The sequence below is a fragment of the Petromyzon marinus genome, chromosome 74 (genome assembly GCF_048934315.1).
Source record: "Petromyzon marinus isolate PM22_M1 ecotype Great Lakes invasive population chromosome 74, UKy_Petmar_22M1.pri1.0, whole genome shotgun sequence".
Lineage (NCBI taxonomy): Eukaryota > Metazoa > Chordata > Hyperoartia > Petromyzontiformes > Petromyzontidae > Petromyzon > Petromyzon marinus.
The window spans coordinates 390,140-462,228 of record NC_133740.1 but is presented as its reverse complement, the minus strand read 5'-3'; the positions used below and the strand labels follow the sequence as shown (position 1 = coordinate 462,228).

The following is a 72,089-nucleotide window of genomic DNA, read 5'->3' as shown; positions in this document are numbered from 1 at the left end:
ATAGTCATAAAAAAGTGAAAAAAATGGGCCGATAAAAAAGATAAATGGCCATCAAAAAAAGTGACCGGTTAAAAAAGTGGGCATTAAAAAAACAGTGGCCTACCAAAAAATAATTGGCCCGTAAAAAAAGATCAGTCAAAAAAAATTGGCCAGTAAAAAATATAAGTGGCCATCAAAAAAAGTGACTGGTTAAAAAAATTGCCCATTAAAAAACGTGACTACAAAAAATTGGCCCGTAAAAAAGGAAAGACCAGTCAAACACAATTGGTCCGTAAAAAAATGTATTGGCCATCACACAGTGAGGTGGAGGAGGCGGAGAAGGTGGAGGAGGAGGTGGAGGAGGCGGTGGAGGAGGCGGAGGAGGAGGCGGAGGAGGAGGAGGCGGAGGAGGAGGAGGCGGAGGAGGAGGTGGAGGAGGAGGCGGAGGAGGAGGAGGAGGCGGAAGAGGTAGGTGGCCCGTAAAAAAAGAGACCAGTAAAAGAATTGGCCAGTAAAAAAAGATGAATGGCCATAAAAAAATTTGACTGGTAAAAAAAATAAAATAATAGAAATATAAAAAATTAAATTCCCTTCTACATGACTTCACCGAAAGAACCAAGAATATGAATCCCTGCAGTCACGAAAGCTTTAATTAAAAATGGTAAAAAAAGTCAAACTGAAAAAATTGGCCAGTAAAAAAGATAATTGGCCATCAAAAAAAGTGACTGGTTAAAAAATAGTGGCCATTAAAGAAAAAATTTGACTGGTAAAAAAAAAATGGTCATGAAAAAGTGAAAAAAATTGGCCGGTAAAAAAGATAAATGGCCATCAAAAAAAGTGACCGGTTAAAAAAGAGTGGCCATTAAAAAATAGCGGCCTACCAAAAAATAATTGGCGCGTAAAAAAAACAGTCGAAAAAAATTGGCCAGTAAAAAAGATAAGTGGCCATCAAAAAAGTGACTGGTTAAAAAAATTGCCCATTAAAAAAAGTGACTACAAAAAATTGGCCCATTAAAAAAGGAAGGACCAGTCAAACAAAATTGGTCAGTAAAAAAATGTATTGGCCATCACAGTGAGGTGGAGGAGGCGGAGGAGGTGGAGGAGGAGGCGGAGGAGGCGGAGGAGGAGGCAGAGGCGGAGGAGGAGGCGGAAGAGGTAGGTGGCCCGTTAAAAAAGAGACCAGTAAAAGAATTGGCCAGTAAAAAAAGATCAGTGGCCATGAAAAAAATTGACTGGTAAAAAAAATAAAAGAATAGAAATATAAAACAATTAAATTCCCTTCTACGTGACTTTACCGAAAGAACCAATAATATGAATCCCTGCAGTCACGAAAGCTTAAATTCAAAATGGTAAAAAAGTCAAACTGAAAAAATTGGTCAGTAAAAAAGATAATTGGCCATCAAAAAAAGTGACTGATTAAAAAAGAGTGGCCATTAAAGAAAAAATTTGACTGGTAAAAAAAATGGTCATAAAAAAAGTGAAAAAAATTGGCCGATAAAAAAGATAAATGGGCATCAAAAAAAGTGACCGGTTAAAAAAGAGTGGCCATTAAAAAAATAGTGGCCGATCAAAAATGAATTGGCCCATATAAAAAAGACCGGTCAAAAAAAATTGGCCGGTAAAAAGATGAATGGCCATCCAAAAAAGTGACCGGTTAATGAATCCTGCAGTGACCGGTTAATGAATCCCTGCAGTCACGAAAGCTTTAATTCAAAATGGTAAAAAAAGTCAAACTGAAAAAATTGGCCAGTAAAAAAGATAATTGGCCATCAAAAAAAGTGACCGGTTAAAAAAGAGTGGCCATTAAAAAAATAGTGGCCGATCAAAAATGAATTGGCCCATAAAAAAAAGACCGGTCGAAAAAAATTGGCCGGTAAAAAAGATGAATGGCCATCCAAAAAAGTGACCGGTTAAAAAAATTGCCCATTAAAAAAAGTGACTACAAAAAATTGGCCCGTAAAAAAGGAAAGACCAGTCAAACAAAATTGGTCAGTAAAAAAATGTATTGGCCATCACACAGTGAGTTGGAGGAGGCGGAGGAGGCGGAGGAGGAGGCGGAGGAGGTGGAGGAGGAGGCGGAGGAGGCGGAGGAGGAGGCGGAGGAGGAGGCGGAGGAGGAGGCGGAGGAGGAGGAGGAGGCGGAAGAGGTAGGTGGCCCGTAAAAAAAGAGACCAGTAAAAGATTTGGCCAGTAAAAAAAGATGAGTCGCCATGAAAAAATGTGACTATTAAAAAAAATACAAATATAAAACAATTAAATTCCCTTCTATGTGACTTTACCGAAAGAACCAGAATATGAATCGCTGCAGTCACGAAAGCTTTAGTTCAAAATGGTAAAAAAGTCAAACTGAAAAAATTGGTCAGTAAAAAAGATAATTGGCCATCAAAAAAAGTGACTGATTAAAAAAGAGTGGCCATTAAAGAAAAAAATTGACTGGTAAAAAAAAAATGGTCATGAAAAAATTGGCCGGGAAAAAAGATAAATGGCCATCAAAAAAAGTGACCGGTTAAAAAAGAGTGGCCATTAAAAAAATAGTGGCCGATCAAAAATGAATTGGCCCACATAAAAAAGACCGGTCAAAAAAAATTTGGTCGATAAAAAGATGAATGGCCATCCAAAAAAGTGACCGGTTAATGAATCCTGCAGTGACCGGTTAATGAATCCCTGCAGTCACGAAAGCTTTAATTCAAAATGGTAAAAAAAGTCAAACTGAAAAAATTGGCCAGTAAAAAAGATAATTGGCCATCAAAAAAAGTGACCGGTTATAAAAGAGTGGCCATTAAAAAAATAGTGGCCGATCAAAAATGAATTGGCCCATAAAAAAAAGACCGGTCAAAAAAAATTGGCCGGTAAAAAAGATGAATGGCCATCCAAAAAAGTGACCGGTTAAAAAAGAGTGGCCATTAAGGAAAAAATTTGACTGGTAAAAAAAATGGTCATAAAAAAAGTGAAAAAAATTGGCCGATAAAAAAGATAAATGGCCATCAAAAAAGTGACCGGTTAAAAAAGAGTGGCCATTAAAAAAAAAGTGGCTGATCAAAAAGAATTGGCCCATAAAATAAAAGCCCAGTCGAAAAAAATTGGCAGGTAAAAAAGATGAATGGTCATCCAAAAAAGTGACCGGTTAAAAAAGAGTGGCCATTAAAAAAACAGTGGCCTACCAAAAAATAATTGGCCCGTAAAAAAAGGCCAGTCGAAAAAATTGGCCATTAAAAAAGATAAGTGGCCATCAAAAAAAGTGACCGGTTAAAAAAATTGCCCGTTAAAAAAAGTTACTACAAAAAATTTGCCCGTAAAAAAGGAAAGACCAGTCAAACAAAATTGGTCAGTAAAAAAATATATTGGCCATCACACAGGTGGAGGAGGTGGTGGAGGCGGAGGAGGAGGTGGAGGAGGGGGAGGAGGAGGCGGAGGAGGCGGAGGAGGAGGCAGAGGAGGCGGAGGAGGAGGGGAAGGCGGAGGAGGAGGCGGAGGAGGAGGCGGAGGAGGAGGCGGAGGAGGAGGCTGAAGAGGTAGGTGGCCTGTAAAAAAAGAGACCAGTAAAAGAATTGGCCAGTAAAAAAAGATGAGTGGCAATGAAAAAACTTTTACTGGTAAAAAAAATAAAAAAATAAAAACAATTAAATTCTCTTTTACGGGACTTTACCGAAAGAACCAAGAATATGAATCCTTGCAGTCACGAAAGCTTTAATTCAAAATGGTAAAAAAAGGTCAAACTGAAAAAATTGGCCAGTAAAAAAGATAATTGGCCATCAAATAAAGTGACTGGTTAAAAAAGAGTGGCCATTAAAGAAAAAATTTGACTGGTAAAAAAAATGGTCATAAAAAAGTGAAAAAAATTGCCCGATAAAATAGATAAATGGCCATCAAAAAAAGTGACCGGTTAAAAAAGAGTGGCCATTAAAAAAACAGTGGTCTACCAAAAAATAATTGGCCCGTAAAAAAAGACCAGTCAAACAAAAATTGGCCAGTAAAAAAGATAAGTGGCCCTCAAAAAAAGTGACCGGTTAAAAAAATTGCCCATTAAAAAAAGTGACTACAAAAAATTGGCCCATAAAAAGGAAAGACCAGTCAAATAAAATTGGTCAGTAAAAAAATGTATTGGCCATCACACAGTGAGGTGGATGAGGCAGAGGAGGCGGAGGAGGAGGCGGAGGAGGCGGAGGCGGAGGAGGAGGAGGCGGAGGAGGAGGAGGCGGAGGCGGAGGAGGAGGAGGCGGAGGAGGAGGAGGCGGAAGAGGTAGGTGGCCCGTAAAAAAAGAGACCACTAAAAGAATTGGCCAGTAAAAAAAGATGAGTCGCCATAAAAAATTTGACTGGTAAAAAAATAATAATACAAATATAAAACAATTAAATTCCCTTCTAGGTGACTTTACCGAAAGTACCAGAATATGAATACCTGCAGTCACGAAAGCTTTAATTCAAAATGGTTAAAAAGTCAAACTGAAAAAATTGGCCAGTAAAAAAGATAATTGGCCATCAAAAAAAGTGACTGGCTAAAAAAGAGTGGCCATTAAAGAAAAAATTTGACTGGTAAAAAAAAAATGGTCATGAAAAAAGTGAAAAAAATTGGCCGGTAAAAAAGATAAATGGCCATCAAAAAAAGTGACCGATTAAAAAAGAGTGGCCATTAAAAAAAAGTGGCCGATCAAAAAAGAATTGGCCCATGAAAAAAGACCAGTTGAAAAAAATTGGCCGGAAAAAAAGATGAATGGCCATCCAAAAAAGTGACCGGTTAAAAAAGAGTGGCCATTAAAAAAACAGTGGCCTACCAAAAAATAATTTGCCTGTAAAAAAAGACCAGTCGAAAAAAATTGGCCAGTAAAAAAGATAAGTGGCCATCAAAAAAAGTGACTGGTTAAAGAAATAATGGCCATTTAAGAAAAAATTTGACTGGTAAAAAAGAAGTTGTCATAAAAGTGAAAATAATTGGCCAGTAAAAAGGTAAATGGCCATCTAAAAAAAGATTGGCCATTAAAAAAAAGTGGCCGACCAAAAAATAATTGGCCCATAAAAAAAGACAAGTAAAAAAATTAGCCAGTAAAAGAATGTGGCCATCAAAAAAAATTACCAGTAAAAAAAAAATGTGCCTATTAAAAAAAAGTGGCCATCTAAAAAAGTGATTGGTTAAAAAAGAGTGGTCATTAAAGTATCTTGAACTAAAGACGAATTACCTAAATTATCAACAGAAGGTGTATATCAGATTAATTGCTTTTGTGGCAGATGCTATATTGGACAGACGGGACGTAAAATCAGCATAAGACTGAAAGAACACCAAAGAAATATTAAATTATCTCAAAAACAACTGTCGGCAGTGGCAGAACATGCTTGTCAACAAGGACACTCAATTTATTTTGATAACGTTGAAGTGTTGTTTAATACTTATTATTTCTGTCAAATATTAATTATATAATCCATTGAAATTGAGAGAAATAGAAATAACTTTAATCGGGCTGAGAGCTATAGGCTTTGTACGGCTTTTAAGCGTATTATTAAATAATACATATTACAATTCCTCATAAGGGAAACACATATTAATTATCGGATTACTAACGTAGCGTATATTCACAATAATACATATTACAACTCATTACTAATCATAACCATTGACTGATTACTAATCGATTATATAATTACAATACCCCCCCTCCGCCTCAAATCACTGCACCTGAAATTAGTTAAATGATGACGTCACCCTGCTGCTCTATTTAAGACCAGGAGCAAGTGAGGGCTTTACTTTTCTGGCGAATTGCCCGATGATGCTGGATGTAATTACCAGCGAAATGTCGTATTCAAACTGTAAATGTTGTGGATTCACTCTTCAACACACCGGTGGGCTAAAGTAGTGAACTAATTGTCTTTTGTCAACGTGACACTTTTTTGCTGATTGGCCGTGTTGGGTGGTGGAGGGTTACGACACATTTATAAATAACACGATCTAACCCAAAACCTTTATTATGAATAATATTTGTCGCGAAAGCCTACATGTTAAACCAATTAAAGAAAAAATTGACTGGTAAAAAAAGAAGTGGTCATAAAAAAATGAAAAAAATTGGCCGGTAAAAAAGGTAAATGGCCATCTAAAAAAGTGACCGGTTAAAAAAGAGTGGCCATTAAAGAAAAAATTGACTGATAAAAAAGTGGTCATAAAAAAGTGGAAGAATTGGCCGGTAAAAGAGATAAATGGCCATCTAAAAAAGTGACCGATTAAAAAAGAGTGGCCATTAAAAAAAAGTGGCCGACCAAAAAATAATTGGCCCATAAAAAAAGACAAGTAAAAAAAAATTAGCCAGTAAAAGAATGTGGCCATCAAAAAAAATTACTGGTTAAAAAAGAAAGTGGCTATTAAAAAAAAGTGGCCATCTAAAAAAGTGATTGGTTAAAAAAGAGTGGTCATTAAAGTATCTTGAACTAAAGACGAATTACCTAAATTATCAACAGAAGGTGTATATCAGATTAATTGCTTTTGTGGCAGATGCTATATTGGACAGACGGGACGTAAAATCAGCATAAGACTGAAAGAACACCAAAGAAATATTAAATTACCTCAAAAACAACTGTCGGCAGTGGCAGAACATGCTTGTCAACAAGGACACTCAATTTATTTTGATAACGTTGAAGTGTTGTTTAATACTTATTATTTCTGTCAAAGATTAATTAGAGAATCCATTGAAATTGAGAGAAATAGAAATAACTTTAATCGGGCTGAGAGCTATAGGCTTTGTACGGCTTTTAAGCGTATTATTAAATAATACATATTACAATTCCTCATAAGGGAAGCACATACTAATTATCGGATTACTAACGTAGCGTATATTCACAATAACACACATTACAACTCATTACTAATCAGAACCATTGACTGATTACTAATCGATTATAGAATTACTGCACCTGAATGAGTTAAATGATGACGTCACCCTGCTGCTCTATTTAAAACCAGGAGCAAGTGAGGGCTTTACCATTCTGGCGAATTGCCCGATGATGCTGGATGTAATTACCAGCGAAACGTCGTATTCAAACTGTAAATGTTGTGGATTCACTCTTCAACACACCGGTGGGCTAAAGTAGTGAGCTAATTGTCTTTTGTAAACGTGACACTTTTTTTGCTGATTGGCCGTGTCGGGTGGTGGAGGGTTACGACACATTTATAAATAACACGATCTAACCCAAAAACCTTCATTATGAATAATATTGGTCACGAAAGCCTACGTGTTAAACCAATTAAAGAAAAAATTGACTGGTAAAAAAAAGAAGTGGTCATAAAAAAGTTAAAAAAATTGGCCGGTAAAAAAGGTAAATGGCCATCTTAAAAAATGACCGGTTAAAAAAGAGTGGCCATTAAAGAAAAAATTGACTGGTAAAAAAAAGTGGTCATAAAAAAGTGAAAAAATTGGCCAGTAAAAGAGGTAAATGGCCATCTAAAAAAGTGACCGGTTAAAAAAGAGTGGCCATTAAAAAAAGTGGCCGACCAAAAAATAATTGGCCCATATAAAAGACAAGTAAAAAAAAATTAGCCAGTAAAAAAATGTGGCCACCAAAAAAAATTACCGGTTAAAAAAGAAAGTGGCTATTAAAAAAAGTGGCCATCTAAAAAAGTGACTGGTTAAAAAAGAGTGGCCATTAAAGTATCTTGCACTATAGACAAATTACCTAAATTATCAACAGAAGGTGTATATCAGATTAATTGCTTTTGTGGCAGATGCTATATTGGACAGACGGGACGCAACATTAGCGTAAGACTGAAAGAACACCAAAGAAATATTAAATTATCTCAAACACAACTGTCGGCAGTGGCAGAACATGCTTGTCAACAAGGACACTCAATTGATTTTGATAACGTTGAAGTGTTGTGTAATACTAATTATTACTGGCAAAGATTAATTAGAGAATCCATTGAAATTGAGAGAAATAGAAATAACTTTAATCGGGCTGATAGCTATAGGCTTTGTGCGGCTTTTAAGCGTATTATTAAATAATACATATTACAATTCCTCATAAGGGAAACACATACTAATTATCGGATTACTAACGTAGCGTATATTCACAATAACACACGTTACAACTCATTACTAATCATAACCATTGACTGATTACTAATCGATTATAGAATTACTGCACCTGAATGAGTTAAATTATGACATCACCCTGCTGTTCTATTTAAGACCAGGAGCAAGTGAGGGCTTTACCATTCTGGCGAATTGCCCGATGATGCTGGATGTAATTACCAGCGAAACGTCGTATTCAAACTGTAAATGTTGTGGATTCACTCTTCAACACACCGGTGGGCTAAAGTAGTGAACTAATTGTCTTTTATCAATGTGACACTTTTTTTGCTGATTGGCCGGGTCAGGCAGTGGAGGGTTATGACACATTTATAAATAACACGATCTAACCCAAAAACATTTATTATGAATAATATTGGTCGCGAAAGCCTACGTGTCAAACCAATTAAAGAAAAAATTGACTGGTAAAAAAAAGGAGTGGTCATAAAAAAAGTGAAAAAAATTGGCCGGTAAAAAAGGTAAATGGCCATCTAAAAAAGTGACCGTTTAAAAAAGAGTGGCCATTAAAGAAAAAATTGACTGCTAAAAAAAAGTTGTCATAAAAAAGTGAAAAAAATGGCCGGTAAAAGAGATAAATGGCCATAAAAAAGTGACTGGTTAAAAAAGAGTGGCCTTTAAAGAAAAAATTGACTGGTAAAGAAAAAGTGGTCATAAAAGTGAAAAAAATTGGCCGGTAAAAAAGGTAAATGTCCATCTAAAAAAGTGACCGGTTAAAAAAGAGTAGCCATTAAAAAAGTTTCCAACCAAAAAATAATTGGCCCATAAAAAAAGAACATAAAAAAAAAATTGGCCAGTAAAAGAATGTGGCCATCAAAAAACATTACCGGTTAAAAAAAGTGGCCATTAAAGAAAAAGTGGCCATCAAAAAAAGTGACTGGTTAAAAAAAGAGTGGCCATTAATAAAAGTGGTCGACCAAGTAATAATTGGCCCATAAAAAGACCAGTCAAAAAAAATTGGCCAGTAAAAGAATGTGGAAATAAAAAAAAATACCGGTAAAAAACGTCATTAACAAAGATCAGTGGCCAGCAAAAAAGTGCTTGGTTAAAAAAAAGTGGCCATTAAAGAAAAAATTGACTGGTATAGAAAAAAAATTGGTCATAAAAAAGTGACTGGGTAAAAAAGAATGGCCATTAAAGAAAAAAATGGTAAAAAAGTGGTCGTAAAAGTGAAAAAAATTGGCTGGTAAAAAAGGTAAATGGCCATCTAAAAAAGTGACCGGTTAAAAAAGAGTGGGCATTAAAAAAGTGGCTGACCAAGTAATAATTGGCCCATAAAAAAGACCAGTAAAAAAAATGGCCAGTTAAAGAATGTGAAAATCAAAAAAATTACCGGTAAAAAAAAAAATAGCGATTAAAAAGATAAGTGGCCATCAAAAAAAGTGACTGGTTAAAAAAGAGTGGCCATTAAAGAAAAAATTTGACTGGTAAAAAAAGTGGTCATAAAAAAGTGAAAAAATTGGCTGGTAAAAGAGATAAATGGCCATCTAAAAAAGTGATCAGTTAAAAAAGTGTCCATTAAAAAAAAGTGGTTGACCAAAAAAATCATTGGCCCATAATAAAAGATCAGTCAAGAAAAATTGGCCAGTAAAAGAATTTGGCCATAAAAAAAGTGACCGGTAAAAAAAGAGTGGCCATTAAAAAAAAGTGGCCGACCAAGTAATAATTGGCCCATAAAAAAGACCAGTCCAAAAAAATTGGCCAGTAACAGAATGTGGCCATCAAAAAAAATTCCGGTAAAAAAAGTGGCCTTTAAAAAAAGTGGCCATCAAAAAAAGTGACTGGTTAAAAAAGAGTGGCCATTAAAGTATCTTGCACTAAAGACGAATTACCTAAATTATCAACAGAAGGTGTATATCAGATTAATTGCTTTTGTGGCAGATGCTATATTGGACAGACGGGACACAACATCAGCATAAGACTGAAAGAACACCAAAGAAATATTAAATTATCTCAAACACAACTGTCGGCAGTGGCAGAACATGCTTGTCAACAAGAACACTCAATTGATTTTGATAACGTTGAAGTGTTGTATAATACTAATGATTACTGGCAAAGATTAATTAGAGAATCCATTGAAATTGAGAGAAATAGAAATAACTTTAATCGCTCTGATAGCTATAGGCTTTTTGCGGCTTGGAAGCGTATTATTAAATAATACATATTTCATTTCCTTATAGGGGAAACACATACTAATTAATGGATTACTAATGTAGAGTATATTCACAATAACACACATTACAACTCATTACTAATCATAACCATTGACTGATTACCAATCGATTATATAATTACTGCAAATGAATGAGTTAAATGATGATGCCACCCTTCTGCTCTATTTAAGACCGGGAGCAAGTGAGGGCTTTACCATTCTGGCGAATTGCCCGATGATGCTGGATGTAATTACCAGCGAAACGTCGTATTCAAACTGTAAATGTTGTGGATTCACTCTTCAACACACCGGTGGGCTAAAGTAGTGAACTAATTGTCTTTTGTAAACGTGACACTTTTTTTGCTGATTGGCCGTGTCGGGTGGTGGAGGGTTACGACACATTTATAAATAACACGATCTAACCCAAAAACCTTCATTATGAATAATATTGGTCACGAAAGCCTACGTGTTAAACCAATTAAAGAAAAAATTGACTGGTAAAAAAAAAGTGGTCATAAAAAAGTGAAAAAATTGGCCAGTAAAAGAGGTAAATGGCCATCTAAAAAAGTGACCGGTTAAAAAAGAGTGGCCATTAAAGAAAAAATTGACTGGTAAAAAAAAAGTGGTCATTAAAAAGTGAAAAAATTGGCCAGTAAAAGAGGTAAATGGCCATCTAAAAAAGTGACCGGTTAAAAAAGAGTGGCCATTAAAAAAAGTGGCCGACCAAAAAATAATTGGCCCATATAAAAGACAAGTAAAAAAAAAATAGCCAGTAAAAGAATGTGGCCACCAAAAAAAATTACCGGTTTAAAAAGAAAGTGGCTATTAAAAAAAAGTGGCCATCTAAAAAAGTGACTGGTTAAAAAAGAGTGGCCATTAAAGTATCTTGCACTATAGACGAATTACGTAAATTATCAACATAAGGTGTATATCAGATTAATTGCTTTTGTGGCAGATGCTATATTGGACAGACGGGACGCAACATTAGCATAAGACTGAAAGAACACCAAAGAAATATTAAATTATCTCAAACACAACTGTCGGCAGTGGCAGAACATGCTTGTCAACAAGGACACTCAATTGATTTTGATAACGTTGAAGTGTTGTGTAATACTAATTATTACTGGCAAAGATTAATTAGAGAATCCATTGAAATTGAGAGAAATAGAAATAACTTTAATCGGGCTGATAGCTATAGGCTTTGTGCGGCTTTTAAGCATATTATTAAATAATACATATTACAATTCCTCATAAGGGAAACACATACTAATTATCGGATTACTAACGTAGCGTATATTCACAATAACACACGTTACAACTCATTACTAATCATAACCATTGACTTATTACTAATCGATTATAGAATTACTGCACCTGAATGAGTTAAATTATGACGTCACCCTGCTGCTCTATTTAAGACCAGGAGCAAGTGAGGGCTTTACCATTCTGGCGAATTGCCCGATGATGCTGGATGTAATTACCAGCGAAACGTCGTATTCAAACTGTAAATGTTGTGGATTCACTCTTCAACACACCGGTGGGCTAAAGTAGTGAGCTAATTGTCTTTTGTAAACGTGACACTTTTTTTGCTGATTGGCCGTGTCGGGCAGTGGAGGGTTATGACACATTTATAAATAACACGATCTAACCCAAAAACATTTATTATGAATAATATTGGTCGCGAAAGCCTACGTGTCAAACCAATTAAAGAAAAAATTGACTGGTAGAAAAAAGGAGTGGTCATAAAAAAAGTGAAAAAAATTGGCCGGTAAAAAAGGTAAATGGCCATCTAAAAAAGTGACCGTTTAAAAAAGAGTGGCCATTAAAGAAAAAATTGACTGGTAAAAAAAAGTTCTCCTAAAAAAGTGAAAAAAATGGCCGGTAAAAGAGATAAATGGCCATAAAAAAGTGACTGGTTAAAAAAGAGTGGCCTTTAAAGAAAAAATTGACTGGTAAAGAAAAAGTGGTCATAAAAGTGAAAAAAAATGGCCGGTAAAAAAGGTAAATGTCCATCTAAAAAAGTGACCGGTTAAAAAAGAGTAGCCATTAAAAAAGTTTCCAACCAAAAAATAATTGGCCCATAAAAAAAGACCAGTAAAAAAAAATTGGCCAGTAAAAGAATGTGGCCATCTAAAAACATTACCGGTTAAAAAAAGTGGCCATTAAAGAAAAAGTGGCCATCAAAAAAAGTGACTGGTTAAAAAAAGAGTGGCTATTAAAAAAAGTAGTCGACCAAGTAATAATTGGCCCATAAAAAGACCAGTCAAAAAAAATTGGCCAGTAAAAGAATGTGGAAATAAAAAAAAATTACCGGTAAAAAACGTCATTAACAAAGATCAGTGGCCAGCAAAAAAAGTGCTTGGTTAAAAAAAAGTGGCCATTAAAGAAAAAATTGACTGGTATAGAAAAAAAATTGGTCATAAAAAAGTGACTGGGTAAAAAAGAATGGCCATTAAAGAAAAAAATGGTAAAAAAGTGGTTGTAAAAGTGAAAAAAATTGGCTGGTAAAAAAGGTAAATGGCCATCTAAAAAAGTGACCGGTTAAAAAAGAGTGGCCATTAAAAAAGTGGCCGACCAAGTAATAATTGGCCCATAAAAAAGACCAGTAAAAAAAAATTGGCCAGTTAAAGAATGTGAAAATCAAAAAAATTACCGGTAAAAAAAAATAGCGATTAAAAAGATAAGTGGCCATCAAAAAAAGTGACTGGTTAAAAAAGAGTGGCCATTAAAGAAAAAAATGACTGGTAAAAAAAGTGGTCGTAAAAAAGTGAAAAAATTGGCTGGTAAAAGAGATAAATGGCCATCTAAAAAAGTGATCAGTTAAAAAAGTGTCCATTAAAAAAAGTGGTTGACCAAAAAAATCATTGGCCCATAATAAAAGATCAGTCAAGAAAAATTGGCCAGTAAAAGAATTTGGCCATAAAAAAGTGACCGGTAAAAAAAGAGTGGCCATTAAAAAAAGTGGACGACCAAGTAATAATTGGCCCATAAAAAAGACCAGTCCAAAAAAATTGGCCTGTAACAGAATGTGGCCATCAAAAAAAATTCCGGTAAAAAAGTGGCCTTTAAAAAAAGTGGCCATCAAAAAAAGTGACTGGTTAAAAAAGAGTGGCCATTAAAGTTTCTTGCACTAAAGACGAATTACCTAAATTATCAACAGAAGGTGTATATCAGATTAATTGCTTTTGTGGCAGATGCTATATTGGACAGACGGGACGCAACATCAGCATAAGACTGAAAGAACACCAAAGAAATATTAAATTATCTCAAACACAACTGTCGGCAGTGGCAGAACATGCTTGTCAACAAGAACACTCAATTGATTTTGATAACGTTGAAGTGTTGTGTAATACTAATGATTACTGGCAAAGATTAATTATAGAATCCATTGAAATTGAGAGAAATAGAAATAACTTTAATCGCTCTGATAGCTATAGGCTTTTTGCGGCTTGGAAGCGTATTATTAAATAATACATATTTCATTTCCTTATAGGGGAAACACATACTAATTAATGGATTACTAATGTAGAGTATATTCACAATAACACACATTACAACTCATTACTAATCATAACCATTGACTGATTACCAATCGATTATATAATTACTGCAAATGAATTGAGTTAAATGATGATGCCACCCTTCTGCTCTATTTAAGACTGGGAGCAAGTGAGGGCTTTACCATTCTGGCGAATTGCCCGATGATGCTGGATGTAATTACCAGCGAAACGTCGTATTCAAACTGTAAATGTTGTGGATTCACTCTTCAACACACCGGTGGGCTAAAGTAGTGAACTAATTGTCTTTTGTCAACGTGACACTTTTTTTGCTGATTGGCCCTGTCGGGTGGTGGAGGGTTATGACACATTTATAAATAATGCGATCTAAGCCAAACACCTTTATTATGAATAATATTGGTCACAAAAGCCTACATGTTAAACCAATTGAAGAAAAAATTGACTGGTAAAAAAAGTCTTAAAAGTGAAAAAAATTGGCCGGTAAAAAAGGTAAATGGCCATCTAAAAAAGTGACCGGTAAAAAATAGAGTGGCCATTAAAAAAAAGTGGCCGACCAAGTAATAATTGGCCCATAAAAAAGACCAGTCAAAAAAAAGTGGCCAGTAAAAGAATGTGGAAATGAAAAAAATTACCGGCAAAAAAATAATAGCCGTTAAAAAAGATAAGTGGCCATCAAAAAAAGTGACTGGGTAAAAAAGAATGGCCATTAAAGAAAAAAATGACTGGTAAAAAAAGTGGTCATGAAAGTGAAAAAAATGGCCGTTAAAAAAGGTAAATGGCCATCTAAAAAAGTGACCGGTAAAAAAAGAGTGGCCATTAAAAAAAAGTGGCCGACCAAGTAATAATTGGCCCATAAAAAAGTGGAAAAATTGGCCGGTAAAAGAGATAAATGGCCATCTAAAAAAGTGATTGGTTAAAAAAGAGTGGTCATTAAAGTATCTTGAACTAAAGACGAATTACCTAAATTATCAACAGAAGGTGTATATCAGATTAATTGCTTTTGTGGCAGATGCTATATTGGACAGACGGGACGTAAAATCAGCATAAGACTGAAAGAACACCAAAGAAATATTAAATTATCTCAAAAACAACTGTCGGCAGTGGCAGAACATGCTTGTCAACAAGGACACTCAATTTATTTTGATAACGTTGAAGTGTTGTTTAATACTTATTATTTCTGTCAAAGATTAATTAGAGAATCCATTGAAATTGAGAGAAATATAAATAACTTTAATCGGGCTGAGAGCTATAGGCTTTGTACGGCTTTTAAGCGTATTATTAAATAATACATATTACAATTCCTCATAAGGGAAGCACATACTAATTATCGGATTACTAACGTAGCGTATATTCACAATAACACACATTACAACTCATTACTAATCATAACCATTGACTGATTACTAATCGATTATAGAATTACTGCACCTGAATGAGTTAAATGATGATGTCACCCTGCTGCTCTATTTAAAACCAGGAGCAAGTGAGGGCTTTACCATTCTGGCGAATTGCCCGATGATGCTGGATGTAATTACCAGCGAAACGTCGTATTCAAACTGTAAATGTTGTGGATTCACTCTTCAACACACCGGTGGGCTAAAGTAGTGAGCTAATTGTCTTTTGTAAACGTGACACTTTTTTTGCTGATTGGCCGTGTCGGGTGGTGGAGGGTTACGACACATTTATAAATAAGACGATTTAACCCAAAAACCTTAATTATGAATAATATTGGTCACGAAAGCCTACGTGTTAAACCAATTAAAGAAAAAATTGACTGGTAAAAAAAAGAAGTGGTCATAAAAAAGTTAAAAAAAATTGGCCGGTAAAAAAGGTAAATGGCCATCTTAAAAAATGACCGGTTAAAAAAGAGTGGCCATTAAAGAAAAAATTGACTGGTAAAAAAAAAGTGGTCATTAAAAAGTGAAAAAATTGGCCAGTAAAAGAGGTAAATGGCCATCTAAAAAAGTGACCGGTTAAAAAAGAGTGGCCATTAAAAAAAGTGGCCGACCAAAAAATAATTGGCCCATATAAAAGACAAGTAAAAAAAAATTAGCCAGTAAAAGAATGTGGCCACCAAAAAAAATTACCGGTTTAAAAAGAAAGTGGCTATTAAAAAAAAGTGGCCATCTAAAAAAGTGACTGGTTAAAAAAGAGTGGCCATTAAAGTATCTTGCACTATAGACGAATTACGTAAATTATCAACAGAAGGTGTATATCAGATTAATTGCTTTTGTGGCAGATGCTATATTGGACAGACGGGACGCAACATTAGCATAATACTGAAAGAACACCAAAGAAATATTAAATTATCTCAAACACAACTGTCGGCAGTGGCAGAACATGCTTGTCAACAAGGACACTCAATTGATTTTGATAACGTTGAAGTGTTGTGTAATACTAATTATTACTGGCAAAGATTAATTAGAGAATCCATTGAAATTGAGAGAAATAGAAATAACTTTAATCGGGCTGATAGCTATAGGCTTTGTGCGGCTTTTAAGCATATTATTAAATAATACATATTACAATTCCTCATAAGGGAAACACATACTAATTATCGGATTACTAACGTAGCGTATATTCACAATAACACACGTTACAACTCATTACTAATCATAACCATTGACTTATTACTAATCGATTATAGAATTACTGCACCTGAATGAGTTAAATTATGACGTCACCCTGCTGCTCTATTTAAGACCAGGAGCAAGTGAGGGCTTTACCATTCTGGCGAATTGCCCGATGATGCTGGATGTAATTACCAGCGAAACGTCGTATTCAAACTGTAAATGTTGTGGATTCACTCTTCAACACACCGGTGGGCTAAAGTAGTGAACTAATTGTCTTTTATCAATGTGACACTTTTTTTGCTGATTGGCCGTGTCAGGCAGTGGAGGGTTATGACACATTTATAAATAACACGATCTAACCCAAAAACATTTATTATGAATAATATTGGTCGCAAAAGCCTACGTGTCAAACCAATTAAAGAAAAAATTGACTGGTAGAAAAAAGGAGTGGTCATAAAAAAAGTGAAAAAAATTGGCCGGTAAAAAAGGTAAATGGCCATCTAAAAAAGTGACCGTTTAAAAAAGAGTGGCCATTAAAGAAAAAATTGACTGGTAAAAAAAAGTTGTCATAAAAAAGTGAAAAAAATGGCCGGTAAAAGAGATAAATGGCCATAAAAAAGTGACTGGTTAAAAAAGAGTGGCCTTTAAAGAAAAAATTGACTGGTAAAGAAAAAGTGGTCATAAAAGTGAAAAAAAATGGCCGGTAAAAAAGGTAAATGTCCATCTAAAAAAGTGACCGGTTAAAAAAGAGTAGCCATTAAAAAAGTTTCCGACCAAAAAATAATTGGCCCATAAAAAAAGACCAGTAAAAAAAAATTGGCCAGTAAAAGAATGTGGCCATCAAAAAACATTACCAGTTAAAAAAAGTGGCCATTAAAGAAAAAGTGGCCATCAAAAAAAGTGACTGGTTAAAAAAAGAGTGGCCATTAAAAAAAGTGGTCGACCAAGTAATAATTGGCCCATAAAAAGACCAGTCAAAAAAAATTGGCCAGTAAAAGAATGTGGAAATAAAAAAAAATTAACGGTAAAAAACGTCAATAACAAAGATCAGTGGCCAGCAAAAAAAGTGCTTGGTTAAAAAAAGTGGCCATTAAAGAAAAAATTGACTGGTATAGAAAAAAAATTGGTCATAAAAAAGTGACTGGGTAAAAAAGAATGGCCATTAAAGAAAAAAATGGTAAAAAAGTGGTCGTAAAAGTGAAAAAAATTGGCTGGTAAAAAAGGTAAATGGCCATCTAAAAAAGTGACCGGTTAAAAAAGAGTGGCCATTAAAAAAGTGGCCGACCAAGTAATAATTGGCCCATAAAAAAGACCAGTAAAAAAAAATTGGCCAGTTAAAGAATGTGAAAATCAAAAAAATTACCGGTAAAAAAAAATAGCGATTAAAAAGATAAGTGGCCATCAAAAAAAGTGACTGGTTAAAAAAGAGTGGCCATTAAAGAAAAAATTGACTGGTAAAAAAAGTGGTCATAAAAAAGTGAAAAAATTGGCTGGTAAAAGAGATAAATGGCCATCTAAAAAAGTGATCAGTTAAAAAAGTGTCCATTAAAAAAAAGTGGTTGACCAAAAAAATCATTGGCCCATAATAAAAGATCAGTCAAGAAAAATTGGCCAGTAAAAGAATTTGGCCATAAAAAAAGTGACCGGTAAAAAAAGAGTGGCCATTAAAAAAAGTGGCCGACCAAGTAATAATTAGCCCATAAAAAAGACCAGTCCCAAAAAATTGGCCAGTAACAGAATGTGGCCATCAAAAAAAATTCCAGTAAAAAAGTGGCCTTTAAAAAAAGTGGCCATCAAAAAAAGTGACTGGTTAAAAAAGAGTGGCCATTAAAGTATCTTGCACTAAAGACGAATTACCTAAATTACCAACAGAAGGTGTATATCAGATTACTTGCTTTTGTGGCAGATGCTATATTGGACAGACGGGACGCAACATCAGCATAAGACTGAAAGAACACCAAAGAAATATTAAATTATCTCAAACACAACTGTCGGCAGTGGCAGAACATGCTTGTCAACAAGAACACTCAATTGATTTTGATAACGTTGAAGTGTTGTGTAATACTAATGATTACTGGCAAAGATTAATTAGAGAATCCATTGAAATTGAGAGAAATAGAAATAACTTTAATCGCTCTGATAGCTATAGGCTTTTTGCGGCTTGGAAGCGTATTATTAAATAATACATATTTCATTTCCTTATAGGGGAAACACATACTAATTAATGGATTACTAATGTAGAGTATATTCACAATAACACACATTACAACTCATTACTAATCATAACCATTGACTGATTACCAATCGATTATATAATTACTGCAAATGAATGAGTTAAATGATGATGCCACCCTTCTGCTCTATTTAAGACCGGGAGCAAGTGAGGGCTTTACCATTCTGGCGAATTGCCCGATGATGCTGGATGTAATTACCAGCGAAACGTCGTATTCAAACTGTAAATGTTGTGGATTCACTCTTCAACACACCGGTGGGCTAAAGTAGTGAACTAATTGTCTTTTGTCAACGTGACACTTTTTTTGCTAATTGGCCCTGTCGGGTGGTGGAGGGTTATGACACATTTATAAATAACGCGATCTAAGCCAAAAACCTTTATTATGAATAATATTGGTCACAAAAGCCTACATGTTAAACCAATTGAAGAAAAAATTGACTGATAAAAAAAGTCTTAAAAGTGAAAAAAATTGGCCGGTAAAAAAGGTAAATGGCCATCTAAAAAAGTGACCGGTAAAAAATAGAGTGGCCATTAAAAAAAAGTGGCCGACCAAGTAATAATTGGCCCATAAAAAAGACCAGTCAAAAAAAAGTGGCCAGTAAAAGAATGTGGAAATGAAAAAAATTACCGGCAAAAAAATAATAACCGTTAAAAAAGATGAGTGGCCATCAAAAAAAGTGACTGGGTAAAAAAGAATGGCCATTAAAGAAAAAAATGACTGGTAAAAAAAAGTGGTCATAAAAGTGAAAAAAATGGCCGGTAAAAAAGGTAAATGGCCATCTAAAAAAGTGACCGGTAAAAAAAGAGTGGCCATTAAAAAAAAGTGGCCGACCAAGTAATAATTGGCCCATAAAAAAGTGGAAAAATTGGCCGGTAAAAGAGATAAATGGCCATCAAAAAAAGTGACTGGTTAAAAAAGAGTGGCCATTAAAGTATCTTGCACTAAAGACGAATTACCTAAATTTACAACAGAAGGTGTATATCAGATTACTTGCTTTTGTGGCAGATGCTATATTGGACAGACGGGACGCAACATCAGCATAAGACTGAAAGAACACCAAAGAAATATTAAATTATCTCAAACACAACTGTCGGCAGTGGCAGAACATGCTTGTCAACAAGGACACTCAATTGATTTTGATAACGTTGAAGTGTTGTGTAATACTAATGATTACTGGCAAAGATTAATTAGAGAATCCATTGAAATTGAGAGAAATAGAAATAACTTTAATCGCTCTGATAGCTATAGGCTTTTTGCGGCTTGGAAGCGTATTATTAAATAATACATATTACAATTCCTCATAAGGGAAACACATACTAATTATCGGATTACTAACGTAGCGTATATTCACAATAACACACGTTACAACTCATTACTAATCATAACCATTGACTGATTACTAATCGATTATAGAATTACTGCACCTGAATGAGTTAAATTATGACGTCACCCTGCTGCTCTATTTAAGACCAGGAGCAAGTGAGGGCTTTACCATTCTGGCGAATTGCCCGATGATGCTGGATGTAATTACCAGCGAAACGTTGTATTCAAACTGTAAATGTTGTGGATTCACTCTTCAACACACCGGTGGGCTAAAGTAGTGAACTAATTGTCTTTTATCAATGTGACACTTTTTTTGCTGATTGGCCGTGTCAGGCAGTGGAGGGTTATGACACATTTATAAATAACACGATCTAACCCAAAAACATTTATTATGAATAATATTGTTCGCGAAAGCCTACGTGTCAAACCAATTAAAGAAAAAATTGACTGGTAAAAAAAAGGAGTGGTCATAAAAAAAGTGAAAAAAATTGGCCGGTAAAAAAGGTAAATGGCCATCTAAAAAAGTGACCGGTTAAAAAAGAGTAGCCATTAAAAAAGTTTCTGACCAAAAAATAATTGGCCCATAAAAAAAGACCAGTAAAAAAATTTGCCAGTAAAAGAATGTGGCCATAAAAAAACATTACCGGTTAAAAAAAGTGGCCATTAAAGAAAAAGTGGCCATCAAAAAAAGTGACTGGTTAAAAAAAGAGTGGCCATTAAAAAAAGTGGTCGACCAAGTAATAATTGGCCCCTAAAAAGACCAGTCAAAAAAAAATTGGCCAGTAAAAGTATGTGGAAATAAAAAAAAATTACCGGTAAAAAACATCATTAACAAAGATCAGTGGCCAGCAAAAAAAGTGCTTGGTTAAAAAAAAGTGGCCATTAAAGAAAACATTGACTGGTATAGAAAAAAAATTGGTCATAAAAAAGTGACTGGGTAAAAAAGAATGGCCATTAAAGAAAAAAATGGTAAAAAAGTGGTCGTAAAAGTGAAAAAAATTGGCTGGTAAAAAAGGTAAATGGCCATCTAAAAAAGTGACCGGTTAAAAAAGAGTGGCCATTAAAAAAGTGGCCGACCAAGTAATAATTGGCCCATAAAAAAGACCAGTAAAAAAAAATTGGCCAGTTAAAGAATGTGAAAATCAAAAAAATTACCGTAAAAAAAAAATAGCGATTAAAAAGATAAGTGGCCATCAAAAAAGTGACTGGTTAAAAAAGAGTGGCCATTAAAGAAAAAATTGACTGGTAAAAAAGTGCTCATAAAAAAGTGAAAAAATTGGCTGGTAAAAGAGATAAATGGCCATCTAAAAAAGTGATCAGTTAAAAAAGTGTCCATTAAAAAAAAGTGGTTGACCAAAAAAATCATTGGCCCATAATAAAAGATCAGTCAAGAAAAATTGGCCAGTAAAAGAATTTGGCCATAAAAAAAGTGACCGGTAAAAAAAGAGTGGCCATTAAAAAAAAGTGGCCGACCAAGTAATAATTGGCCCATAAAAAAGACCAGTCCAAAAAAATTGGCCAGTAACAGAATGTGGCCATCAAAAAAAATTCCGGTAAAAAAAGTGGCCTTTAAAAAAAGTGGCCATCAAAAAAAGTGACTGGTTAAAAAAGAGTGGCCATTAAAGTATCTTGCACTAAAGACGAATTACCTAAATTATCAACAGAAGGTGTATATCAGATTAATTGCTTTTGTGGCAGATGCTATATTGGACAGACGGGACGCAACATCAGCATAAGACTGAAAGAACACCAAAGAAATATTAAATTATCTCAAACACAACTGTCGGCAGTGGCAGAACATGCTTGTCAACAAGAACACTCAATTGATTTTGATAACGTTGAAGTGTTGTGTAATACTAATGATTACTGGCAAAGATTAATTAGAGAATCCATTGAAATTGAGAGAAATAGAAATAACTTTAATCGCTCTGATAGCTATAGGCTTTTTGCGGCTTGGAAGCGTATTATTAAATAATACATATTTCATTTCCTTATAGGGGAAACACATACTAATTAATGGATTACTAATGTAGAGTATATTCACAATAACACACATTACAACTCATTACTAATCATAACCATTGACTGATTACCAATCGATTATATAATTAGTGCAAATGAATGAGTTAAATGATGATGCCACCCTTCTGCTCTATTTAAGACCGGGAGCAAGTGAGGGCTTTACCATTCTGGCGAATTGCCCGATGATGCTGGATGTAATTACCAGCTGATTGGCCCTGTCGGGTGGTGGAGGGTTATGACACATTTATAAATAACGCGATCTAAGCCAAAAACCTTTATTATGAATAATATTGGTCACAAAAGCCTACATGTTAAACCAATTGAAGAAAAAATTGACTGGTAATAAAAGTCTTAAAAGTGAAAAAAATTGGCCGGTAAAAAAGGTAAATGGCCATCTAAAAAAGTGACCGGTAAAAAATAGAGTGGCCAATAAAAAAAAGTGGCCGACCAAGTAATAATTGGCCCATAAAAAAGACCAGTCCAAAAAAAGTGGCCAGTAAAAGAATGTGGAAATAAAAAAAATTACCGGCAAAAAAATAATAGCCGTTAAAAAAGATAAGTGGCCATCAAAAAAAGTGACTGGGTAAAAAAGAATGGCCATTAAAGAAAAAAATGACTGGTAAAAAAAAGTGGTCATAAAAGTGAAAAAAAATGGCCGGTAAAAAAGGTAAATGGCCATCTAAAAAAGTGACCGGTAAAAAAAGAGTGGCCATTAAAAAAAAGTGGCCGACCAAGTAATAATTGGCCCATAAAACGACCAGTCAAAAAAATTGGCCAGTTAAAGAATGTGGCCATCAAAAAAAATTACCGGATAAAAAAAGTGCCCATTAAAAAAAATGTGGCCATCAAAAAAAGTGACTGGTTAAAAAAGAGTGACCATTAAAGAAAAAATTGACTGGTAAAAAAAAGTGGTCATAAATAAGTGAAAAAATTGGCCGGTAAAAGAGCTAAATGGCCATATAAAAAAGTGACCGGTTAAAAAAGTGTCCATTAAAAAAAGTGGCCGACCAAAAAATTATTTGCCAATAAAAAAAGACCTGTCAAAAAAAATTGTCCAGTTAAAGAATCTGGCCATCAAAAAAAATGCCCGTTAAAAAAAGTGGCCATTAAACAAAAGTGGCCATCAAAAAAAGCGACTGGTTAAAAAAGAGTTGCCATTTAAGAAAAAATTGACTGTTAAAAAAAAGTGGTCATAAAAGTGAAAAAATTTGGCCAGTAAAAAAGGTAAAGGGCCATCTAAAAAAGTACTCACCCCGGTGATGGGCCGGGGTGAGTAACGTGGCCCAAAGGTGAACGAGGGGGCACGGGGGGAGTAGCTGAGGATGTCTAGAGAGTTCCTGAAAGAGGCGTGGTTAAGGGCGGAGCCAGAGAGGGCACAGGTGCGGTGTAGCCTGGAACCGTCGGGAATATTCTGCAAGTAGGGCGCGGCTGAGGGTGGAGCCAGGCCGTGCCAAGAGAGCTAAAAGGGAAGCTCCGATCAGAGATCCAGGCTGTCTGCAGGTGAAGTGGAACCCCAGTGCTATGTCTCCGTCTTCGTCTCCGTCTTCAACATCATGGGTCAGGCAGCACGTTGGCTGCTCTGACCCGATTATAGATATCCCGTATGCGAGAGAAATAGGTGTATTGTGGTCCGATGCGTAACAAGAGTGAGAATAGATGTATTTAGTCCTGTGTGTAACGGTGTTGCGTGAAGTGTAGAATAAACGTTGTTGCCTCTTAAATAGTGTCTCTGAATGACTCACTACACCATTATAAAATTGAACCTTATGGCGGGACTCCGGGGTCCCGAATGAACGGAAGTAAAATGGGAATTATTTATTTATTTTGATGACTCCGTCCCACCGCACACATACAGTGAGGGAAAAAAATATTTGATCCCCTGCTGATTTTGTACGTTTGCCCACTGACAAAGAAATGATCAGTCTATAATTTTAATGGTAGGTTTATTTGAACAGTGAGAGACAGACTAACAACAACAAAATCCAGAAAAACGCATGTCAAAAATGTTATAAATTGATTTGCATTTTAATGAGGGAAATAAGTATTTGACCTGCTCTCAATCAGAAAGATTTATGGCTCCCAGGTGTCTTTTATGCAGGTAACGAGCTGAGATTAGGAGCACATTCTTAAAGGGAGTGCTCCTAATCTCAGCTTGTTACATGTATAAAAGACACCTGTCCACAGAAGCAATCAATTAGATTCCAAACTCTCCACCATGGCCAAGACCAAAGAGCGCTCCAAGGATGTCAGGGACAAGATTGTAGACCTACACAAGGCTGGAATGGGCTACAAGACCATTGCCAAGCAGCTTGGTGAGAAGGTGACAACAGTTGGTGCGATTATTCGCAAATGGAAGAAACACAAAAGAACTGTCAATCTCCCTCGGTCTGGGGCTCCATGCAAGATCTCACCTCGTGGATTTGCAATGATCATGAGAACGGTGGGGAATCAGCCCAGAACTACACTAGAGGATCTTGTCAATTATCTGAAGGCAGCTGGGACTCTAGTCACCAAGAAAACAATTGGTAACACACTACGCCGTGAAGGACTGAAATCCTGCAGTGCCCACAAGATCCCCCTGCTCAAGAAAATACATATACATGCCCGTCTGAAGTTTGCCAATGAACATCTGAATGATTCAGAGGACAACTGGGTGAAAGTGTTGTGGTCAGATGAGACCAAAATGGAGCTCTTTGGAATCAACTCAACTCGCCGTGTTTGGAGGAGGAGGAATGCTGCCTATGACCCCAAGAACACCATCCCAACCGTCAAACATGGAGGTGGAAACATTATGCGTTGGGGGTGTTTTTCTGCTAAGTGGACAGGACAACTTCACCGCATCAAAGGGACGATGGACGGGGCCATGTACCGTCAAATCTTGGGTGAGAACCTCCTTCCCTCAGCGAGGGCATTGAAATGGGTCGTGGATGGGTATTCCAGCATGACAATGACCCAAAACACACGGCCAAGGCAACAAAGGAGTGGCTCAAGAAGAGGCACATTAAGGTCCTGGAGTGGCCTAGCCAGTCTCCAGACCCTAATCTCATAGAACATCTGTGGAGGGAGCTGAAGGTTCGAGTTGCCAAACGTCAGCCTCGAAACCTTAATGACTTGGAGAAAATCTGCAAAGAGGAGTGGGACAAAATCCCTCTTGAAATGTGTGCAAACCTGGTGGCCAACTACAAGAAACGTCTGATCTCTGTGATTGCCAACAAGGGTTTTGCCACCAAGTATTAAGTCATGTTTTGCAGAGGGGTCAAATACTTATTTCCCTCATTAAAATGCAAATCAATTTATAACATTTTTGACATGCGTTTTTCTGGATTTTGTTGTTATTCTGTCTCTCACTTTTCAAATAAACCTACCATTAAAATTATAGACTAATCATTTCTTTTTGATTTAAAACTTTCGTGGCTGCAATAATTCATATTCTTAGCTCTTTCGGTAAAGTCACGTTGAAGGGAAACAATAAAATAATAAAATATATATAAAACAATAAAAATTCTCACGACGTTTAGACCATAACACATACGGTCGTCATCAGGTGTGTCGGTTTGCATAAATTTAGTTATTTTTAAACGGTGTATTTATTTATAAAACAACGTCAGCGCCACGCACAGCGATTTGGCAGTTTATTTAGAAGGACTAGTCCATCTATGTTCTGAAAAGAGGAGGGGGGAGACGAAAAATTAATGTATGCTGTCTGAAAGCCACTGTAAGCGTGAACAATCAATTAAGACCTGAAATGGTTTATCAAATCTTTCCAATGATTGCTAAGCCAGAATCCATCTTCTCGGTTGAAATTGTCTCTGTGCTTGTATATGTGGATAGCCTCATGAACGAATCTCTCATGGTAGCCAAGACTTTGTATCATAGAGCCCAATGCATATCCGACCAGGAACACATAGGCAGTGAACTCAAGCACGTACACCAAGCTCTTAAGGCTAATGGTTACTCCGACTATACAATCCGCAAAGCTATCACTCAAACCATGAAGAAGGACCCTCTTGAGGAGCCTTTCAAAACCATCACTTTACCCTACATTGCGGGGATCACAAAAAAGATCTCCAAAATCTTGAATAAACACAAGATCCAGGTCCGTTTCAACACATTACATAAAATCCGTGATCTGGTTCTGTCTGTAAAAGATGTGATTCCGGACATACAGTACCCTGGTGTCTACAAACTAAGTTGCCTCTGTGGTAGTAGTTACATTGGAGAAACCAAATGCCATATCTCGGACCGCATTCGTGAACACAAAGCAAACCTTAAACACGGTAGGACCAACACCTCGGCCGTGGCAGATCATTGACGGAGCAGCAGCAGCGGCAGCAACAACAGCAGCAGCAGCAACTGCAGCAACAGCCGCCGCAGCAGCTGCAGCTGCAACAGCAGCAGCAGCAACAACAGCAGCAGGAGCAACAGCCACAGCAGCTGCAGCAGCAGCCACAGCAGCTGCAGCTGCAGCAGCAGCAGCAACACCAGCAGCAGCAGCAGCAACACCAGCGGCAGGGGCATCGAGAGGACCTCGTCATCCAGGCAGCCGGCTGTGAAGTACCAATGCTCGAGGACGAGCAAGGCGGTTTCACCCCGGTCCAGCCCTAAAAGCGGAAGGCCAAGGCCGGACCAGCAGGAGCACAATACGTCGGGACCCCTTCAAAGCGGACGACGGTCGCCAGCGCCGACAGCGCGCCGGAGGGCCACGCGGACGGGGCGATGAGGAGCGACGACGACGAGCCCGAACTGCGGGACGAGACGGGCGACGACGGCGACCTCCGCCCGCCGGGCAGCGACGGGGCGGCGACGGAGTGGCCGGCGACCTCGGGCCCGGCTCCGGCCGCGCCGGAGCCGCGGGAGAGACCCGCCCCGAGCCGGGGGAGACCCCGGCCCCGGAGGGCACGATGGAGGCGATGAACACCGAGCTCCCTGAGAGTGCGCCCGCCAGCTCGGACGACGAGCAGGCGGAGTCCGACACCGACGACGAGGATGACGCGGGCGCGTGGGAATACACGGCCGGGGGCATCCGAGGCTTTCTGGAAAGCACCTTCGGGCAGTGGAATGTCCGGGTCGAGGACCACTTCCCCGACACAACGCGCTTCCTGAAAGTGGCGAAGGAGGCTTGCCGTGCCAATAGTGAAAGCATCCTCACCTCGAGGGAGATCTTCAGGGTGAGACCGATCATCTGGAAGCTGGAGGGGGCCCCGCCCCTCCTACCCAACGCAAGAGGGCCGGTACCCTGTGAATAATCATCATGATGGCTGCAGGTGTTAGTATAGCCACGCTGAATTGCAACAGCGCCCGCAGCGACGCGAGATGGCACTGCGTGTGCTGCCTGCTCAGGGATCGGAAGGTCGACGTGGCCCTCCTACAGGAAACGCACCTCGACGACGCCCTGCAGGGCCGGCGACAACACCTCATGGACGGCCGGTCTTTTTTTAGCCATGGTGAGGACAACCGGGCAGGCGTCGCGATAGTTTTCGGCCCGAACTTCGTCCCCAGGGACGTGGCCTTCAAAGATATCGTGAAGGGCCACTTGATCTCAGTAGATTTTGCGCTCAACGGCGTTAGGATGCGGTGCTTTAGCGTGTACGCGCCGAGCAAGAGCCGCGGGAGGGGGCTCTTTTTCTCCGGCGCACTCCGGGACGCCCTGGAGGCATGCGATGGGGACGGGGTGTTGACGGTCGTGGGTGGGGACTTTAATTGCAGCTTTGACCCAGCCCTTAACATGAACGGCGCCGAGCCTCACCCGGAGTCGGCTCGAGTGTGAGGGGACCTGGTGCGGCAGCTGGGGCTGCTGGATGCATGGCGGCTGCACCAGCCGACCCAGTGGTAGTACACGTGGTGCCGCTGCGACTTTCGGGGAAGGGTGAGCCTCGCCAGACTGGACAGGCTGTACGTGAGCGCCGCGGACGCCAACCTGCTCGGTGACAGCGAAATCATCCCGACTGGTTTCTCAGACCACCACATGGCGTCTGTGCAGCTGCGGGTCCCAAGGGAGAGCCGCTGTAGCACCTACTGGAGGCTCGACGTGCGGCTGCTTGAGGACCCGGCCTTCGCGGGGCTCTTCAGGGCCTGCTGGGTCAAATGGGTGGCCGCAAAGAGTGGATTCGGAAGCACCTCGCGGTGGTGGGAGCACACGAAGGCGCAGGTGCGGGCACTGTGCATGCAGTTCCGGGGTCACTGCGCCGCGGCCAGAGACGAGGCGGCCGAGCACCTGCAGGCAGAGCTGCTGCTCCTGGAGGCGGAGCTGGGTGCTGACCGGGACGCGCACGAGGACAAGGGCGGCGCGCTGCTGGAGAAGCAGCGGCTCTTTAGGGCCGTGACAGACCAGCAGGCACACCGCTCCTTCGTGCGCAAACGGATGCAGCACCTGGTCCACATGGACTCGCCCTCCAGGTTGTTTTATCGCCAGGCGCGCGAGCGCAAACCGGACACCAACAGGATTCTCTCGGGCCTGCTGACCCAGGAGGGGACGATGGCCACGACGGAGGACGAGATCGCCAGGGTCGCCAGGGGGTACTACGTCGACCTCTTCGGGGCACGGAGCGTGCAGGACGGGGCGGTCCGGGACTTGCTCGACGGGACCCCCGCGTTGGCGGACCCGGAGAGCGAGCGTCTGGAGGGCCCCATCACCCTGGAGGAGCTTCACGCCGCGATGCGGGGTCTATCGACCGGAAGGGCCCCGGGAATCGACGGCCTGCCGATCGAGTTTTACGCAGCCTTCTGGAAGGAGCTCGGCCCCCAGCTGCTGGAGGTGTTAGCGGAGGGAGGGGGAGCTCCCGCCGAGCTGCAGGAGGGCCGTCGTCATCCTGCTGCCAAAGAGGGGAGACCTGCGCCGAATGGAGAACTGGCGTCCGGTGTCCCTCCTGTGCGCCGATTACAGGGTGTTTGTGAAGGTGCTGGCCAACCGCCTCAAATCGGTGGTGGGTCAGCTGGTGCGGCCGGAACAAACCTATTGCGTCCCTGGCCGGTGCCTGCACGGCAACATAGGCACGGTCAGGGACGTGATCTCCTTGGCGGGGAGGGACGGCACGGATCTAGGCCTCCTCTTCCTCGACCAGGAGAAGGCATTCGACTGGATCAACCATGGATGCCTGGAGGATCTGCTCGCCTCGTACGGGTTCGGGCGGACTTTCCGGGCGCAGGTGCGGCTCCTGTACACGGGTGTGTCGAGCACGCTGAAAATCAACCAGCGGCTCGGCGCCCCTTTTTCCGTGGCGAGCGGGGTCAGGCAAGGGTGCCCGTTGTCGGGCCTCCTTTACTCCCTGGCGATCAAACCCCTCGTGCGCCGCCTGCAGCTCTCCCTGTCGGGGTACAGGGTGCCGGGCCCCGAGGCGGCGACCATCAGAGTGTCGGCGTACGCCGACGACCTGTGCGTCGTCGCAACGGACGCGCGCGACGTGGCCGCGGTGTGCCGGGCGGTGGAGGCGTACGAGGTGGCGTCCGGTGCCAAAATCAACTGGGGGAAGACCACGGCCCTGCGTCTGGGGCCGCGGGGCGCCGCGTGCCCGGTGCTCCTACCAGGAGGCGTCGCCTGGCAAACCGATGGCGTCAAGTACCTGGGCGTCCACCTCGGGAAGCCCCACGTCACGCGGGAGAACTGGACCGACCTACGGGACCGGTTCGAGGCCAGGCTGGCGGCGTGGGCGCGCTTCGCACCGGCATTGTCTTTCAGGGGGCGGGTGCTGGTGGGCAACAACCTGGCGGCCGCGGTCCTCTGGCACAGGGCGAAGGCCCTCCAGCCCCCGGAGTGGCTGCTCGTGGTTGTGGTGCGCTCGCTCACCCGCTTTGCGTTGCAGGGCAAACATTGGTTGAGGCCGGGGGTCCTCCGCCTGCCGGTGGACGAGGGCGGTCAGGGCCTGGTGGACGTCACCACCAGGGTCCTGACCTTCCGACTCCAGACCGTGCGGCGGCTGCTGTACGGCGGGGAGGCCGCGCCCTGGGTGGCGCCCACCCTCGCCCTGCTGTGAGACACCGGTGGCGGCCTGGGCTATGGGCGCGAACTATTCCTGATGGACCTGTCCCAGGTGGACTACGGGAGACTGCCGGTTTTCCAGCGGAGCCTCCTGGATGCGCGGCAGCACGCTCGGGGAGTTTCTGCGCGAGCCCCTGTTCCACAACGGCCGCTTCGCGGGGATCCGGGAGGAGGCAGGGCTGGCCCGCCGCTTCGCCTCGGCGGGGTGCGGATGGTGGCGGACCTGGTGCGGGACCGCGGCGGGCACCCCACGTGGAAACCCGCGGCCGATATCAGCGGGGCGGCGGGGCTCCGCACCGTGCTGGCCGGGGCGAAGTTGTTGCGGGCGGCGCTCGAAGCGATGCGCCAGTCACGGCTGCGGCTGGACACGCCCGAGTTCTCCCCCCCCCACTCCCCCCCCCTCCCCCCACCCTCCCTCCTCCTCCCCCCATCCCCCCTCCCCCCTCCCTTCCCAGAGCTGAGCTTTGCGTGCGCCCGGCCCCCCGAGCGCGACGGCGGTGACTCCGGGTGGCTGCTGCGGCTCGCCGGCTGCCGGGACGTGGCCTTCCGGTGCGCGTGCAAGAAGACGCTGTACGAGTGCAGCGTCAAGGCGCTGCACTGCCGCGAGCTGGGGGTGCTCCCGGATACGAAGTGGAGGGGCGTGCTCGCGCCGTCCGAGGACGCGGGCCCCCCAGTGGGGCCGGATTTACAGGCCCCCCATTGCAAGCGCTGCGGGGACCTGCGGTGGCGGCCGCTCCACTGGGCGCTGCCCTCGGCCGCGTGGCTCAGCCGAGTCACCCCGGGGGCGTCGGAGGAGTGCCCGTTTTGCGCCGAGCGGGAGGACCTAGAACACCTGTACCTAACCTGCCCGCGATTGGCACCGCTGTACCAGCTCCTCGGGGCCATCTCCAGGAAACTGGGGATGGCCTTCCGAAGGGGCTGGATGGTGCACCGGGCCCCCCTACACAGCCGGCAAACGCCACGACCTGGTGAACTTTGCCTGCTCTCAGGCCAGGCTGGCGGTTTATATGTCGCGAAAGAGGAAGCTGCAGGGCGCCGCGGACAGCGGCTGTTCGGCGGTGGCGACGCTGCGGGGCCTGGTGAGGGCGAGGTTGCGACTGGAACACGAGTACCTCGCCTTCGCCAGGGCCGCAGACGGGAACGCGGAGTTCAGCGCGCGGTGGGCCCCTGCCATCAGTGCAGCAATATTCAGTACATGGTTGTAATGTACTTCTATAGCCCCCTGCCACCAGTGCAGCAATATTCAGTACGTGGTTGGAATGCACTTCTATAGCCCCCTGCCACCACTTCAGCAATATTCAGTACGTGGTTGTAATGTACTTCTATAGCCCCCTGCCATCAGTACAGAAATATTCAGTACGTGGTTGTAATGTACTTCTATAGCCCCCTGCCACCAGTGCAGCAATATTCAGCACGTGGTTGTAATGCACTTCTATAGCCCCTGCTACCAATGCAGCTATATTCAGTACGTGGTTGTAATGCACTTCTATAGCCCCCTGCCATCAGTGCAGAAATATTCAGTACGTGGTTGTAATGTACTTCTATAGCCCCCTGCCACCAGTGCAGCAATATTCAGCACGTGGTTGTAATGCACTTCTATAGCCCCTGCTACCAATGCAGCTATATTCAGTACGTGGTTGTAATGCACTTCTATAGCCCCCTGCCATCAGTGCAGCAATATTCAGTACGTGGTTGTAATGCACTTCTATAGCCCCTTGCCATCAGTGCAGCAATATTCAGTACGTGGTTGTAATGCACCTCTATAGCCCCCTGCTACCAATGCAGCTATATTCAGTACGTGGTTGTAATGCACTTCTATAACCCCCTGCAATCAGTGCAGCAATATTCAGTACATGGTTGTAATGCACTTCTATAGCCCCCTGCCACCGGTGCAGCAATATTCAGTACATGGTTGTAATGCACTTCTATAGCCCCCTGCCATCAGTGCAGCAATATTCAGTACGTGGTTGTAATGCACTTCTATAGCCCCCTGACATTGTGCAGCAATGTTCAGTACATGGTTGTAATGCACTTCTATAGTCCCCTGCCATCACCAAATTCACACTGACCAGCGTGGTGAAGTATGGTAAATAACCCCTCTCCCTGGGAGCTGCATAGCATGGGACAGCTGTCAGCCAGCAATGGATTGAAAAAGGAGCTGTACTCCGCACACGTTGTTATTCAGGGTAGGGTAAGGAACTTGGAGGTTCGGTATGCATAATGTGCTCAGAAAGTATTGTATTCTGTATGTGTGTTGAACCTCTTTCGTACCGTACCAAGCCCACCGTGCTCTTCGGAGGTGCGATAATATATAAATATAAGTAGTCATACTACTGTAATACCACTATTAATATTTAGCATGCATTGTATTAGTAGTACAGTAATTTGTTGATATGCAGGTGTGCATGCCAAACGTTAACCAATGTTAAATGTTAAGCCTTCTCTTTTGAATTGTGTGTTTTAAATATGGAGTTGTCTCCAGCTAATTTCTTAAATGTATATCATTCATAATGTAGTAGTATGCAGGTAGTGCATTTGTGACATTTCAATTGTACATAGAGCTTGCAGGTGTGTTGAAGGAAACCATGGGAAAGGCAGGGATTTTTGTTGAAAAAAGGACAACAGCCACAGTAGCTTAAGAGACCTAACGCTGAAGCTGCTAACGCGAAGTGGTTGACACTGGCCCATGCGTTGTGACGTCGGACCCACTTTCCGCACACAGCAGCTCCTCATGGTGCCCCCCATACCAGGACCAGTGGTGACCTGGTAGCCACAGCCATTCCTCTCCCTGGCCCCATCCGGTCCGGGCATCCCAAATCGTACAAAATGTACAGCAACGGTGGTGAAACAAGCAGCCCTTCGGGCGACAGCACAGTGACGGACCTCTTCACAAGCCCCCGCAGCAGCCTGGGCAGCTCGCTGCTCCGGACCGGAAGCGGGCGCTACCGCAGCCCTGTGGTGTATGGAGAGCGGTGCTACTCGTCGGCGAGCGATGTGCTGGACGCCTACATCGAGGACTTTGAGCAGAGCGGAATCTGTGCGTCACCGCCACCCAGTATGCGTGCAGAGCATGGCGGAGCGGAGACACGTGGAGGAGAGGAGGATGCGCAGCGTGGATGAGGGTGGGTTGCGCCTCTCACCACGCGAGGAATCGCTCCGTGGTGCTTGCGCTCGAGTGGCTATCGAGTGTGCAGGCGGTGCAATCGTATCGAAGCTAGTTACTTATACTGGGTGCTTGCCAAGTATGCTATGCTATCATGAATGTAATGTTATTCCCCGAGAAAAAAAAACCCCTTAATGAGGTCTAAAGAGACATTTTCGTGAGAGTCCCACACTGGGATACTTGGCAAATTCCACTAATGAGTTCATTTTATGTCAGAGAAAACTATCCATAGTAAGCACACGCATATGAGAGGATAGCATAGGTCTGAACAGATAGGTCGGTGCATGCATTTCTTTCTCCTGTCATCTTCCAGTAACTTCACTGATTATCGAGTTTGTAAAGTTTGTGAAATCAAAGTGATCCTCCAACCTTTGTGTAAAAATTTGCAGATCCTAGACTGGACACATCTGAAGTTTAAACAGTAACAGCTCATGCACTGATTTATCCAATATTCTTGATTTTTTTTCACAAACTCCACAAACGGATAACATCATTAGTTACTGATGGCGCAAAGTAAGGCAACATTGCAGGATTGCCGTTCAGGGGTCAAGGAATCTAGGGGAGAGCAAATGCATTGTGTACCAGTAAAATGTCTGTGGGTCTTACATTGCAGGTGGCATGCTGCTTGTGGAGGACCTCATCTCGGGCACGTGCAGCCTCACTGCTGCGCTGCAGCGGTCGTGGTTCAGAGAAAGATGGTCAGTCTAACCACGGACCAGCTCCTAGCGGCGCCAGCTGACGGTTCCTCCATGTCCTTGCTCTGCTCGCCTGGCGCCCACCGAGGGCTCGTGGTGTCGCACAGAGGCAAGCGGTCATCTCTCGGGGTCACCGCGCATAGCCTCGGCGCATCATTGGTGAGGGGCAATAAGCCAACTGAACGGTTGAGCTAAATAGCGAGAAGCAGCAAGGCTCTGCCGCCGTTAAATTTGTTGGCGAAGCCCAAAAAATATATTTTTTCTAACCAGAAGAACGTTTTGTCGTACTTACGGAGCAGTGAAGCAACTAGGCGTGAGTAGTTGCCGAACGGCGGCGGCTGTGCGACAAGTACCTATTCCAGGTCGTTGACAAGCCAAAAGGATGAGCTGGGTGTGTCAGGGATCACGAGCATTCCTGAGCTCAGGTACCCGGCCTGGCTGCGTGACTGCGATGTGGCATCTCAGACCAGCAGCCACTAGACGGATACCAGCACGAAGAGAGCAGGTGCCGCTCAGAACCCGCAAAGCAGACCAAACTACCCAGAGTGGCTCAAAGATTTGGACATCTCCAGCCTTACGAATGTAGCCAACGAGGGGCCCGTGTCAGAGGACCTTAGATCCCTAGGTGTGTGTATATATAGATATAGTCTGTATATAGCAGATGACATTTCATATCTTTTCAGGTACATATTCAGTCTTTTTTCACAGAGACGGCCGAGCGGCCACCCATATGGTTGTGACATGCGATGCGTGATTCTTGATGCACAGACTCATTGGAGGAGCTGCTGAGCAGGGCGCACATGGCGTTGGACTCCCCCGGCTTGGAGGCCCCCTCCCCGGGCAGATTCAACACAGACATCTTCCTAGGGGCTGATCGTCCCTGGGAAAACCCCTCCACGCCATTGTGAATTTATCTTTATATTCACACTCACGCACAGCTTAGACGCTGCACCGCCTCTAAGTATGATGTCAGATTATGAATGTTATAAGCTAAGCAGGTAAGCCTGGTTATTACTTAGATGGGAGACTATTTGGGAATAGCATATATTAGAGATTTTGGCTGAGAGGTAACCAGGAGTTAGTAATACAGCAATGGAATCTTGAATCTATTTGCGGAGTTTTGCATTTTACTCCCTCTGTTTTCACCGGGTTCTCCGGTTTCCTCTCACATACCACTCGCTGATGAAATTTGCAAAATATCACTACCAAACCCTCCTGAGACTTGGTGAGATTGTTCTGGCTTCCACCATGATAAGTCAACCAAGTAATTTTCTCTCAATCGTGTCTCTTCTCAGGGCCGTGTACCACCTGTCGTGTCTGAAAGAGCTGGTTGACATCATCAAGAAGCACAAGGATGGCTGACTACCCGTGATGTAGAAAGCCCGAAAGCACTTTATGGCGGTGGTCGAGGTTTGTCCTCAGAAGGATACGTTCGCTTGGTCCTCCTGCTAATTCATGGTTGTTGAACATCAACGGTACTCCAGGTGCTGTGGTGTGAATCGCAATTACTTGTGAACGTGTGGGGCCCGTGGGGCACAGTAATTGCCCTGTTAACGGAAGTGCCACAACAAAGTATGGAAAAATGTGATGAAATTCGTTCAGGGTTGGAGTTAGTGAATGGTTGCAGCAGTATTTTGCACAGCAACTCCATACAGACTCGAACGTCACTTGAAAGAGAACAGATATGTGAACAATATTTTGAGCACAACTAAACCAATTTTGGTTTTAGCCATTTTGGAAGGAGCCTACTTTATTGGGAACATACATGCTAGTATTTGTGTAGTTATAAACATTTGGGAAATCACTGTAAAAGTGCATTTGCTTATTTAGATTGCACTATACCTGTATTGTAAAATTTCAGAACCTTTTATGTAATTTGTAATCAATAAACCAAAGTTGTATATTGTATGCAACCTATGACTTGGATTGTTTTTATCATGTCTTGTTTAGCATGGTTGGTTATGTACAGTGTGAAAGAAATTCAACATACATTAAATATTTTCTGATATTTGAATGTTTTATATTGTGCATGTCTCAGATTTATTGTAAAATAAATATACAAAGGCTTATACACATGGAATTGAAAATATTCAGCTATGATTTGTATTTCTCAAGTATTTTAAGAAAAGTCAGCGAGTCTCGTGACATGTCTTCACATTTGGGGGTGATGATTGTGATGGATTTCCAAGCATTAACCTGCTTACATTCCTAGAGTATGTATGGTGAATTTGGGCATTTTGGGTGATTGAGTATTAGGCCAAACACAGGCAGATGGTGGGGGATAGATGTTTTCAAGCATCTATTAATTATTCATCGGCATGTACTATCTTACTATGATGTAAAGTTCAAAAACATGGTTCATGAAGGGAATGGAATAAAAACTTAACTGTACACAAGTATGGAGGAATTAATACTTGGAATTCAATGCAAAGATCTAGCCATATGTCGTTTACTGGGCACCAGGGTTGCCAAACAACATATGAAAGATGTGTATCAGGCACAGCCTCTGCATTATAAAAATATCACTTCCTGAAGTGCATTTTGCTTCTCCTGTCTTAGGTCACCATCAAAATTAATTAGAGCAAATGTGACTCGACTGACACAGACAGCATTTATACTTGTGAAGTGTTCTCCTTCCGACGTGTGGTGTGTGTCGCACACACTGTCGGAGACGAGGTAGTTGCGGGAGACATCGTCTCTTTATTATCTTGTTTACACCAACTCCGGCCTCACTCTCTCGACCACGTTTCCGTAGAGCCCGGCCTAGACACGACCCTGTCCACGTTGCCCCGACGGCATCGACCGAGTAGGCCAACTACTGTCTGGCCAAGCAATGATTGGGCGAATGCGGTGGCAACGACAACGACGACGAGACGAGTCCACTCCCAGAACCGGCAGCCCGGAGCTCTCGCTCTCCACTGCTTATATTCTACTCGGCGCGGCTTGGCTCTGCCCTATCCACGCCTCCCTTCTCGAACCGACCAGAGGGTTCCAGAGGCTTCCCTATGCGGTCTTCCATGACCCTTGCCCCAATTCCTCTGCCCGGCCGGCACACCCGTATATATGCTCAACGGCTTGTGCGCAAACTTTCCACTGCAGTTGCCGCTGCTGGACAGCAGTCAGCGCTGTGTCACTACACTTTTATGAACACAAGAATTACATAATCACATCTACACTTATATGTAATGGGCTGAGATAGGCACACACAACTTCTTGGGAGGCAACACTATTTATTAACACCAACACATTACACTTAACATAAATTTCGATTTAAAGCTTTCGTGACTGCGGGCTAACACCAATCCCGAATATCCGCCCCCACAGCCCTTTAAATAATCTCCAATACAGCCCCCCAATCGGCTACGCGTGTACGAGTGACGTCCCTGCCCTCTGACCCCCGACCCCCCCGTCCCGCGCGTGCGATTGGTGTGTCGCTCTAAAATCGACTCCAAATCCCCGCCACGCAGCCCTTTAAACAATCTCCATTGCCCAGCATCGGCGGCAACGCGTGTGCGAAGGACGTCATTGCCCTCTGACCCCTGACCCCCCGTTCAGTTCGTGTGAGTGGTGCGCGGGGTTGTGTGAGCGGAGACGTCGCGTTTGAGTGGCTGAGAAGCGACGGATTGATTCCAGGCAGCCACGTGCCAGCCCCGAGCTATGCCCCACAAACAGAACCGAGGGGCTGCGGCGCGAGGAGAGGAGCCGGAGAGCGGCAGCCCTCTCACCGCGAGCGAGGAGTCGAGTAGCGGCTGCTCTCACTCGAGCGAGGAGTCCGGAGCCCGCAGCCCTCCTGAGATCAGCCCTCCCCCGGGGGGGGGGGGAGCCGGGGGCCCGCGTCCCCCACAACTGACAACCTGTGTACCAACTGGCCGAGTGAGAGTTTGTGTGTATTTGAGCGCAATCGTGCCAGTGTTTAGCCGTACCAGGGAGTTTGATGCAGCAGAGTGTTTCGGTGTAGCAGGGTGTCCGGATTGTGCCGGCACACTATCCTTCTATCCGTAATGTGAGCTCCATTAAAAGTTTACTCGGACCTCAACCTGTCAAAGCGCCTAATCTTGGAACGTGGTTCTCAACATCGTCCCTCACCCATGCTACGTACCTTTGAGACGTCCTGCTTTTACAAATGTTGATGAACTGGAGGGCAAAGGTCTGGAGGACCCCACATGGAGTCTGGTTTCTCACACCCGAGCCTCCTGTGACATTTCTGGAGGCTTCTCTGGGATCTTTGTCCCATTTATTGAGTGCGGATTTGGCTTACTTCTGGCTTCATCCCAAGACGTCATCCAGTTGGGAAATACCCGAAGGTTGTGGGAGTCGCCCCGTGCTTCAGTTTATTTCCAACCCTCGCAATGGCCGGATGCTCACCAGCCGGAAGTCTTTTCCTGCATACACCACGGCCGAGGTGTTGAGAGCAGCCATCTCGTGCCTGGTCGGCAATGGAGATGGTATTATCGATTAGGGGAGCGTGAGTCTGTGGCGTTGGTGGTGCTGCTGTCACGGAGGCGACACGAGTTTAGGAAATTCAGTTTTGTGGGTTTCCTGTAGGGAGCACTGAAAGATCCTCTCTTCCTCTTTCTCCAACCTTTGTCTGTTGTCTCCATGTCCCCGTTAAACTCTTTTTACGCCGCTTTCCTTGAATGTGCAGCCGCCTTTACGACCTCCCCTCCCCCCTTCTCTCCACCTCCAACCCATCTCCGTCGTAATCTCCTCCCCTTTGTTCAAGCTCTTCCCTTTCTCCCTCAGTCTATGGATGGGGTTATTGTTTATCGGGCTCTTATATAAAAATGGAGCTTATTTTAGCCTTTGAATACGATTTTCTGTTTTCCTTCGGTAGCGTGTTACACACATAGGGAAGATCGAGTCACGCCACCGGTTCCCATTATCAAAATATTTGTCAACTTGTCTCCCTCGGTAGGAATGCCTTTCCTTCTCCAGCAGGCAATTGTCTTCTCTCTCTCACCTCCGGTATTTCTTCCGATGCGCTTTCTTAATCTCGCTTGCTGTGTGTATCGACTCTATCATTCAACAAGGGCAAATTTAAAAATTTGCTTTTTTTTCCTCCACTGCTTTACCACTATACCTCCTGAGTGGGTACTCGGAGTTTCATCTAATGTACTATTTGATGAGTCGCTTCCACACAGCACAAAGGCGGTAGCTATCCGAACTGTAAATTTTTCTTTCAATTTCGATAGATTCTCGATTTATTTTTGGCCAGTAGTAGCTAGTTTTGCACAGAACTTCAACATTAAAATCAACTGAGTATCCTTGTTGGCACGTGTGCTCTGCTACTGCTGAACACGGGTGCCAACAAAAAAATACATTATTTAAATGCATGCCTATAAAGGGCAGCATACTTCAATAGGGATTACTATTGGTACGGCTATTTTAATACACAATAGACAGGAAGGACAAGATGAAAGGGCTCTCATAATGCACATGCATAATGTACGTTGACTCGGTAATCTCCCACCCCCCCCCCCCCCCCCACTTTGCGTGAGAGTGTCACAAATCTAGCTGTCGCCTGATGAAGCCAGTTGTAATTACTGGCAAAACGTCGTACTCCGATTGTAAATGTTGTGGCTTGGCTCTCCAAAGTACCAGTGACGAATTGGCTTGTTCTGTTTCCGTGACAACCCTTACTAGTTGGCTGTGTCGAGTGGTGGCGGGTTTTAACGACACGTTTATATATGTACGCGATCTAACCCAAAAAAACACCTCTATGTATAATATTGGACCCGAAAGCCTACGTGTTAAACCAAAATTAAAAATATATACAAAATAACAATAATTTCTAGTTTTCCTCATTCACATCGTGATTCGTATGAAAAGACATGAGATGATTGAGACATGTTAAATCATAAACTATTTATAAATATATATACAGATAGTCCTCGACTATCTGTATATGCAAACAGAGTTAGGATAGCAGCCTCCTTTAAAAGTCAGAGTAGAATTATACACTGTAGAAGACAGTTGACGAATCCTCGCTGCTTGATTCCTCCTCGGTTCCCTTCAGCAGTGAGTCATCACCAGTCTTCTCTGCCTGCTCATTCTCCATGTGGCACCGCTGGGGTGGGTGCGATACGCCAGGAGACTGCTTATGCAGCGAGCAGTGAAGCAGGCCCATCTCTGCCTGCTCATCCTCAACGTGGAATTGAGGCGATGGCGGTGAGCTGGGGGCATCGGTGAGGAGGGTGTTACCGAGATGGCCCAGCTCTGCCTGCTGCAGAATCGTCTGTACGACGAAGCGCTCGCGGCGCATGCAGGCGCGCACATGGGATGGCGTGTCCGGGATGATGTATGCAATGCAGGCCTTCGTGAGTAACACCACGTGCTGCACACGTCCACACACAGGTAAAGGATTTTCAGTTTCAGGATTTGCATGTAATGGGTGCTTACTAAATATAATAGGGCAGCATCTCAAAGTGCTTTACATCTCAGGTCAACTATTCCGGGGACCTGCAGCCTAGGGATATTATATTGTTACATCGTTTTTCCCAATTAAATTAAGTCATTTGAGTAATTTTTGAACATTTGGCAAATTATACCGAGGCACTTTTTTTGAATTACTTAATGGGTTTTTTACGTTCACTATGCAGCAGGCAACATTTATGATGGGCAGTTAATGCACCCACCGTATTCACCTGGGCAGCCGCAAATTACCGCAACAATCAGCAAAACCTACACTCGGCCATGTCACCACTGCAAAGATTCCCTGTGTAGCCTTTCACAGACTGAGACAAGTGCATCTATGAAGGGTGGCACAGTGCCTGTGGGGGTGGTGTGCACCTTTATCTCGCCAGTGATGATTTTCACACACTTCATCAAGTACTCATTTTAAGACAGAATCAACTTAAGGGAAGCTCAACACTGGTTCTAATATTTTCCACTGTTGTTGGCTGTGTCCAGAAATAGTACTCCGGTCACACAGGATTGGTAGCGCAGTTCACAAACAACAACGCAGTCGCTCCGCTTTCCACACGCACTCATGCTTACGTGTGACAAATTGCATCAACAACATGAATCGTCTGCTGCATGATGAAAGTGAGTATTGTATTACCACTATTATTTGTGATCTCAGAAATACTGTGCAATTGTGAGGTATAATAGCATTACTGGCATTATCTGAAATGACCCATTGACAATGATCACGGTTTGCTCTGCTGACCTTAACAACTGCTCACAGATGAGTCTATACGATGGTGCAGTAGTGTAAGACTTTGCACACTAGACTTGCAATCCAGAGGTCACGGGTGTGAATTGATCTTTGGTCGTGGGAGTGTAAACAATGGTGAAAGTGTTTTACATTCCACTGCCTCTAACCACCTAGCAGTGTAAATGGAATACATCCAGTCAATTGGTCGGCTGAGTTTGGTTCTGTCCAGTGTGGGAACTCCCACATCTTCCCAAAACGCCTGACCAGTGTGGAAGAGCAGTAAAAATACATCTTAAGGGTCTCTCTTGAGCTCCCTATAGCAGGAGCCCTTTTTGCCATCAGTGACATGAGCAAGTAATCGGAGGGCTGTACCTTAATCTTTCTATGGGTTTATGAATGTGTGTGTGTGTGCATGTTGATGTGTACCTGCATGGCAATGACGAAGGCCAGCTTTGCCGTCAGTACTTGCCAGTACTGCTTGGTGAGTAGGCTTGGGGATGATCCGGCGGGTAGCGATAACCTGGATACCTACACACGTACAACCACAAGCACGCATGGACTATATTGAGCAAAGTGCCTCGAAAGTAGAGTTGGCGCTAAATTGAACAAGTATGGTTGTGCACAAACGGTATATGCGTTCACAGCCCTTTAAAAAATCCGCTTCTGAAATAGGGCCTTCCCACAACGTTCAGTTTGTGGGGGCTCTTTTGACTATGGTTCACTCTGGTCCATGCCAGGTTGGTGAAGGCAGGGAGTACAGATAATGAGAGAACAATATAGCACAACTGTTAATTTTTCTGAACTACCCACTGCTGACAACCTAGCTCCACAGTTGCCTACTGCACCTGCATTGTGTATGGTGATCATCAATCTAAGCACGGACAAGGCTCAAACCTGCTTGACGTCCAGAATCTAAGATCAGCTGTATTCGTGGTGATTTGGTCATAGTCAAGTAAGGTTATATTAAATATCGATCAATATGGTTATATTGATTATAGTTGTGTATGCCAGCAATTCAAAAACGTTACAGAAAAGGGTTGGTAGATCGCATCAATGTCTTAACTAACTGTGCTGAGGTGACCAGAAGATGGCTGTAGAGCAAGTGGTTTCATGTCTGTGTGGACCTTTAAGCTTCATTTCATTATCATGGGTTCTCCAGGACCTCTTATTGCATCCCACATGCATAAGACCACCTTAAACTGGAATCCCAATGCACGGTCTTCCTGCAAAGGGATCTTGAGACTCAATTAAGCAGTCGTGGATCGATAGATAAATAAATAACATTACTCTTTAGCAAGGTAACAATGAGCTAGAATTTATATCAATCTATTATTATATTTCTCTAAGTGGGACTTTGGTTGTGAAGCCATCCCACCCGTACCCACTGCTCCCCCCCTCCAATTCCCCCCCCCACCCCCTTTACTGTCCCCACCCACCATGCACACTCCTCCCCCAACCCTACCACAACCCCTTACTACCCAACTAAGCCAAACCCTGTGTCCAGGGTAAGGGGCAGGGCCTAAACAGAGGTGGGGCCTAGGGGAAGTGTGGGTCTTAAAAGGAAAGTCACGGAGTGAAAAGAGGAAGAAAACGAGCCTAATCAGGAAGGGGCGGAGCCAGGAGGACGCCACACCCAGAAGTATGTCGCATCTACCTGGACAACACACCCAGAGATCAGTGCATCACATTCGCAGGGACGGCACCCCCGATAGCTGGGCATGACACTGAATGGCACAAACCTGCAGGTTGTGTGGATTGCCGGATCAAACCAGGCTGGCAGGATGTTGGAATGATTTTGCTCCTTGAAGTCGCTGATCTTGAAAATTGAAAGGCTGTCCTCCGTGTACCCATGCATTGTAGGCGAACCTGTGCCATACTCTGCTGAGTATCCATAATAATACACCAGGCGTGGGATGATGTCCGTTGTGAACGCCAAGATGCATGACTGTGGAATTAGCATACGGAGGCACAGCAATAGCGGTCACTTAGCATGCAATAATTTGACCAAGGCTTCTGAACATCTCACCTTGGCAATTACATTAATTTTCACAAATACAATTTGGGGGGTTGCTGCCAGAGTGTAATGGTTACCATATAAGGACTTGCAATCTGGCAGTCGTCAGTTCAGTCTCCTGACACAACAGTTGAAGCAATGGATAATTTTCTTAAATCTCCCCCACCTCTGTCCAATTAGCAATATAAATGGGTTCATCACTGTTTTAGCGCAGGTAATTCCACATCTTACAACATGTCTGGTAATCATGGAAGAGTAGGCCAAATACCGTGTAGAGGGGTTCTCTAGAGCTACCTTTAGTTGAGGCCCTTCTGCCAGCAGTGACATGAGCAAGCAATTGCAAGGCTTTACCTTTTGCGATTTTGGGAGAGAGTGGATAGGAGCGGTGGTGCAGTGATTCGTGCACTGCACTTTGAATTCAGCACACATGCAATTGACTTCCAGCTACGACTAACATCAGTGACGAGTGATACCCGAACCGCTCCTGGTCCCCCACTACACCTCTTCTCAAACCTGCCATGACCAGAATGGTGAAGTATGCTAAAAAGAACCCACACGGCTAACATGACATGTTATGTCTCTCATAAGATGGGATACTGAGCGAGAAAGCGAGCGGACAATCTGGTGACTTACATTTGTGATTACAGAGAGGGTGGCAACAATACTCAGAATGTCGGCCCAGGCTCCAATTCCTCTTGCTCGCGAAACCACAGGCCTCCTCATCTTTGTTACGAGCTTCCACGCGTCGACCCGCACTTCGATGATGTTGTTGAGCAGTGCGAGCAATGGCGCAAGTGGAAATGATGCCACGAAGAGAGTGACAAACCCGAATTGGATAACTGGGGTATATTTTGAGAATGGGTAGGGGGGCAAGGATAGGATAATGAGTGAAACAGGATATAGACACACACTCTTAATGCTGTTATGTTGTGATTACTTTAAGCAAACAAAACATGTTTTCAATGCATTGAATGTGTTTTAGTCAAAGGAGACCCCAAAATATGATCACATTTTCGTATCATTTGTTCACAAAATTATCGTGTCCATTACATTGGCCACTGAGATGCGACCAGCCACTACCATCTTTAATGCTCAGCTCTGGTTCACCTGGGTTTCTTTTGCACCATTTTCCACCACTAGGTGGCTATAATAACTAGATCACATCCTGTATTGAGGACTCCATTAACCGTACCACACATTTTTATGCATATGCACTGTGGCTGAAATGCCAACAAATCACAGCAGTTAACCACAGTGGACATGATGCACAAGAGTTTTAAATAAATAGTATGGGGGAGAAACGTCAACCCAAGCTGACCAATGTAGTTGCATTGGTTAGCAGACAAGAGGAGCAAATATGTGCTTCTATTGTTTCTAAAACTGAACTCCGTACATATGCACATACGCGCATTCTCAAAGACAATTGCGTTACAGTATATCCATAGATTGGTGCCTATGGCCAAATCACCCAGTATGCGTCAGATTTAATCAGATCCCAGAAGCTAAGGAGAGCTGAGCCTGGAAATTGGTTGGATGGGTGACCATGCAACAGTTGTTGTGGGGTTGTGAGCAGCAGAGGACAGTGCAGCAAATTACATTGTTGTATTGTACATCTAAGCTCTTACATCTGTGCTCCCTGCCTTCAACAACCCGAAGTGTGGGTAATTTCCCTCCCACAACAATGTCCGACAGATACACAGGGGCCATACACACGTGCCTATATAGTCAAATGCTACCCAATCGTGTGTTTTTTTTAATAATAAAGTAAAACGCGTTGACTCCGTAGTGTGATCCTCTGAGCTCATTGTACCCATCTCGAGGTATTCATCAAAGAGTCCAAGTGGGCTCTGGGGCTGTAGGTCCATGTCTTGCTCCCAGCGCGTGTAGACAGCCTCAGGCCTTAGCTTGGCCCGACGCTGGGCCCACCAATTGCTGAACCATCTGGGGAATTGTGGAGGGAGGTACGCATGTGCAGACACAGAGACACCCTTACACGTGTATATCCATTTGTTCATCAACTCTAGGTTGGCTATTTCATAGCTTTCCACTGTGTTTTCAGGTTGTATCATGTGAACATCCCAAGCACGTGGAGCGAAACGTCAAGACATGCCAAACAATATGCGGTATGACACAAAACATGTCAGAGAGCTGTACCAAAACAACTGCTAAAACCTAAGTAGTAGCTGTTTATATTCTTAGTTTTTTCGGTAAAGTCACGTTGAAGAGAAACAACAAAATAACAAAATATATATAAAACAAAAAAAAAAAAAAAAATTCTCACGACGTTTCGACCATAACTCAAACGGTCATCATCAGGTGTGTCGGTTTGCATAAATTTATTTTGAAAACGGCATATTTATTTATATATATAAAAATAACGTTTGCGGCACGCGCAACGATGGCAGTTTGCCAGGACTAGTCCATCTATTTTTTTTTTGAAAAGAGGAGGGGGGAGACGAAATTTGTTTTTATGTATGCTGTCTGAAAGGCACTGTAAGCGTGAACAATCAATCAAGAACTGAAATGATTTATCAAATCTTTCCAATGATTGCTAAGATAGAATCCATCTTCTCGGTTGAAATTGTCTCTGTGTTTGTATATGTGGATAGCCTCATGAACGAATCTCTCATGGAAGCCAGATGGCTTACAAAGAACCTCCGTCTTGGAAAAGTCAATGGCATGTGAGCCTACTGAATTAGAACAATGATCTGCTACGGCCGAGGTGTTGGTCCTACCGTGTTTAAGGTCTGCTTTATGTTCACGAATGCGGTCCGAGATATGGCGTTTGGTTTCTCCAATGTAACTACTACCACAGAGGCAACTTAGTTTGTAGACACCAGGGTATTGTATGTCCGGAATCACATCTTTTACAGACGGAACCAGATCACGGATTTTATGTAATGTGTTGAAACGGACCTGGATCTTGTGTTTATTCAAGATTTTGGAGATCTTTTTTGTGATCCCAGCAATGTAGGGTAAAGTGATGGTTTTGAAAGGCTCCTCAAGAGGGTTCTTCTTCATGGTCTGAGTGATAGCTTTGCGGATTGTATAGTCGGAGTAACCATTAGCCCTAAGAGCTTGGTGTACGTGCTTGAGTTCACTGCTTATGTGTTCCTGGTCGGATATGCATTGGGCTCTATGATACAGAGTCTTGATGAGAGAATTCTTCTGTGATGGATGGTGGTGGGAATCCGGTTTCAGATAAGCATCCGTATGGGTAGCTTTCCTGTAGACAGAGTGGCTCATTGAACCATCAGGTCTCTTTTTAATTAGGACATCCAAAAAAGGTATCTTGCCATCTATTTCGACTTCCATGGTAAATCTGATGGCTGGGTGTATGGAATTCATGTGGTCGAAGAATTTGTCTAGAGCAGGCCGGCCATGTGGCCAGATGACAAAAGTGTCATCCACGTACCTCTTCCATAAGGTTGGGCGCAGAGTGGCAGTCTGGATGGCGTCAGTCTCAAATTTCTCCATGAAAATGTTAGCTATAACTGGAGAAAGGGGGGAGCCCATTGGGGTGCCCTCAGTTTGTTTGTAGAAAGTTCCATTCCAAGTGAAGTATGTATTGGTTAAACAGTGTCTCACCAGGGGGGGTACCTCAGTGTTTAGTCCTTGATGAACCAAGTCTTCAATGATTGCAATGGTGTCAGGTACAGGAACCTTGGTGAATAAGGAAACTACATCAAAACTGACAAGCAGGTCGTCTGGGGACAGGGAAATACCCTTGATTGTTGATACCAGGTGAGTAGAATTTTGTACCGCAGAGGTGGTCTTTCCAGTGAAAGGACGCAGGATTTCAGACAAAAAACGAGCTAGTTTGTAGGTGGGGGAGCTGATAGTAGAGACTATGGGACGAAGAGGTGTATCAACTTTATGTATTTTTGGTAAGCCGTATAATCTTGGTGGCCTGGCAGCAGAAGGTTTCAACAAAAACTGTTTAGATTGATCAATTAATGCGGTTGAATCAGAAATTATTTTGTTGGTTTGTGTGACGAGGCTGTTGGTGGGATCTCTTTTTATTTTTGTATAACTACCATCGTCGAGTAATTCTTTAATTTTGTTGTTGTATTCTATTTTATCCATGATAACAGTAGCATTGCCTTTGTCAGCTGAGAGAACTACAATATCATTCCTCTTTTTTAATTTATATAATTCAAAACGCTCATCTTTGCTGAGGTTGCTAGCTGGCATCTTAGCGTTTTTGAGGGTTGCAGCGATTTCAGATCTTGCTACGTCTGCAGCGATGTGACCCAGGCCCCTGAGAGCAACGTCTACTTGGGCAATTATATCATTAACTGGTATGTGTTTAGGTGTGACTGCAAAGTTTAGACCTTTAGCTAAAACGGATTTCAGACCATCGGAAATAGAACTGTTACTGCGATTAATTACGACTTTATTAACGTCTAACTTTTTGGTGTGTGGGTCCGGTCTTTTGTTTAAGAGGAGGTTAAATTTGGAAATCAGGTTTTCCTTACATTTGGTCGACATAGTAGCAGCTGAAGAGGCAGTCATATTGTCTACATGTTCCCAATCCGATGTGGACATTATTGCCGTCAATGATAAGTGTGATTTGTAGAGTGTCTTGTCTAACTGATCTAGTTCTGTGCGTATAAGTCTGATTTTTTCTGAGATAAGAGCTAAGCTAGTTTTGAAAAGAATTCGTTTCGCATTAGAAGAAGTTACAGTAGCAGAGGTGAGTGTAAATGCGATTGGTATTACCCCAGAGTCGCGGCATCTCTTCAGGAAGGTGAGAGACTCGATCAGCTGAGCTTTCTTATCCCGGAGTTTGTTGAAAGATCTTAAAGTTATGTGAAAACCCTCCCCGTAGAGGCGATTAAATTTTGATTTAAAGCTTTCGTGACTGCAGTAATTCATATTCTTAGTTTTTTCGGTAAAGTCACGTTGAAGAGAAACAACAAAATAACAAAATATATATAAAACAATAAAAAAAATTCTCACGACGTTTCGACCATAACTCAAACGGTCATCATCAGGTGTGTCGGTTTGCATAAATTTATTTTGAAAACGGCATATTTATTTATATATATAAAAATAACGTTTGCGGCACGCGCAACGATGGCAGTTTGCCAGGACTAGTCCATCTATTTTTTTTTGAAAAGAGGAGGGGGGAGACGAAATTTGTTTTTATGTATGCTGTCTGAAAGGCACTGTAAGCGTGAACAATCAATCAAGAACTGAAATGATTTATCAAATCTTTCCAATGATTGCTAAGATAGAATCCATCTTCTCGGTTGAAATTGTCTCTGTGTTTGTATATGTGGATAGCCTCATGAACGAATCTCTCATGGAAGCCAGATGGCTTACAAAGAACCTCCGTCTTGGAAAAGTCAATGGCATGTGAGCCTACTGAATTAGAACAATGATCTGCTACGGCCGAGGTGTTGGTCCTACCGTGTTTAAGGTCTGCTTTATGTTCACGAATGCGGTCCGAGATATGGCGTTTGGTTTCTCCAATGTAACTACTACCACAGAGGCAACTTAGTTTGTAGACACCAGGGTATTGTATGTCCGGAATCACATCTTTTACAGACGGAACCAGATCACGGATTTTATGTAATGTGTTGAAACGGACCTGGATCTTGTGTTTATTCAAGATTTTGGAGATCTTTTTTGTGATCCCAGCAATGTAGGGTAAAGTGATGGTTTTGAAAGGCTCCTCAAGAGGGTTCTTCTTCATGGTCTGAGTGATAGCTTTGCGGATTGTATAGTCGGAGTAACCATTAGCCCTAAGAGCTTGGTGTACGTGCTTGAGTTCACTGCTTATGTGTTCCTGGTCGGATATGCATTGGGCTCTATGATACAGAGTCTTGATGAGAGAATTCTTCTGTGATGGATGGTGGTGGGAATCCGGTTTCAGATAAGCATCCGTATGGGTAGCTTTCCTGTAGACAGAGTGGCTCATTGAACCATCAGGTCTCTTTTTAATTAGGACATCCAAAAAAGGTATCTTGCCATCTATTTCGACTTCCATGGTAAATCTGATGGCTGGGTGTATGGAATTGATGTGGTCGAAGAATTTGTCTAGAGCAGGCCGGCCATGTGGCCAGATGACAAAAGTGTCATCCACGTACCTCTTCCATAAGGTTGGGCGCAGAGTGGCAGTCTGGATGGCGTCAGTCTCAAATTTCTCCATGAAAATGTTAGCTATAACTGGAGAAAGGGGGGAGCCCATTGGGGTGCCCTCAGTTTGTTTGTAGAAAGTTCCATTCCAAGTGAAGTATGTATTGGTTAAACAGTGTCTCACCAGGGGGGGTACCTCAGTGTTTAGTCCTTGATGAACCAAGTCTTCAATGATTGCAATGGTGTCAGGTACAGGAACCTTGGTGAATAAGGAAACTACATCAAAACTGACAAGCAGGTCGTCTGGGGACAGGGAAATACCCTTGATTGTTGATACCAGGTGAGTAGAATTTTGTACCGCAGAGGTGGTCTTTCCAGTGAAAGGACGCAGGATTTCAGACAAAAAACGAGCTAGTTTGTAGGTGGGGGAGCTGATAGTAGAGACTATGGGACGAAGAGGTGTATCAACTTTATGTATTTTTGGTAAGCCGTATAATCTTGGTGGCCTGGCAGCAGAAGGTTTCAACAAAAACTGTTTAGATTGATCAATTAATGCGGTTGAATCAGAAATTATTTTGTTGGTTTGTGTGACGAGGCTGTTGGTGGGATCTCTTTTTATTTTTGTATAACTACCATCGTCGAGTAATTCTTTAATTTTGTTGTTGTATTCTATTTTATCCATGATAACAGTAGCATTGCCTTTGTCAGCTGAGAGAACTACAATATCATTCCTCTTTTTTAATTTATATAATTCAAAACGCTCATCTTTGCTGAGGTTGCTAGCTGGCATCTTAGCGTTTTTGAGGGTTGCAGCGATTTCAGATCTTGCTACGTCTGCAGCGATGTGACCCAGGCCCCTGAGAGCAACGTCTACTTGGGCAATTATATCATTAACTGGTATGTGTTTAGGTGCCCAAGTAGACGTTGCTCTCAGGGGCCTGGGTCACATCGCTGCAGACGTAGCAAGATCTGAAATCGCTGCAACCCTCAAAAACGCTAAGATGCCAGCTAGCAACCTCAGCAAAGATGAGCGTTTTGAATTATATAAATTAAAAAAGAGGAATGATATTGTAGTTCTCTCAGCTGACAAAGGCAATGCTACTGTTATCATGGATAAAATAGAATACAACAACAAAATTAAAGAATTACTCGACGATGGTAGTTATACAAAAATAAAAAGAGATCCCACCAACAGCCTCGTCACACAAACCAACAAAATAATTTCTGATTCAACCGCATTAATTGATCAATCTAAACAGTTTTTGTTGAAACCTTCTGCTGCCAGGCCACCAAGATTATACGGCTTACCAAAAATACATAAAGTTGATACACCTCTTCGTCCCATAGTCTCTACTATCAGCTCCCCCACCTACAAACTAGCTCGTTTTTTGTCTGAAATCCTGCGTCCTTTCACTGGAAAGACCACCTCTGCGGTACAAAATTCTACTCACCTGGTATCAACAATCAAGGGTATTTCCCTGTCCCCAGACGACCTGCTTGTCAGTTTTGATGTAGTTTCCTTATTCACCAAGGTTCCTGTACCTGACACCATTGCAATCATTGAAGACTTGGTTCATCAAGGACTAAACACTGAGGTACCCCCCCTGGTGAGACACTGTTTAACCAATACATACTTCACTTGGAATGGAACTTTCTACAAACAAACTGAGGGCACCCCAATGGGCTCCCCCCTTTCTCCAGTTATAGCTAACATTTTCATGGAGAAATTTGAGACTGACGCCATCCAGACTGCCACTCTGCGCCCAACCTTATGGAAGAGGTACGTGGATGACACTTTTGTCATCTGGCCACATGGCCGGCCTGCTCTAGACAAATTCTTCGACCACATGAATTCCATACACCCAGCCATCAGATTTACCATGGAAGTCGAAATAGATGGCAAGATACCTTTTTTGGATGTCCTAATTAAAAAGAGACCTGATGGTTCAATGAGCCACTCTGTCTACAGGAAAGCTACCCATACGGATGCTTATCTGAAACCGGATTCCCACCACCATCCATCACAGAAGAATTCTCTCATCAAGACTCTGTATCATAGAGCCCAATGCATATCCGACCAGGAACACATAAGCAGTGAACTCAAGCACGTACACCAAGCTCTTAGGGCTAATGGTTACTCCGACTATACAATCCGCAAAGCTATCACTCAGACCATGAAGAAGAACCCTCTTGAGGAGCCTTTCAAAACCATCACTTTACCCTACATTGCTGGGATCACAAAAAAGATCTCCAAAATCTTGAATAAACACAAGATCCAGGTCCGTTTCAACACATTACATAAAATCCGTGATCTGGTTCCGTCTGTAAAAGATGTGATTCCGGACATACAATACCCTGGTGTCTACAAACTAAGTTGCCTCTGTGGTAGTAGTTACATTGGAGAAACCAAACGCCATATCTCGGACCGCATTCGTGAACATAAAGCAGACCTTAAACACGGTAGGACCAACACCTCGGCCGTAGCAGATCATTGTTCTAATTCAGTAGGCTCACATGCCATTGACTTTTCCAAGACGGAGGTTCTTTGTAAGCCATCTGGCTTCCATGAGAGATTCGTTCATGAGGCTATCCACATATACAAACACAGAGACAATTTCAACCGAGAAGATGGATTCTATCTTAGCAATCATTGGAAAGATTTGATAAATCATTTCAGTTCTTGATTGATTGTTCACGCTTACAGTGCCTTTCAGACAGCATACATAAAAACAAATTTCGTCTCCCCCCTCCTCTTTTCAAAAAAAAAATAGATGGACTAGTCCTGGCAAACTGCCATCGTTGCGCGTGCCGCAAACGTTATTTTTATATATATAAATAAATATGCCGTTTTCAAAATAAATTTATGCAAACCGACACACCTGATGATGACCGTTTGAGTTATGGTCGAAACGTCGTGAGAATTTTTTTTTTTTTTATTGTTTTATATATATTTTGTTATTTTGTTGTTTCTCTTCAACGTGACTTTACCGAAAAAACTAAGAATATGAATTACTGCAGTCACGAAAGCTTTAAATCAAAATTTAATCGCCTCTACGGGGAGGGTTTTCACATAACTTTAAGATCTTTCAACAAACTCCGGGATAAGAAAGCTCAGCTGATCGAGTCTCTCACCTTCCTGAAGAGATGCCGCGACTCTGGGGTAATACCAATCGCATTTACACTCACCTCTGCTACTGTAACTTCTTCTAATGCGAAACGAATTCTTTTCAAAACTAGCTTAGCTCTTATCTCAGAAAAAATCAGACTTATACGCACAGAACTAGATCAGTTAGACAAGACACTCTACAAATCACACTTATCATTGACGGCAATAATGTCCACATCGGATTGGGAACATGTAGACAATATGACTGCCTCTTCAGCTGCTACTATGTCGACCAAATGTAAGGAAAACCTGATTTCCAAATTTAACCTCCTCTTAAACAAAAGACCGGACCCACACACCAAAAAGTTAGACGTTAATAAAGTCGTAATTAATCGCAGTAACAGTTCTATTTCCGATGGTCTGAAATCCGTTTTAGCTAAAGGTCTAAACTTTGCAGTCACACCTAAACACATACCAGTTAATGATATAATTGCCCAAGTAGACGTTGCTCTCAGGGGCCTGGGTCACATCGCTGCAGACGTAGCAAGATCTGAAATCGCTGCAACCCTCAAAAACGCTAAGATGCCAGCTAGCAACCTCAGCAAAGATGAGCGTTTTGAATTATATAAATTAAAAAAGAGGAATGATATTGTAGTTCTCTCAGCTGACAAAGGCAATGCTACTGTTATCATGGATAAAATAGAATACAACAACAAAATTAAAGAATTACTCGACGATGGTAGTTATACAAAAATAAAAAGAGATCCCACCAACAGCCTCGTCACACAAACCAACAAAATAATTTCTGATTCAACCGCATTAATTGATCAATCTAAACAGTTTTTGTTGAAACCTTCTGCTGCCAGGCCACCAAGATTATACGGCTTACCAAAAATACATAAAGTTGATACACCTCTTCGTCCCATAGTCTCTACTATCAGCTCCCCCACCTACAAACTAGCTCGTTTTTTGTCTGAAATCCTGCGTCCTTTCACTGGAAAGACCACCTCTGCGGTACAAAATTCTACTCACCTGGTATCAACAATCAAGGGTATTTCCCTGTCCCCAGACGACCTGCTTGTCAGTTTTGATGTAGTTTCCTTATTCACCAAGGTTCCTGTACCTGACACCATTGCAATCATTGAAGACTTGGTTCATCAAGGACTAAACACTGAGGTACCCCCCCTGGTGAGACACTGTTTAACCAATACATACTTCACTTGGAATGGAACTTTCTACAAACAAACTGAGGGCACCCCAATGGGCTCCCCCCTTTCTCCAGTTATAGCTAACATTTTCATGGAGAAATTTGAGACTGACGCCATCCAGACTGCCACTCTGCGCCCAACCTTATGGAAGAGGTACGTGGATGACACTTTTGTCATCTGGCCACATGGCCGGCCTGCTCTAGACAAATTCTTCGACCACATCAATTCCATACACCCAGCCATCAGATTTACCATGGAAGTCGAAATAGATGGCAAGATACCTTTTTTGGATGTCCTAATTAAAAAGAGACCTGATGGTTCAATGAGCCACTCTGTCTACAGGAAAGCTACCCATACGGATGCTTATCTGAAACCGGATTCCCACCACCATCCATCACAGAAGAATTCTCTCATCAAGACTCTGTATCATAGAGCCCAATGCATATCCGACCAGGAACACATAAGCAGTGAACTCAAGCACGTACACCAAGCTCTTAGGGCTAATGGTTACTCCGACTATACAATCCGCAAAGCTATCACTCAGACCATGAAGAAGAACCCTCTTGAGGAGCCTTTCAAAACCATCACTTTACCCTACATTGCTGGGATCACAAAAAAGATCTCCAAAATCTTGAATAAACACAAGATCCAGGTCCGTTTCAACACATTACATAAAATCCGTGATCTGGTTCCGTCTGTAAAAGATGTGATTCCGGACATACAATACCCTGGTGTCTACAAACTAAGTTGCCTCTGTGGTAGTAGTTACATTGGAGAAACCAAACGCCATATCTCGGACCGCATTCGTGAACATAAAGCAGACCTTAAACACGGTAGGACCAACACCTCGGCCGTAGCAGATCATTGTTCTAATTCAGTAGGCTCACATGCCATTGACTTTTCCAAGACGGAGGTTCTTTGTAAGCCATCTGGCTTCCATGAGAGATTCGTTCATGAGGCTATCCACATATACAAACACAGAGACAATTTCAACCGAGAAGATGGATTCTATCTTAGCAATCATTGGAAAGATTTGATAAATCATTTCAGTTCTTGATTGATTGTTCACGCTTACAGTGCCTTTCAGACAGCATACATAAAAACAAATTTCGTCTCCCCCCTCCTCTTTTCAAAAAAAATAGATGGACTAGTCCTGGCAAACTGCCATCGTTGCGCGTGCCGCAAACGTTATTTTTATATATATAAATAAATATGCCGTTTTCAAAATAAATTTATGCAAACCGACACACCTGATGATGACCGTTTGAGTTATGGTCGAAACGTCGTGAGAATTTTTTTTTTATTGTTTTATATATATTTTGTTATTTTGTTGTTTCTCTTCAACGTGACTTTACCGAAAAAACTAAGAATATGAATTACTGCAGTCACGAAAGCTTTAAATCAAAATTTAGTAGCTGTTTTTCATTTAGCTCGTTGTCAATCCACTACACTCTCTCAGTCATGGGAGTTGCTTGTCTAATATTATGAAACTATGTACGAAGCGTCTGATCGGAATATCGCATGATACTAACGAGGTGAACTTTGTCCAGTTGACTGGTGTTCACTGCTTAACCAGTGCACACTGCTAACAAGCTGTCGACCCGAGTTTTCGCTGAATGCGTTTTCACACAACACATTTTCATTGAAACATGGTTCTTATATTTGGGAAAACTTTTCACACAACGTGGAACGTGTCCATTATAATGTGGAATGCACACTGTTAAAACGCCGAACGCGGCCATTATAATGCGTTCCTGAGCAGTCGACGATGAACGACTGTCTTGAGTTGCGCGGCTGAGCAGTTTGATAAAGTATGCCGAATGATACAGTAACACGGCAGCCTAGCCTGAGTTATTTATCCCACCATGGGATGACTGCAGGTTGATTTTACTGTGCAAATGTGATTAACTCAGTAATTCCTTACTTTGCACCTTTTTACTTCACGCGGAAATTTTCAGAAACGCATCTACCGCGTTACACGAGGAAACGCCGTAATCAGACTTCACAGCTTTCATGTGTTCATGCGATACTTACGGGATGATGACCTCCTGAAAATTGCCAACCATCTGCTTCACTACCATGATGACAGTGAGTTGAGAAGTCAGTTCAAAGAGACAGCCGTTTGGGGGACACTGGAGGGGGGATGGGGTGGAGAATAGATTCAGGTTAAACACTGAAGATATGAAATATTGGGTAATACATATATGGATACCACACATCATTTCTAATGATCCTCTCACATTCTTCTTTTCAGTCAATTGCACACTGCAAAAGTGACGGCTCCATATGTTAGAGGGGACAGTGATTAAGAATATCAATATTCTCCAGATTATAAGAAACACTTTCCCCCTCTCCCTCATGTATTTTAAATAAAGAAAATGGTGGCGCATCTGATAATGTTTTGTTTGTTGTCCTTCCCCCACACATCCGATGCAGGCTGTGTACAGTGCAAAATAAGTTCAACACACAACATGCATACTGCAGTTGGTGTTTAGTATCAGGTGAGTTTAATTCCAGAGCATCGTCTAGTAAATATAATAATCGTAAAACATGAAATTAAGTTGGTAGAAAACACAGAGGCACTTAAATAATAAGCTGTATTCTTTATCCTTTATCTGCATTGTTTTTGAGAGGATATCAATCAATGAATCGCCCTCGTGACGATTTTCTGCAAATCTGCAGCAGGAGAAGTAGGCACCTTAATATAACACCAAATATATTCATAATCATCTCATGTGTCAATAAGTCTGCCTTCAAAGAGAAACATGAGCAACAGGTGCACATTTTGGGCAATGGACTTTCTTCCGAGCATAGAGTGACTGCAAATACTCAGGGTGACTCTGAATGGCAATTATGTAAATGTTAAACTACGTGTCATTAACACTGTCTTAATGACATTGATTTAACGTGTGCACAACGCAATGCTGCTTAATTCCTTACTCCAGAATTCGTTATTGATATCATGTTATGGGGCCGTTCTCTAACACAACGTGCTCCACTGCGCCACAGTGAGTCATAGGTAGTGGCTAAACATATCCTTGAGGGGGGCTGAAATACTGTACATTTTTAAGGATGATCAAATATATAATTTTAAATAAATGGCGTTTGATAAATACGGTATATAATTGAAAATGTCCAATGAGAGACCACAAGGGTACTACTTGCAAAGTATGTGATAAACTAACACCCTCAAGGTAACTGGGTTACCAATTGCATCAGTCTAACACGTGTTCTGCTCGTGGTGACCTCGTGCTCTCTCAAGTCTGGTTTCGAAAACTTTTTTACTCCGGAGACTGTGTTAATGCTAGAGCTGGTGACCAGGTGTGAAGACAATGAGGCCTTTTAGAGTTCCAAAAGAAAGAGTCCTTATTTCGACATTTCATTAACAGCACGGTGTGAAGACAATTGTTGGGAAAAATATCAACTACAAAAGAAAAACATGAAAATGTTGTACAAACAACATAGAAAAGACAGGGCCAACCCCTCAGATCTACACACCTCCTCGATTCTCCATTTTCCAAAGTAAGTGTAGCTTCCGGGGAAGCCGATAAATTTCCCTTTGAAAAATGCAATGTAGAAAGACGCCGAGTAGAAGTTGACGAACTGAAATAAGAATTTCTTGAACGTCAGCCGATACTCAAATTCGCCTTGCGTCTTGGGCATCTCTGTGGGTGTGATACAAAGGCACACATGGACACAAACATCAAACAGGGCAATCAGTTTTGATGTTACTTACATAGTTTCTGGCACACAGGCTACGAAAAGCCACTGATAATGATGCCGCATTGAGGAATAGCAACATTTCACAATGTGACGTGCTTTGATATCCATTAAAATGAATTTGAAGATCAAAAGTGAATTTCAAAGATGTTGCTGGGGAATGAGTGACAGTGGACAAGTTGTTTACCAGGTGTTGTTCACCACATTCACCCTGTGGAGTGTCATTCAGTCTCCATTTGCAATTAAGCCATTTACACTGTCCGTATGATGTCTGAAAGCCAGTGCACTTGATTTTCAAATATCTTTAAGGTGTATTAAATTTCGATTTAAAGCTTTCGTGACTGCAAGGATTCATCTTCTAGCACTCCAGCGCTGTCCTCTAGACAGTCTCGTCTCTTCACATGATGAAGGCCGCTTATGTTGTGGCCAAAACGTCGTGAGAATATTATTGTGTTATTTTATTTTATCAATTTATTATTTTATTCTCATTCTACGTGACTTTACCGAAAGAACCAAAGAAAATATTTAAGGTGTATCTTAGTAATTATCATGGGTCACCTTTCAGAGGGGGTGCAGGCTTCAGCAGGATAAATTACTAATAAAGGTCTCAATAGCGGGCAACATGAGCAACACAAGCAGATAGCTGACAGCTGGCTAGAAGGTAGAAATGCAGCAGTGAGGGTCAGCCCACAATTACATTCAGTGATTCAATGGATCGAGAGGTGAAATCAGAGCGCTAAGTTGGCACCATTGAGATCCTGGGTTTAAATTCAGGCAGCGGCCTCTGGTAACATGTGTTCTCAAGTGCAGTGAATTAATGGCTTCAGGACGATTACTAATGATGGCATTACATCTGTAACATACACCATTTGGTTCATCACTTAATTTGGTGAAATTTTAGTTGTGAGAATGAGCAATTTGACTGTTACGAGATTAATATTATATTCCGTAGCAGTGTGGATTGAAAAGTGCTTCCCTCTAATGTGTGAACCAGAGTTCACTTGAATGAAGGGTCTCAGAGGTAGCTCACTTCTAGGGCCATTTCATGACATTAAGGGTTGCACTGGTCTACAAGAGATCCCATTGGATACTTAATCTCAAGACACGATTCTGATAGCCCAATCGGAATGAAACTGGAGGAAAAATTTTACAGAGTTTTGACAAAAACAGGCAGTAGTTGAACAAGTGATTGGATGATGCACTGATGCTGCTATTCATGGCCTCATGGTGCAAGGTTAAAATCATGATGACATTTTACAGCGACAATATTTACCATGCACAACATTTATCCAAGCTTCAAATTTACATGTGTTCTCTGGTGGCGTATAATAAAATAAACATATGCAAACCGTGATGGTGATGACACCTACCCAGATCAGTGAGGACGAGGGCCAGCTTGTCGTAACCTTTGTTGAGTAGTAATATGATTACGATGTTGAGGATGGAGGCCGTGATGGTGGTAACCATATCAGGTGTGAGTAGGGCACCGATCACCTTGATCTTGGTCACATGATTGGGGATACTCGAGGAGAGTATGCCAAAGATGGACAGGCGGTAAACAACCACACCCAAAATTGCAGCAAGAATCAGGAGGATCTGCCAGTAACACAAGAAACACAGAGGTGGGTGAGATTTACAGTCTTGTAGCTCTTTTCCACTGTATAACCAAGCCGTGAGTTAGCTGTGCCAAGCTAGCCTGGTGTGAATCAGGAGGTGCCAGTTCGTTTGTCTACTGCAGAACCAAATGACTGGCAAAACGTCGTACTCAGATTGTAGATATTGTGGATTTGCTGTACTAGTAACGAATTGGCATGTTCTGTTTACGTGAACAACTTTACTAATTGGCTGTGTCGGGTGGTGGTGGGTTTCATGGCATATATTTACGCGATCTAACCCCAAAAAAATATTATGGATGATATTGGTCGCGAAAAGCTTACATGTTAAACAGAACCTGAGCTGTTTCGCTAACATCACACACAATGAACGTGTAATGGTAACGTCATTTGGTCAAATGTAGAAAATGATGCAATGTTATGAAAGGAATTACTATCCCTGGCCCTGCTAGACCTCGAGCCAGGTTCAGATGTGAAGTTGAGACCAAAAGCTACAAGGCCAAGGTGAGGCCAAGGCGGCAGCTTTTTAGACCACAATCAGTGTCAAGGTCACTCAAGGTTGGGTGCGCTAGTATGAGGCCAGTGTCAAGGTTGGTACCTCTAAGAAACCTCCTCGGACTGAGGCCACACACTCAAGGCCAAGGAGCTGAGGACATGTTTTTCATCTGGCCTTAAGGCCGAGTACTGGTCTCGAGAAACCCAAATCGAGGTTGACAGGAGCAGGTGGATAACATGATATGGCTCATGAGGTATTCATTGCCTTGGGGCAGCAGTAGATATTTCAGGTGATTGGATTGACAAAGGGCTGTAAGTTATATGATTATGCATGTATCTATACCCCCACTTGTAATCACTCAATGGATCACACAGGAGGAACAACATAGTTTGAGAGCGATTCTGACTGGGGGAGCAGCGTGTGGAGGTTGGGATTGGGTCAAGTAAAAATATATATGTATAACCCGTATATGAATCCACTGCTGGATGATGGCCTCCCCAAACCTGTGCAGGTTGTCAGGGTTATTTTCCCATACTTCACCATGCACACCAGTACAGGTTGGTAAAGGATGGAAGCATGAGAATGCAGTTCTCTGTTGGCCACAGGGTAGCTCTGCAGCAGCCTACAGTCCATTTTGTGCATGATGGTTACCGATTCGTGCAGTACCCAGGCTCAAAACCTGCTTCGCCTCCAAGATGAGGCACATAGCAGGTGACTTGGCCATAGCTCACTGGATCAGGAGAAGGGGTTCAATGTTGCTGTTGAGTTGGCGGACTCACCCAGAACAACACCATGATCCCAGAGAGGCAGTAACGGAACCTCAGTATCCTCTTAGGCATATGAGGCTCCTCCTCCTGCACTCACAATGCACGGACATAGACGGAAAAGCATTTGTATATAGATTAGTCTGTAGAGTGACCAATGTTAGTGTGAGCCGTTAAGGTTGACTGATGAACCATTATTTGTTTTCCCCACTACTAGTTAAGCATGCGATGATATAAAGGAATGGATTTGATGGTCCTGATGTCTGAGAGTTGAGCTGGCAGCGCTGAGATTCATTGGCTTGAATCCAGGCAGCTGCCTCCAATTAAACCAAGTAGTAAGCCGATCAGCCTGGTCACCAATATTACATTTGTTTCTTTTCTTAATTTGGCCAAATTTCACCTTTCAGAATAAAAAAAGATTAGTTTGACCATCATGAACATTTCTTTGTAGCAGGGCTGATGGGAAAGGGCCACCCTCTAGTGTGTGTTCACTTGAAGGGATCTTAGAAGTAATTATGTAACATCTGCTTCAGCAAACCTTTCCATAACATAGAGTTCCAAATGGACATTGTTTCATAACGATTCCGATAGTACAATCGGGATAATATTGGAAGGAAAACAAAATTGAGCAAAGGCCAACAAATATGTTAGAAGAAAAACTAGGAAAACAGTGAACAGTTACACATGCAACATTACAAAATAGAGGTGTGTGTGTGCAATGAGGTAGTCGCCGTGGTGACGGCAGAAAGCATTACCATGGTGATGATGTTACATTTCGTGGTCGTGCAGCGAGCCAGGTACTCGGGCCGGATGGGGTCTCCCTCCTGCGCCGCTGCCGTCAGGTCCCAGCGGTACTCGAGCGATGCCTGGCGACGCTTCCAAAATTCCAGGAACACCGTGGCTGTTGCGACACACCACACGGGGAGGATTTACTTTGAAAAGTAATTTGACTATCGATTGCTCAAGGGTTCAAAAGTTACCTAATGTAGTCTGTTAAATGTAATGTTCAAAGTAACTTCATTAGTATTTTTTTCTTCTTTCATAAATACCTTTATTGGCTTTTTTTGGTACATTGCCACAATTTTATCCCACTTGCACCATGAGTGGCATGGCATGAGATTGATATTTCTTTTGGATCTATAACAGAGCAGTGCTGCTCTTCGTGTTACAAAACGTTACACAAAAGCGAATGTCACAGAGCTACCTCTGTGATCTCTGATCCACATAGTAGGGGTAGCTCTTTCCCAACTGCTTTGCCACGGAGAGGAGCGTTTGTTACGTGATAGTCAAGCTAACATTTTTATTCTCAGAGCTGGAATGTAGCCAAATTAAGTACAGAAGCAACTTCAACATTATGTATTTTTTGTATTTGTTGTGCAGATATCGGTGATTGAGTTGAGACCATCATCTCGCTATAATTGAAAAACTTGTTTAATCGCAGGTGGCCACTTTCATTTCAACACAGAATCTCAGCGGCGGCAACGCAGCACTCTGAACTCTGAGCCACCTGGCCACTTTGTATTTTTCATGGAATCGCCTTGGGGTAGCGCATTCGTTGCTTGTTGCAGAGGTTCGTGGTTCAAATTATGTGGCTGCCCTGATTAATATTGCCGGTGTATTAATTACACAAAAATACACACCATCTGCTTCACAGTGGACATTAAAGATTATCGGTTATCATTCGTAAGAGTAGGACAATGTGTACAAGTCATGGTCCAAATGTGCCCTCATTGAGCAGTGGGTTCATAATAGGACTGTCAGGATCACTGCATACGAACATTGCAAGACATGCTCGTACTGTATATGGTTGTACGTATGTATGTTGAACTTCTTTAACACTGTATGTGGCCAAATGTGCTCATCATCATTGCAAACATGTTGATACTTGTCACTGTGTCTGGACAATGTGTGCCAATGCTTAGAATCACTTACCCCAAAGTCCCATGAAAACTGCGAAGAATATGGTGACCGGATTTTCATACATGTGTGAAGTCTGCAACGGCACAATCAGAGGTGTTAGTCACAATTAAACCTTAAATCTTAGCATCCACGTATTTTCAATATCAACAGCAGGAAAGTAACGATACATCGATTGATTTTTAAGTTAAAATAGATTAATCACTCATGAAACATCCATTAAATTGTGGAGATGACAATGCTCTACAATGTCTGATATTATAGCGATATTCATGTATCAAACAAATCTGTATAAATGTGACAGAAAGAGCAAAATAAGCAATGGGCAATTCCATGATTGTGTACATACATTTCAGACACTTTAAAGTGAATAATCATTATTTCGGCATGACGTGTCAACTAATTAGCACTGAAATTCAGATTTAAAAAATACTTTGTCCACTTGTATTGATCGTGGAGAAATACTCATGAAATACATCGTGTCGGATTTACTCAGACAAAGTCACTTTTGCACTCCCGCTGGGATGTGACGATGCATTCATTTTCATGTATTTGTCAAATCATCGACTTCGTCCATTAAAATGCTCTATTTACTAAAACTATAACTACCTTCAAAATGGTCACACGTGTATTATTAGTATAATATTTTTTTAACACCCACACGAATGGCAGCGTAGTGTTTAGCATGATATGCTGCAATCTAGTGATCATGGTTAATGTTAATGATACAATCTCAGCAACGTGAGTTCGCTTTGTGATAATGATGCACAGCACCAATAACCAATAGGTATCCTTATTTAGAGGGAATATCGATGGTGTATTTGTGTGATACCTTCGCAGTCTCGCAGGTATCATTTAGCCTCCAAAAGGTGCATTTTTGGTCACACTGGGGACACATGACCAGGGATCCTCCGATGGTGTTGTTGCATATTTCTCCACTGCACACATAGACACGCACGAACATAAACACACTAATGGGCATAGTACACTTGGATGAGAAATATAATTTGCCTAAAGGTCATGCCGCTTTTGAATGTGTCTTACCCTCCCTTTAAACAAAGTCAGACTAAATTATGGGTTCCAACGTCGAGCATTTTCCAAAGTAAAACGTATTTCCTGATGTTTAATTATAATTTTCGTTCATATCGGTGGTGTAACATCTCTATGTATTGATTTACAGGGGTGTTTACAGCCCTTTTATCAATCCACTGCTGGCTGAGGGCCTCCCCACACCTTGTGGGTCATGAGGGCTATTTAATTCTAGTCATCCCACACTGGTCAGTACGGCTTGAATATGGGAAGCGAAGACTCCAGACATAGAGTACAGCAATGTATTTCCTGCACTTCCTCCCCGCTGTCTATCATGCAGCCCCGCAGAGTCTATGTGTGTAAGTAGTATTATAAGGATACGTTTCACATTTAAACATTTTGGATTTGAATATTTTTTGCTTTTGATTTTCGGATTATTTACAATTTGTAAGAATGTACAATATATTCATGTGAACAAGAGTGACGAAACCCGATGCCACGTGATACGTGTCGTCGTGAGTGACGTCACAATGGGCGATGTCATGTTTTCTGAGCAATCCAAAACAATGTTTAATTTTCCCTGGATTGTCCGAAATATTGTAGCTAGGCTTGATTTTTTGGATTTACTTTTAGAAACAGAGACATTTGGAACATATATACATATACAATATATTGAATGTACTATATTTGTACTGTATATGTATATAAACTGTATGAGATTGTATATATGTGCATATGTACTTTAATAGTTAAATGTTAAAGATGTGGCCCTGAAATTGCTTGCTCATGCCACTGCTGGTGGAAGGTCCTCCACTAAAGAATGCTCTAGATTGCCCCTCGAGATGATATTTGGCCTACTCGTCCATGATGGCCAGACGTCTTGGACACAGGGGGAGTACCCACATTTAACCCCATCACATCTGAACTGCCAATCATCTAACTGCGGTGTCTCCGTTTATACTGCTGAGCATATGTGGGATAATTGAAGAAACCTAGCCATTATTTCAGCTGCCATGCCAGGCGATCGCACTGGAAATCTATAAACTGCAATTCTAGAAATATAACTATTACACCATGGCAGCATCCCATGGGATTGTATATAAGTGTATATGTATGTCTATATGTACTTTACGTGTATATGTACTTGTGTATAGCCTTAGTAGGTGCTTGCTGATACTCATTGTTCAGTCTGTATTGCCATACAGGAGATCTGTGTGATTTCTACATCTGACACATGAGTGTATGTGTGTGTGTTTGTATGCATTTGTCTGTATGCATGTGTCGGGCCAGTACCTAGTGATGTCACGGTCCTTGCTGAATACTCCAAAGAAAAAGGAGATCAGGCCGACGATTGCAGCGAAGATCAGCATCTTTGTGTAGAAGCCGAGCCATGCAAAATAGAGCCCCACTTGCCACCCGAAGTATGACCTGTGCCGACAACATCACTCGCACACACAGTGCAAACATCACCAACCACACATGGCACCAGTGGTGTAGCTATCGAATATGTAAGCAAGGACCATGGACTGGAGGGAAATGTGAAGAGCAGGGAAGGCATGGGCAAATGCTATTCTGGAACTCCATTTTCCCAACCGTCTGTGCTATCAACTCCCAGCTAGCATTCAAGTCCAGCCTTAGGACCTTCCTGGACAGGGCACGTCCCTAAGAGGTACGATGGCCTGTGGTCGAGACTAAGAATGATGTGGCAGTCAAGAGAAGGAATGCGTCTGAGAGGATGTGCACCACAGAGATTTAAGTAATAAAATCAGCATGTGTGCAGGAGCCACATGGATCGTTGCATCAGGAGACTGGGAGAGATGGTGAATGCTTGGAGAAGTCTTCATCCAGCAGTGGATAGGGCATGAACTTACCGCACAAGGTCAAGAGGCTGCTCCTTGAAAGAGCGCCCGGCTCTCGCCCACTCCCGTCGCAGCGTGTTGCGGTCGCCCAGCGTGTTCGGGTTTTTGGTGGGATGAACAGACTCACTCTGACATGGGGAAAGCAATTGTTAGTCACAAACACTGCATGGACATTCACAAATTACCAGCTCCACCCCCCCCAAAACTCTGCCGTGGCGCTGCTGTGGTGTAATGGTGTTGCACACTGCACTGGACTTGCAAAGTTAGAGGTCGCCCATTTGATTTCATGGGAACGACAGTTAAAACAATGACCACGTTTCTTAATCACGCTGCTTCTGCCCAGCAAGCAGTGTAAATGGGTGCACCCACAGTTAGTCTATTGGTTGGTCACGTGTTGTGGGATGAAGTGTGGGTACTTCTAATTCTTCCAAAGACTTCTGTCCCAAGTGAAATAGTCGGCCAAATACCCTTGAGAATGGCTCTCTAGAGTGCTCGTGGAGTCCTTTCCAATGCATGGATATTGAACTTCTTTTGCACCGTATGTAGGCAACCATGCAAATCAGACGTGTGTTTAGTGAGCTGGGGAACTTGGACACCTATACGGCGCATCTCTGTGGGACACTAATGTTAAGTATGTGGTAAGCTTTAGACCAGTGGTTCTTAACCTTGTTGGAGGTACCGAACCCCACCAGTTTCATATGCGCATTCACCGAACCCCTCTTTAGTGAAAAATAAAATGTGATTTTTTTCAAATTCAAGACTTAGATATGTTTTTTACTGGTACACAAAATGAGCCGTGCATGAACATTACCTTGTTCAAAGAATAAAACCAACACAATGCATAAACTCACAACAAATTACATACCTGGAAATCAATGTGACTTCTGCTGTTGCCTTTGAGAGATCAGTTCAGATATGCGTGGCTTCACCTTGGCAAGTGCCACTCTCATGTCATTTTCACAGCAAAGTCTGTTCCTTTTCTTCGTTTTTATGTCCAGCATCCTCGAAAAGGATTGCTCACAAAGATATGTTGTAACAAATGGTATAAAAAAATCCAGGGCTTTCTTAGCAATAACTGGATACTTGTTCATTTGTCGACACCAACACGTTGAGAGCGTTGTTGTTCTGAAGAGTTGCTGTTGAACCTGGCTCTGCTGAATTTCAATGATTTCGTCGAGGAATTCATCATTGACATCTGCTGTTTCAACAGCAAACGTGAACGGCTGTCTCACCCATGCTGGATATGACTCTCTTGTAGGGAAATATCCGTCGAGAGACTTTGCAAGCTCATCTAAGTGCGTGGCAATTGTTTGCTTCAGTTCCGTGGATACAGAAATATCTCTGATTCCAGACACATCTTCGATCTTACTTGCACAGTCGTCCAGAAGCGGGAAGTTTGCGAAGTTATTGTTCTCTGTTCGTCGTTTCCATAACGGTAGCTTTTTTTGAAAAGCCTTCAGGTGTTCTTCCGCTTCCATGATATTGACTCCACCACCCTGCATCTGCTGATTGAGATGATTGAGAGCTGCGAATATATCAGCCATGTACGCTAAAATGAGAATGAACTCAGGATTTTTGAAGCAATCTGCATGGCAGTGTTGGTGCTCTTGCAAAAACAGGGCTAATTCCACACGCATGGCAAAAACACGATTCAGCACCTGTCCCCGGGATAACCACCGAATATTAGAATGGAGCAGAAGTACCTCAAATTCAGAGCCCATTTCTTTACACAGTTCACTGAAGATGCGGTGCCTCAGAGCACTTTTTCGCACATAGTTCACACATTCCACCACAGTTTTTAATACTTCTGTCATTTTTGGAGGTAAGGTTTTTGTTGCCAACGCATGCCTGTGCAGAATACAATGCGTCACAATGATGTGTGGTGCATCGGCCTTTACTAGCGCACCAAAACCAGACTTTCTTCCCAGCATGACTGGAGCTCCGTCCGTACAAACTGCAGAAACCATATCCCATGAAAGATTGTTGTCTCTGAAGAAGTCATCCACAAGCTTCTTCACATCGGCTGCCTTCGTTGTTGTTGTAAGAGGCTTACAAAATAAAAACTCTTCTTTTATCATGTCGTCTTTCACATAGCGTACAAAAACAGCAAGCTGGCTTAGATCAGAAACGTCTGTGGTTTCGTCGAGTTGAAGGCTGAATTTTGCCGGGCTTGAAATCAGATCCGCGACTACTTGAGCCAAGATGTCTTTACTCATGTCTTCTATTCTGTCACTGACGGTGTCATTTGAAAGAGGAATTTGGGATAATTTACCTTCGGCCGCTGTTCCGAGTATCAGATTCGCCATCTTTAATGCAGCTGGTTTCACAAGTGTTTCACCAATGGTGTGTGGCTTGCCCTGCTTTGCGATCAGGTAAGCAACTTTGTACGATGCTGTCAGGATCGGTTTGTTAACAGGTACAAATCCAAGAGCAGGCAGAGTGGCCCTTTCATCGAATCTGGCTCTCTTCACCCTGAATTCAGCAAGTGTTGTGTTCTTCTATTCCCCCGTCTCCATGCAGCTTCAAGAAGTGTTCCTTTAGTTTTGCCGGTGCAAGACTAGAGTTGCTCAACTTGGCGTTGCAAATCATGCAGATAGGACGCTCACTCCCATCACGTTCCGTGATACATGAGAATCCATGTTGTACATATTCGTCCGACCACTTTCTTCTTTTGCCCGACATAGTTAGTATGGATAAAATATTAAAGAAATCACACGACGTACGACAACAACAGTCACACGTTGACTACTGGGTACGCACTAAATTCCCCGCAGCGCTGATTGGCCAAGCAGTGTAGCATGATCATCTGCAGCCAGTGATGGCCAAGCGGGCCGTGTGTGTCATCACAAATTTACACAATAATTCAAGTGTGTCCGGACCTCCGTGGCGGGGGCTCTGCCGAACCCCTGAGATCGACTCACCGAACCCCTGGGGTTCGATCGAACCCAGGTTAAGAACCACTGCTTTAGACTATGCTGAAGCGTCCTAAACAGGTGTGCAATTCAGGTGTCGTACATGGGCCTCCCGTAGGGTGTCAGTGTGCCCTCCACCCCCTCCCCCCCCCAACAACTTACGTCATGCAGTGGATAGGCTGCCGTATAGCAGCCATTTTCAATCATTTGGTTGATATTTAATATGTTCGTGCTGTCTTGTGGCATGGGGTTTTGCAGCATGTAGTGGACCTGTGTGAGCACACATGATACATGACAAACATCACAAACATGACACATAGGGCTAGGTGAGCTATTATTTACTCACTCCACTGTGAAATGTTTCCCCCTCTCCAACCACCACCAGCCTACACAGTTATAATGGGCCCATGACTCTTATTGAGTCCCTACTCGGAAGCGTCCCAGAACGCCCCAAAAACTGAAGTAGATATGTACCGATTTCAGCAAGTACAATGTCCAGATTTCAAGGAGACATTTTCTCCATGCTTCCCATTCATAAAGGCAATTTATTCAGAATACAATACTATCAAAACCCGAAATGAGCACAATATTGGCTCGACAGGATACCTGCTCACCAGGATCCAGGAACCATATCACCAGTAGTCTGTCATTCTTTTGTTGTGCAGGGGAGAGTGATTGAGGGGGCGTGGTTATATAATGTGGGCAGGACTTACAAAGGGAGGGGCTGCTAGCTCACCATGTCTCCTGGTTAAGCATACCAGAAATTTGGTAGCTTTTTCTACAGGGACACATTAACACAACCCCTAAACCGTAAATCCAGGCATTCTTAATAAACCATAATGATTTACACTTCTAATCACATGTCACTCAGAGATCACAAGTTGCGATACAGAGCTATAAACTTGAATAAAAATGATAAAAAAACACGACAAAACCCTATTAAATTCACATATGTTATTGCTAAAAAAAAACATTCTGGCATTATTGATACAGCATTCTTGATACAAACGTACGATTTGGCTGCGTACGGCCGGTGGGATGAGGACGTCATGATCCTTTATAGGATAGATGTCCTGCTGCGAACGCCGGAAGGGTGCCGTGAAATAGTCCGGTTGTTTGGGCACGGCTCCCGGGTTCAGTTGGTGAATATTTCCCAGGTAGTGAAGAGGCCCACTGTCTGAGCCTGACACCTGGGGGAGGTCGCTCTCCTTGAGTGGCACCTGTTTGATTTTAAATGTATTAAACGCTTTGCCTCGAGCACATTGAATCATCATCATCAGCCAAAATCAGTCCACGAATGGATGAAGGTCTCCCCAAGTTGTTGCAATCTATACAAGTCCTATAATACAACAAGTCATATAATACAACAAGTCCTTTAATACAACAAGTCCTATAATACAACAAGTCCTATAATACAACAAGTCCTATAATACAACGTTCTATACAAGTCCTATAATACAACAAGTCCTATAATACAAGTCCTATAATACAACAAGTCCTATAATACAAGTCCTATAATACAACAAGTCCTATAATACAACAAGTCCTATAATACCACAAGTCCTGTAATACAACAAGTCCTATAATACAAGTCCTATAATACAACAATTCCTATAATACAACAAGTCCTATAATACAACAAGTCCTATACAACAAGTTCTATAATACAAGTCCTATAACACAACAAGTCCTATAATACAACAAGTCCTACAATACAAGTCCTATAATACAACAAGTCCTATAGTACAACAAGTCCTATAATACAACAAGTCCTATAATACAACAATTCCTATAATACAACATTCTATACAAGTCATATAATACAACAAGTTCTATAATACAAGTCCTATAATACAACAAGTCCTATAATACAAGTCCTATAATACAACAAGTCCTATAATACAACAAGTCCTATAATACAACCATCCTATAATACAACATTCTATACAAGTCCTATAATACAAGTCCTATAATACAACAAGTCCTATAATACAAGTCCTATAATGCAACAATTAATATGCCAAAAGCCTCCACTGCATACCCCACCCACTCTTCAAGTTGTCCCACCAATATCTCCAGTCATGAGCACACGCACATGAGCCAATCTTATCTCGCCATCTCTATGATATACATCATCTTGGGCACGTTCTCTCCTTCTGCTGCCACTCCAATGTCATTTTCGGCCAGCAGACATCATCCCTTCAAGCAACGTGCCCTTCCCGAGCCCATTCACTTTTCTAAAAAGAGTCAATATGTTGCTAATATGCATATTTTTTCAAATGTACGTTTTTCTAATCCGTTTGTATATTTACGTCTCTCGATATCTCGTAATGTCAGTGCTACGATTATTATCGTTGAACGTCATAAATTATAATCATCACAATCATCACCCTCACCATCATACTCTGTATCACATGCATGATCAACGCAATTATCATCACAACCATGATGAATCTTCACAAACATTATTGTCATCACATTCATTATCACCATCATAATCACAATCATCACCACAATCATCATCACAATCATCGGCATCATCATGATCATCATTACAATGACCATCAGAATCTTGCCTGGATGTGTAGAATCTCGGCATAGGTGGTGAGTGGGTTCCATGGCGCATGTACTTTCACAAAGGTGGTGCGTCCGCTCACCGACTCCTAGTGGATGGCACGAAGTTCATCGTCAGACTCTAGATGAGTGCATTTAGTTGTATTTATTAGACTTTGTTTGACCAGGTGAGAGTTCAAGGGAACAGGATGGTCTCATTTGGAAGAGTGTCCACGGCCGCGTGGATTTTCGTGCTTGTGTCACGTGTTGTTAGCACCTCGTGCCGATCAACGTGTGGCACAACCCAAAAGCAAATTGCATAATGTACGTGCAGTTATCGAACACTTATTACTACAGTATAAATAGCTGGCATGCCACATTAAGGTGGAGACTGTTATACCCTCCAGTATAAAATGGGTAAGCCACAATTAATCCATCTTAAGATTGTGCATGGTGGGGTAAAGTATGGGTATTCGCTATCTCTTTCAAGACGTCTGGCAAGCATAGATGAGTAGGCCATATACCCTCCAGCGGGGATCTTTAGCGCTCCTACTCAAGGAATGTATGCCAGCAGTGATATTATGAAGCAATTACAGTCTAACACCTTTTTATTTGTATACAGTGTCTGTCATCTATAGCAGAGAGACACGCAGGAAACTTACCTCCTTGGGTTCAATCTCGAGATCTAGCCCCATCTTCATCAGGCTTGCCTGATATTCGGTCCTCTTCTTCTGTCAAACAAAATTGACCATCTGTGTTATACATTGTTCTCAGTTGTGTCACTGTGGGAGTCAAGTCAAGAGGTGAGGAAACTTCTTGAACTCTTACAGTGAGTACAGCCTCACATGGGAATCAATCAGAGAACGGCTCTGCAAAGTAGCATCACTGAACTGCTTCAGTCGATGTCACTTCAGCAGACCTTAATAAAATAAAAATTTGCACAGCTCTTTGTCAATCAACTGTTTGAGTTCACCTTATTTGTTACAGGGATGGTCTCACTTAGCTAGTTGCTTTGCTATTTTACAAGGGAGATAGATCCATTGTGTGTGGGTACAATACCAACAAAATAAACAAAAACATCAATATTGCAGAGAATGCATACTGGGTACTTCAGCACTGTTGTAATAGTTTTCCATTTGGCAGTTAGAATGTGGATATTACATATATCCTGTAAGTTATGTCTGGGTGTCGGTGTGTGCAATATGAAAGTGGTGTATTTATTGAGGAGTTGTGGATGGAGTGTGATACGTAACGATAATTGATTGTTGTTCGCCAAAGCAGTGAGGCGTATGGTTCAGGGTATGGATGTGCGAGTTGAGTGATGGGAGTCTAGCGTTCATTGACTAGCGTGGTCTGCAGTTGACGATACAGTTTGATAAAGGATGTATACTGTAATGTACTTCTATAGCCCCCTGCCATCAGTGCAGCAATATTCAGTACGTGGTTGTAATGCACTTCTATAGCCCCCTGCCACCAGTGCAGCAATATTCAGTACGTGGTTGTAATGCATTTCTATAGCCCCCTGCCATCAGTGCAGCAATATTCAGTACGTGGTTGTAATGTACTTTTATAGCCCCCTGCCATCCATGCAGCAATATTCAGTACGTGGTTGTAATGGACTTCTATAGCCCCCTGCCACCAGTGCAGCAATATTCAGTACGTGGTTGTAATGCACTTCTATAGCCCCTGCTACCAATGCAGCTATGTTCAGTACGTGGTTGTAATGCACTTTTATAGCCCCCTGCCATCAGTGCAGCAATATTCAGTACATGGTTGTAATGCACTTCTATAGCCCCCTGCCATCACCAAACTCACACTGACCAGCGTGGAGAAGTATGGTAAATAACCCCTCCCCCTGTGAGCTGCATAGCATGGGACAGCTGTCAGCCAGCAATGGATTTAAAAAGGAGCTGTACTCCGCACACATTCTTATTCAGGGTAGGGTAAGGAACTTGGAGGTT

The 72,089-nt window shown here is 42.4% G+C and overlaps 1 long non-coding RNA gene across 2 annotated transcripts; it reads left to right on the top strand.

Moving 5' to 3' along the window:
* The first annotated feature begins 31,737 nt into the window (after window positions 1-31,737).
* LOC142907038 (uncharacterized) lies at window positions 31,738-35,623 on the top strand. 2 transcript variants are annotated; one of them, XR_012930628.1, is made up of 3 exons: window positions 31,738-32,961; window positions 33,616-33,856; window positions 34,993-35,623. It is a non-coding gene; the product is annotated as an uncharacterized LOC142907038 (long non-coding RNA). The 2 variants fall into 2 exon arrangements; XR_012930629.1 differs by having other exon boundaries at window positions 31,749-32,961; window positions 33,616-33,700.
* The last annotated feature ends 36,466 nt before the right edge of the window (window positions 35,624-72,089 follow it).